Genomic DNA, 72,089 nt, shown 5'->3' with positions numbered 1-72,089 from the left:
ACAAATAAAATGGTTAGCAAAGTGATGCTTTGAAGGATCAGTATAAATATGTTTTGTGGAAGGTGGGGCTTAGACAAGGCAGGTGGGGCGGACTTTGAGTGATTTTGCTGTAAGGGGTTAGGTCACACACCAGACCTGTCTGTTAGCTGTAAGTTATATGCTACCTTTAAAGGCCTTTATACACCAGATGCGTGTATCCATGCAAATATTTTGTCGGTTAAAAATATTTTTTTGGACTCACCTACAGCGTTTATTTTTTTCGAACAAGCTTAATTTTTTGTGGATGCAAATAAATAGATCTGACCAATCAGATCACTGCATTTGGCCACAAGCATGCTCATAACTCAAAGCATCAACCGGTACTGACAGTGTTGGGAAGGTTACTTTTAAATGTATCCCACTACAGATTACAGATTACATGCCCCAAAATGTATTCTGTAACGTATTCCGTTACGTTACTCAGTGAGAGTAACGTATTCTGAATACTTTGGAATATTTAATATATTATTATGCTTTTTACAACTACATGAATGTACTATCGCTGAGTGATTTATTACTATTATTAATATAAAATGAGTAACAGTAAGGTGGACATTAAGTAAGGCTGCACTTTTTGCAGCGATTTCATATAGAAAAGTATTCTGAGTGTATATAAAACAGGTCCGCGGCTCCGAACCGTAGTAAAGGGACCTCTGGCTAATACGTCGGGTTCGTGTCGGGCTCGTAGCCGAAAACTAGCTTTACTTTGTTGTCTGCGTAAACTTTGCTAGCGAGAGACAGAGAGAGGCGTCGAAAGGCTGCTCCAACAGAACTTATTGTTTCAGAGGAAAACACGAACACAGTGTACAGTCGAGTCTTAACAGCTTACTTACAGCTGGGCTACACTGCCCATGAGGCTACATTCTTTGGGCTATGCCTGTAACACTCTGCCTATTGCCTTCATATTAAATAATCTTTTGATAATAATCAAAGGTGGTGACGTAACGCCGGTACATGTATTCCGTTACTCCCCAACACTGGGTGCTGAATATACAATGATGAGAAATAGCACAATAATCCTGTTTTCTGTCCGACACACAGCTAGCTGCTGCTCCAGGTTCGTCAGGTCCGTTATTTCGCTGCCTCCTCAGATTTCCTGGTTTCAACTCAAACCAGGAAATTCTCCCTGCTGTTCCCTTCTCCTGAGAACTGGATGAGCCAAGAATCTTAGTTTTTTGATTTTCTTGTTGATCTTCATGGCTTGATGGCAAGGTTTTTTTTTTTTCACATTGTGTTATTTTAAGGTTATTTTAAATTTTCTGAAAAACGCAAAGGGTTCTGTTTGCATATAGGTTTCACAAGTTTGGATCGGCAAAATTCTGAATTGCGTGCTATTTATTTATCAGTGTGTCCTTAAAATGAGCTGTTTCTGGTTGAAGAAATAAATCAACAGCTGGGTGAAAACAGTAGCATGAAGGTCAGAGATGAACATTAAGACTGGGAACGTGGAAACAGCTGATTTTTTGAATGTGTATAACTTTCTAAAGACCTCACAGTGGGGTTGCCAGGTTTGGCAATGTACAGCAATCAAGCTAGCTGGTGCTTATCCAACTGCTGGGCACATGCTTTTTCCATCTTCTTATACAAATATGTTAAGCATTAGAGCTGTAGGTGCAACTAATGTAGTTTTCTAACTAAGAACACTAGCAAGGCAAATTATTAAAGCAAAAGGAAATGGAGCGTACTTTTATCAAGAGGATCAAAGAAGTGGACAGAGGCAGGTGGCTGGGAAGGCTTGGTTGGTGCTAGACGCTGCAGGTTGGCAAGGCAAGGTATTCCAGAGAAGTGTTGTTGTAACTGGGACTCACTGATGGGTTCAGCTGGAAGTAAAGAATCTAGACCGGCATGGTTCCTCTTGCAACTCTTAAAGATAATGTTCAAACCAATGCAACAGGGAGCTCACTGCAAGGATACGAAGTAAGCAAAGTAAACCATAGAACTCACAAACGTAAAGAAGCGCCAGGTTAATACAAAGGCAGAGATTATGATTGGGCAAAGAACATTTGCTGCTGTTTAACTACACTGACTTGACAATCACCAGGAAACCAGGTCAGCCATCACCTGAAGAAAAGGATAAGAAAAAGAAAAGAAAACTCCAAACAGTCTGGATCCTGATGTAATGTGTCCGATCAGAAGGGAAAACCCCTTCTTAAATAGGAAGTGCAGTTGGGGAAGCCAAGGCATTTGAGAATAAAACTTTAAGTTGTTAAAATATAATTTATCATTAAAAGAAACAATTTAAAAAAAAACCTGGTCAGGGGCAATGTGGCGGAGTTACACTGTCGCGGGCCGCAGACAGCTGACCTGAGCGCATACACTCACAACCACCATTAGATTCTACACTTGTTGAGCTGGGTTACCGTGGCTGTGCGTCCTTTAGTCGACCGGGCAGATAAACAGAAAGGGGTGAAAGGTAAATTTTGAGCGGCACAAAGGGTGGTCAACATATTTTTTCCACTTACCTTTAATAAAGCCGGTTGCGTAGACTCTCCGTGACCGCCGATAATACGAGTAGTTGGGCAAGCCGATGGTATGGTGTTCAGGGGTTTGGAAAGGTCACGTGAACTGCATTATTTTAGTTTGTTTTTTTATTTATTGTGAAACACTGTAGGCTGCCTGGAAGTGGCCATGAATGTGTGTATACATAAATAGGGTAACATGCAGACTGGCTCAGCCGCTTGTGTTTTGTATTTTTTTGAATTGAGTCGGCAGAATAAACTATACACACTGAACGTTTCCTGACTACGCCTGCATTTGTTCGGGAGAAGTTTAGGAGAGGACCCCACGACAGGCAACAAGAATTTAAATCTAAATACAATTTTTTTTTAAATTCCAGCAGCAAGTAGCCACAAAGTAAAAAAAAACACTAAAAAGTTGAATAAAAGTCCGTTAACATACAAAGGCAGGCAGCGTCCCTACACGTCCTCTTCACTCCTGCTTCGGTGCCAACTAAAGGAAACAAGGACAGTGGCAGTCACTTTGCTTATAAATACAGACCTTCCCTCATCAATCAACTGAGTCGGTACTTACCCTGACTGGCCCCCGCTTTACAACAACGGTTAGTGTCTCACCCGTCCTGAAGAGATCGGACGCTTTCCTGTTACCTCCCGTCACTCCACCGAACGGTGTTCCCTTTGCTTCCCTGAGTCAGGCGTCACCGCCGTCATTTCCTCCTCCACCCGTGGTGTTCTTCATCCCTCCTGCCATGCCCCCTTGTTGTTCTTAGGTGCCTGCCACACTCATCCTAATTGGTTAGCACTAGAGTCTGTTAAGTGCATAAACTCTCGCAGGTGAGATTATTTAGTGTCTAGGTTGGGGTGTCTCTCGGGAGCTAGTCAAACATAAATGTCAGAATAAAATCATTAAAAAACCATAAGAACAAGAACACCTGCTATTAAAAGCAAAAAGATAAAACCTTACCTCATGCAAAAAACTTAAAATGAGCAAATCACAACATCCACATTCTGCCTTATGACACAAACACAAATGTGCTGATACAATTTCAGATTGCTGGGCTAGCATATAGCCTGCAGTAATAAATAAAAGAAAGTTGTGGTAATAAAACATAGCAGATACAAAGAATTATTGTTCTAACCCAGGGGTCTGCAACCTTTAACACCCAAAGAGCCACTTGGACCCGGTTTCCACGCAAAAGAAAACACTGGGAGCTGCAAATACTTTTTGAAATCTAAAATGAAGATAACACTGTATATATTGTTTGTTTTTACCTTTATGCTTTGTTTGAACAACTAAAGTAAGTAAGTAAAGTTTATTTATTAAGCGCTTTTCACAGACAGGCAGTCACAAAGCGCTGTACACAAATATTAAAATAAACAATACAATCAATAGACATTATACACAATGTAAAAGATCAAATGTAAATAATGTAAAGAATATAAAATACGTAGATCAACAAAAGGCTTGTTTGAACAGAAAAGTTTTTAACTGCTTTTTAAACAGAGAAAATTACATTTTATTTATGTAATCAACACATTTTGAACTCTTAAAGAAATATAACAAAAGGAAAGACACCCAGCTGAACTAAAATGATCCAGCAAACAAAAACTGCTGTGAGCCGCCACCCTTATATCGCCTTTGGGCTTTTGGAGCCTCGACCTGACTTTTAAAAAGTAATTGGAAAAAAGCACTAAAAAAGCTGCTAAAAAAGGAAAAATAGATATTTGCAAAATTCTGCCTAAATATGTATTTTACCTGGTTAATGTGTGTGGCGGGGCGTGGTCTGCAGGGCCGCTGCAGGGGAGGCGGACGCACCTGAGCGGCACCCGCAATCACGCCTCGCCACCTTAAAGTCTGTGCTCTCTATGCTGTTGTGTTGTCGGGCTGTGAGCTGAAAAGCTACAGCCGGCTGTGTGCGTACAGCAACCGTGTGTGAAAAGTGGTCAGTAAAGAGATGCTGAAAAGCGTGTTCATGCAAACATTGTCGGGTCTGCTGTGATATGTTTACAATAAGACTTATGGTCCTGAACCTCTGCGCACAGCGTCTGCAAAACGGGGCTTTCATCTTTACGGAGGACTGTAAGCTGTCATCTGTGAGGCGTGAGCGGTGTTTGTTTTAACGTAGTTCGCGGTGGAGAACAGCTGCTGACATAATGTGGATCCAAAGATGCATAACTGGCCTACCTGGGGTCGAAAGTCTCGATAAATGCACGGCGTTTCGGTGGGTACACCGGCTTCCGCGAGTATGACGCTTATTTTGAGCGGTGAAAAAATAATAAGATATTTTTATATTTCAAAATCACAATAATCTTCCAATAGAAGAACAATAGAACAATAGAACTACAAGTTAAAAAAAAGAACTAAACACAAATAAAATACACTTCAGCTAAATACTTCTCATTTATTTTCCCAAACCACCCGGAGCTGCAGTATAAGAACAAAAGAGCCGCATGCGGCTCCAGAGCCGCAGGTTGCCGACCCCTGTTCTAACCACTGCTCAGAAAAGATTGTGACTTACATATGTTAAAACGGCAACATTAGTCAGATGATTGATGGTGTACAAGGTAAATGGATTGGCCTTTTTATGGTGCTTTGACGACTCAACATGCTTTTTAAATGAAAGTTAAATTCAGTCATTCACATTGGCCCCATCTGTTCCACACTCACACTCACACTGATATTGCAGGGGCAATTTGACACTGAATCAGCAACAACCTCAAAAGTGGACATCCCACTGTGCAATGTAAATGACCCTGTTAAAAAGTTCTTTCTTGTTGCAAAATATCGAGTTGTTTGTTTTCTTTAACTATTCACATTGCTCTTTTAAGCTGACACTTCAGATCTGCAAAAGTGTGATTTTCCTCATTTGAAAGGAAACCCCACGGAGAAAGACCACCACGTTATATATGCGCAAGTTGATTTTTTATTTCCATTAATGTACAATATTTATTTATGATTCCTCACTCCTCATGATTTCCATCGTCATCTTCCATCTCTGTTTGTGTCTGAACCAGATCTGAAATGACAAGGCGGCGAGGATAAGAGTTGTGGGCTGGCAGTGAAGTGATTTTTTTTTCTTTATTGTTCCAACCCTCCTCCTCCCACCATCACATTCTTCCCTCTAAATCTGTCACCCACAACATGTCTGGACAGCGGGGGGCTGGAATCAAATTCTCTTCGCCTCCCCGTGTTTGACCTGAATCTCACTGGAACCCATAGTAACAGCTCAGAGAGAGACATACACAGAGAGAGAGAGTGTGTGAGAGAGAGACAGGAAAGAAATAAGGGTTATACAAAACTGGAGGGAGGAGTCATGGTAAGAGTTGCGGAAAGCCATCAGTGTATGTTTAGTGTGTGTGTGTGTGTGTGTGTGTGTGTGTGTGTGGTAATCAAAACATTTCAGTATTGAAGATGAAATTATGAAAATACAAAAAACAAATCATGGGTGTTCCCTGCTACTACTGGTGCACTTCATAGTTCCACTAAGACTCTTATTCTATTATTATTGTTATTATTATTATTCTAAGACTAAAAACCAATTCACCAAATTCACAAATGTCTTACAGACTTAAAGACAAGACAACAGTTCAAGCACTCCAACAGATGAAGCACTAGAAATGTTTGCCAGTCGTTCCCTTTTTACAATCATGATCGATTAACACTGGTTGGTATTTATGCATAGATATGATTGTTCTAATCAGATATACATAATTACATGGATCAAACCAGAAACCATTCCCAGTTTGCATTTCACATGTATTTTGGTATTTTACTAAAGTCTTTTGAATTCTGGAACTACTTTTACACTGAATTTTATAAAACCCACTTTTCTTTTTGTGGAGTGCCACAGGATGCACTTGTTTTTGTATCTGATATTTTGGAACAGAGGCATTTTTGCTCAAGGGTGAGTGTCAGGTGGCAGTACCTAAGCCCATGGGGCCTGACCAGGCTTAGCTACATGCCCAGAGAAGCTACATGGGTCTGCTGTTAAGTGCCTTCTGGATAAGGCAGCAATCAGGGATGAAGGTCCTAGCACTGATTCCCACCTTACAAAACTAGCTGCGGTAGATGGAATCTCACATTTCTGGCAGAGAAAGAATCTCAGCTGGTGCGCGAGGTTCAGAGATACCAAAGAGGTTTCATCAGAATTGCTTCAAACCACAGCTTTGGCTCAAGAACCAGTTTCCTGGAAAAGGGTTTATCTCTGTTCCAGTCTGGAGCTGTCCTTGGTGAGGGGCGGTGGGCAGTGGTGGGTATGCTTGTTTGTACTTTGGTACCTGGATTTTGGAGTCTTCCCCTTTGGGGAAATGGGATCATCTTAACAGAGAAAAGAACAAAAGGCAGCCAACATTCATAGAAGAGTTTTGGAATGCATTTCAAGAAGCCTGGAGAAACATTTGTGAAGACTACTTGAAGAGGGAAAGTTTGCCTAAGAGATTTTAGACTGTGAGGAAAGACCACGCTGCCACTGCAGAAAAACTTTATTTATTAGCTTATATATATTCAACAATATACTGATATACACAAATTGATACATTTACACATATTAGCTTATATACATTATAACAAAACATGTTTCCAATATGGTTCAAAATATGTACTATATGGTTCATGGTGTCATACCGGGTCCCTAATAAGTTAATTTCTTGTTGAAAATCTTTCTCTATTTCTGTCTGAGCCTCTTTCAGTACTAAACAAGTGAAATAGATACTCCTACTATCATTAAAACTGCCGATATTGGGATCGTTGAGAGTTATAAATATCTAGGTGTGGTACTTGACCATAAACTGTGTTTTGAATCTCATGCTGATGCCACTACTAAAAAAGTTCAACAAAGGCTGTTCTTTTTAAGGAAAACGAGATCTTTTAATGTCTCATGTGAGATGTTGTCCTTGTTTTATAGAAGTTTTATCGAATCTGTGATGTCTTTTTGTATCGCTGCCTGGTTTGGTAACTTGACGGTGAAGAATAAAAATCAGTTGGGACTTCTGGTAAAAACTGCTAGCAAAATTTCAGGGCGCTGGCAAGATGGACTTTTGGCCATTTACAATAGAAATGTGCTTAGAAAGGCTCATTCTATTATTAATTGTTTGAACCATCCACTTCACAGTGAGTTTGAGTTGTTGCCTTCCGGCCGCCGTTTTAGAGTACCTCTGAGGAGGACTAAAAGACTCCAGGTCTCTTTTATCCCTACTGCGTCTTGTCTCCTTAATGGCAAATAATTGTCCTTGAACTTTCTATCATTATTATTGTTATTATTATTTTATAGTATTGTTCTGCTTATTTTTATCCTGCTGCTAAACTAATTTCCCCTTGTGGGACAATAAAGAAATTGAATTGAATAGATAGAAGTCAGGCTGTTGAAGATCTAAATTAGTGAGACACCATTTTCTCTCCAGGTTATGGGTTTCTGCTTTGGGTGCATGTTTGAGTTGTACATCTGACTATTTTGTTGCAGTAATTTAAAATATAGAGGAAAAGGAATCAAAATTCTAAACTTATATATTATTTGATTATTGCTGATTTGATCATGAGATTATCTGATAATGGTTAATGTAAAAACACTACCTCAGTAATAGCTCAGTATGAGTGTGAGTATAGGTAACTCTTCAAATAAACCATTTTTGAGGTAAAGGCTATATTTAGGCTTTACAGAGGATTTTTAATAGAGTAACAAACCCTTTTCCAGGAGTGAGAAACCATTTCCTATCCAGCTTCCAGGTTATCTGATTTAAGTTGCACATTTTATAGTTTTACCAGGGAGTCAAGAAGTTATGATTTGAGGCATTTTCAAAGGACAGTATCTAGAGCACTGAGGATGTAGCACTATTAAGGAGATTATAAACCACTGTGCAAGTAGAGTGAAATATAATAATAAGCCAATTATATATCCTATCCCACATTAGCTCGTTTAACTGTTAAACTGCTAGTGCCTCCGCTTACTACATGACAATGATGCAATTTCGTTGTAACATATAGAGGAAAACATATATATTCTTATAATGATAAGTAATGTAAAACCACTACCTGAGTAATAATTCATTTCTATAAAGAGTCTACACTTTTTCCCACTGGTATTTGAGTTTTAAATTTACCTTCAAAGTGTAGACTCCAGACCTACAGTAAGTTTTTAAAAGTAAGAGACAAATTGGAGGATAGTGCAGTCTTCCCTTCAAAATGAATAAGGGGTGTTGGAAGAAAACATTACTGCTTTCTTTCATTTAAATATGATTGATCATGATTCATTCTAACAGACTAATGTGAAAAGTACAAGATTAAATTGGATGTACATGAAAGACAGTCCAAAAATCAAAATTCAGCAACTCCAAATTTGCCATCTTTTTCAGCACCGATAAAACAATTTAATTCAAGGAGAAATATTTTGGGTCCCTGGAAGTACAGCAAACATATAGTCAAGTAACTTAAAAGTATAATTTGTAAATCATCTTGAAAATAAAAACAAATGAAAGTGATTTTATAAATTTCTAGAATTTAGATAAAACAATGAAATCAGAACAGATAAAACAGCAAAATAAGCTAAAAAAAAAATTAAAATGTAATAATTTTATGATTTACATTACTGGAAAAATGTATAAAATGCTGCAGTAACTAAAATGTGAGAAAAATAGGACTGCAGTGAGAAAATGCTTTTTCACATGCAATATTCATGAAGCAATGTTGTGTCAAAACAGACAAACGAACAAAAAGCGTTACTTAAAAGTTGTTAAACATTATGATTATGTGATTAGTGATTATTTAATATATTGTTTTCTGTCAAGACATGATAACCATTTAAATAATCCAAATGATTATTCTCATTCGCCTACATAGCTGTGTGGGCAAATTTGATCCACCCATTTCCCCCAGCACCATACATGTTTTTAGAAATGCTGATAATCTGCAGAATTACTTTTGTTTGTCAATGTTTATGCAACCTTTGTATTTCTCTGCCTGTGATTGTGTAACTCTCATTCCATTACAAAATCTCAGCAGTTAGTTCAGTGAATAGCTCTAGGTATTATAATGACAGAAAAGACTGTTCAGTCATAACCAGTGTTGATCAAGTTGCTTGAAGATAGTAATTAGTTACTAATTACTGATTACTTCTCCAAGAAAGTAATCCTGTAACTTTGCTGATTACTTATTTTCAAAAGTAATTAGTTACCTTATTACATTGTTAGTTTTTTAAAACATGATACACAACCTGAATACGTAATAAAGTAATAGACCTTTCAGCCCAATTTGATTCTTTCTGCATAATCAAAAATTGTTGATCTACACATGTCTGTTGCTGCCGCGGGCGTCGCACGCTCGTACGTCATTGTCATCAGACACTTTCACAAACAAAATCATGGTTTAGTAACGCAGTAACGCAGGGTGCTTATGGGAAAATAACAGTAATCTAATTACTTTTTCTGCAATAGTAATCCCTTACTTTACTCATTACCTGAAAAAGTAATCAGATTACATGCTTCTGCCCATCTCTGGTTATAACAGACCAAAAGCAGTCTTTAAAAAAGGAACAGTTTAACAGTGTGTGGCAAAGTTCTTTGATTGTTTTTTTTTCCATCTGTAAGGACATGAAAAGATAAATATTAATTTCACATGTTACATAGTTCGGTTCTACTTACTCTTTCAGCACCTCAGAAATTTACTGACACGGACGAGTATGAGAGATATGATCAGTGTTGGGGAGTAACGGAATACATGTACCGCTGTTACATATTTAAAATACAAAATATGAGTAACTGTATTCCGTTACAGTTACCGTTTAAAAAGGTGGTATTTAGAATACAGTTACTTTGTTGAAATAAATGGATTACACGGCGGTATTTCCCTGTTTCATATTGTGGCGGGTCAGGAATGTTTGGGTTTTGTTTGACAGCTACGTTCTGTTGTTCCAGGCGGCAGCGTTACGATTGCCATGGTTACAAGGTGACACTCTCTCTCTCTCTCTGCGTGTTTCCTGGGTGAGAGAGGCCTTTTTGTTGTTGTTGTGCTAAGCTAATAGGCAGAATGCTACAGGTATAGCTCTAAAGAATGTAGCATCATAGGCAGTGTAGTCCGTGCTGCAGGGAGAATGGACTGCCATACCCGTTATGTGTCTGTGAGCGATGGAGGGAGAAAAAGGAAAAGTACGAGCTGTCATCGAGCAAAAACGGGAGCTGGAAGCATGTAAATATAATAATAACCACTGCAGCCAAGAAGAGAGCCTGACGAGCCCAGTTGTAAGTAAGCTATTAAGACTCGACTGTACACCGTGTTCGTGTTTACCTCTGAAACAATAAGTTCCATTGGAGCAGCCTTTCAACGCCTCTCTCTGTCTCTCGCAAGCAAAGTTGACCCAGACAACAAAGTAAAGCTAGTTTTCGGCTACGAACCCGACGTATTAGCCAGAGGTCCCTTTACTACGGTTCGGAGCCGCGGACCGTCAGTAACAGTAATAAATCACAGCAATAGTACATTCACGTAGTTGTAAACAGCATGATAATATATTAAGTAATCCAAAGTATTCAGAATACGTTACTCTCATTGAGTAACGTAACGGAATACGTTACAGAATACATTTTGGGGCATGTATTCTGTAATCTGTAATGGAATACATTTTAAAAGTAACCTTCCCAACACTGGTTATGATCTAGTTTTTGCTATATATATGTATCATTGTATTTGCAAATGTGTAACAAATTATGATAAAACAATTGTAACAAACATGAAATGAACATTTCATTTTCATTTTTCTTGGCAAACATCATTTTGTTCCACAGATCAATCCAAATATCGATCACATTCAGGATCAATGAGATAACACAAGTAAACATAAAATGCAGTTTATAAATGAAGATGTTTATTATTTATGGGGAAAATCATGGTGGTGATTGCCCCCAAAATCTAATAAGTGATTGGGCCACGACTGCAATGTTGCAAAGCTGCACTGCAACGCTCATTGACCACTTTAAGAACTTTTGACTATAAGTAACATTTACTTATATATTACTTTAACACTTTAACAACCTTTGTTACTAGTTCACCTGACCTTTTGTTGTCTTTGTAATACCACCAACATGTTGCTAAATTTGATGTCAGATGTTATCAAGCATCATCATTGGTATTAGTAAGATGACACAAAAGCAAAATTGTCTCAATTTCTGAGGTACGCACATCATATTGCTCAAATCAAAAACTCCTTGTGTCTCTAAGGGTCTTGTTCATGTACAAATGTATATTAAGCAACCATTCCAATGACTGCTCTTTAAAGGACACCCAGGAACACAACCACCACCTCTTGCACCATCATGAGAGTAAATTAATCGGCCCTATGTTGGTTCTGCTTTAGTAGAAAAATACAAATGTTTCCACAGTCATAGTAAAATGTCTTTTAAGCACCGGAGATGTTGGCACTATGCAACGAGAAGGCCAATTAATCAACATTATTGAATGTGTATGTTTGCATCTCCAATAAATTGTTCCACCTGAACTACAGCCTATCCCCAGAGCTGACTGTGAAGTATATAGCCAGAATGAATTGATAGTTTACTATGAATAAAGACAGTATACTGCTGGAGTGTTACAAAATATGGTGTAGCTGTTGAAGTGCTGCACATATGAAGGATGGTTTTAAGGTAATACAGCAAGAGACCACTATATACTGTGGTGTGATTCCCTTGGCCAGGTATGTGTGTGTGTGTGTCAGGCTATGAATTTTATTACAGCTCCAAAATAGACTTGGGCCCCAAAGCCCAGGCGTCTACACATCTTCAATTTCAAAAAGGTGGCGAGACGAGGACGAGAGAGGTGGGAGTAGGGGTAGAGAAAAAATGAATAGAAAAAAGAAGAAGAGGGACAGAAGGGCCCAAAAGAATGGCGGCCAGGGGAGGAAAATGAAAGCGAGCTGATTCAATCTTCAAGCACCTTACAAGCGTTTGCGTCAGGTTTCTTGTTTAAAATGAGAGGTCGGTAGGAGGATGTGGAGGAAGAGAAAGAGAGAAAAGTGTGGTGAGTGAGGGACAGAGGTGGTGGTGGAGGGGGGTAATGTCCACAGATCCTCCTTATTTTTTCCCCTCTTCCTCTCTCACACACACACACATTTCTTCTTCTCTCTTTTCCTAAACTGTAGTGAAAAGATTAAATTGTTTACGAGTGCAAAGCACGGCTAGCTTGAGCGGATGAGCCACAAGCGACAGAGATAGACATTCTAATTCGCCACTGTACTTAGCGCCCCAGTCCCTGTGTGCAACCACTAATTCTTTTATCTGGCTGCAACACTCCGGGACTCAACCACACTGAATACACACACACACATTATATATATATATATATATATATATATATATATATATATATATATATATATATATATATATATATATATATATATATATATATATATATATATATATATATATATAGCGAGAGAGGGAGACAGATGATAGATAGATAAATGAATGTGTGTGTTTTAAAGAAAGACCAAGAGGAAGGGATGATCAAGTAGTAAATGGAGGAAAGTACAGTTTCTTTACACTGTGCAACTGATAAAATAATCTGTACTTGAATATTTGATTTCGCCCTCCAGCCCATCCTTAGTCTCACAAAGAAGGCTGTCCGAGTGGAGTCTTAACCCTTTATCTTGACTAAGCAGAAAGACATTGCCAGCATCTCTCTCTGTGTAGGTCTTGGAGGGGTGGGACTGAGTGATGGTGGGAGATGGGGGCATTTATGTGTGTGTGTGTGTGTGTGTGTGTGTGTGTGTGTGTGTGTGTGTGTGTGTGTGTGTGTGTTTGCAACCAACTGCAAGTAATATTTGTGTGCAGCCTACATGTTACTTTGTGTTGGAATTGGTAAGCGTAATGAGAGATGGATGGACTGTGGTGTGTGTGTGTGTGTGCGCGCGCGTGTGTGTGTGTCTGTGAGGCGAATGGGTGGGGGGGTTACAGCATAGAGAAGAATTACTGTTATCTCCCAGGCAGAAGAGGGAAGGGGGGGAGATAAGAAACTGCTGCAGCTGACAGGGAGAGAGACAGAGGGAGAGAGAGTGAATCAGGCATGTGAGAAGTCGTGTTTCGATGGGGGCCGCTGTTGTAAATTTGGTTATTCAGAGTGAGCTAGCTCTGCTTGTGTGACTGCATCCATCTTTTTTTTTTTAAACTAGAGGTCTGCTCTCCTGATAGTGGCATTGTGCACAGTACACTGTATAGAAAGCTCATCAGTGCTGGTTGCCTATTGGGGCGTTATCGGACCTAGTAAGGTAACTGCACGCTTATAGACTGCACCCAGATAATGGGGGGCAGAAGAAAAGAGATAAAGAGGGGGGGACCTCTTCTCATTAACAGCTATCTACTGCACTGCAGACAGTGGGGTTGTATTGAGTGCTTCCTATGCTGGGCATAAATTAAAATGCACCCACAGAGAGCAAGTGGAAAGGGTGGGAGAGGAGGGACTGAAGATGAGGAGGCGTGTTGTCAACGACAGAAAAGCAAAAGACTGGAGCACTGTACAGTTGCTTCTCATCTGCCTGGATTCACTGTGACCACAGGTTGGAGTGTATGTGAAAGTGGACTGGTGGGAATGCAAATGTATGTCGTTTTTACTCTGTATCCATATTTGGTTGTAAACCAGTGTGCTATGCAACAGTCCCGCAAATGAACATCAGCTGCATCTGCAATGGTACAAAAGCAGTATAATAAAACAAAACAATCAAACAAGATTAATCTTTGGGCCTCCTCGTTGCAAATAAGTAAAACATATTGCACAGACAGTAACAAAAAACATTATAAAAAAGAGATATAGCAGTGAAATAATTCTAAATTTACAGCAGACTTGGACAACAGCAAAGATAATGACACATGTTGACATGGCATAACCTATACATATATTTCTGCTATTATATTTTCTAATGCAATCATTTATTTTAAAAAAAATGCAGTGCCTTCTTTTCTGTTACCAAACAGATAGATAACAAAACAATACAAGGTAACAATAGATAACAATTAATACAAGGAGGAATCTGTAGCTATTTGTGTGATGAGATGTGCAAATAATACCCCGAATGAGCTTTTTCTTAATTCTTATTTGCTTACCAGAAAAAATACATTGTTTTAAAATACTTAAACTGAAATGTACATACTGTGTTCAATATCTTGCATGAGGTGCTCACCTTCCTCATTTTCATGTTCATCTGAATCTCTAGTGGCAAATGTTTTGCTTGGTTATAGTGGGTAGTAGCTATTACTCTTTGCTTAATTAGAATTAAATGTGGCACAGGTAACCTCTTGGAGAGTTGTCAGTTTAGTATGTACTGGTCCTATCTCCATACCACTACAGTGTTTCTTTTATGATGATGGTGGTGATGTGTCTGCTCACATTCTCTCTCAGGGTTATATCATCTCTATAGACACACAAGCAAGCAGGCCAAACATATATACTGACACACTGCCAAGTGATTTGCACGTGAGTGTGGACAAGACAATCATCAGCTGACAGAGCCTATGTCTTCTCAATAAAGCAACCCTCTCTCTTGCTCTTCGTACAACCCCAGCCCCAAAGCAACATTAGATTTATTCATTTGCATGGTGCAATTGGCTCTCAGTGGTGGTGTGTTATGGCCAGACAAGTGTAGCATTACGAGGGGAACAAGTTACCATGGGGGAAGGTTAATACAGACAATAAGGGAGGCAGATAATGGGAATTGGGTTCCTGTTTTTCAAACCTCTTATCGTGCGTGGCGCAAGAAATCAGGCCTCTGCTCTGAATACAGAGGTGGGGGTGTTTAAAGGGCCAGCTCTGTCAAGAGTGCTGCTGTCAGGTCCCTACACAACTGTCTGACATTTCCACAGAGGCGAGGGGTCCAGGTAGTGGGCGATGGTGCTATGGTAGCTTTTAATGACAAAGCCTGCCCTCACAAATTCCAGTGTACCTTTCCATCCCCCTACTCAACATTTATCAGTGTTTTCAGAAGACTCATCAGACTTTCACAATTATGACATTTGCTTTAAATTATGAAATCTTCATGAATAATTTTGAGTTGCTTTTTAAATTGTGTGCACATGTATATGTCAGTGAAGATGCATTCATATGACCTTTAAACATGACAAATACAGGTAGTAGTCAAAGAAGAAAGGTGATCTAGACAGGTCCGTCTAAATAACTATTTCATGACAATTTACATTGTGGATTCTCACTGAAGGCATCAAAACTATAAATGAACACATATGGAGTTGTATAGTAAACCAAAAAAAGTGTGAAACAACTCAAAACATATTTTATAGTTTATATTATCCAAAATAGCCACCCTTTGCTTTGATTACTGTTTTCCACAGTCTTGGCATTCTCTCAATGAGCTTCATGAGGTCGTCACCTGAAATGGTTTTCCAACAGGCTCGAAGGAGTTCTAAGAGATGCTGAGCTCTTGCTGATCCTTTTGGCTTCACTCTGCGATCCATCTCATCCCAAACTATCTTGATTGGGTTTAGGTCAGGTAACTGTGGGGGCCAGGCCACCAGGTGCAGCACTCCATCACTGTTCTTCTTGGCCAAACAGCCCTTACACAGCCTGGAGGTGTGTTTCGTGTCATTGTCTTGTTTAAAAATAAATGATGGTCCAACTAAACACAAACTGGATGGGATGGCATGCTGTGGCATGATCAGTGTTGGGAAGGTTACTTTTAAAATGTATTCCATTACAGAATACAGAATACATGCCCCAAAATGTATTCTGTAACGTATTCCGTTACGTTACTCAATGAGAGTAACGTATTCTGAATACTTTGGATTACTTAATATATTATCATGCTGTTTACAACTACATGAATGTACTATTGCTGTGATTTATTACTGTTACGTAGTAAAGGGACCTCTGGCTAATACATCGGGTTCTGTGTCGGGCTCGTAGCCAAAAACTAGCTTTACTTTGTTGTCTGGGTCAACTTTGCTAGCAAGAGACAGAGAGAGTCGTTGAAAGGCTGCTCCAACAGAACTTATTGTTTCGGAGGAAAACACGAACACGGTGTACAGTCGAGTCTTAATAGCTTACTTACAACTGGGCTCGTCAGGCTCTCTTCTTGGCTGCAGTGGTTATTATTACATTTACATGCTTCCAGCTCCCGTTTCTGCTCGATGACAACTTGTACTTTTCCTTTTTCTCCCTCCTCGGGCTCACAGACACATAACGGGTATGGCAGTCCATTCTCCCTGCAGCACGGACTACACTGCCCATGATGCTACATCCTTTAGAGCTATGCCTGTAGCATTCTGCCTGTTAGCTTAGCACAACAACAAAAAGCCGCTCTCTCACCCAGGAAACACGCAGAGAGACAGCGTCACCTTGTAACCATGGCAACCATAACGCTGCCGCCTGGAACAACAGAACGTAGCTGTCAAACAAAACCCAAACAGGCCTGACCCGTGACAATATGAAACAGGGAAGTACCGCCGTGTAATCCATTTATTTCAACAAAGTAACTGTATTCTAAATACCACCTTTTTAAACGGTAACTGTAACGGAATACAGTTACTCATATTTTGTATTTTAAATACGTAACGGCGGTACATGTATTCCGTTACTCCCCAACACTGGGCATGATGTGGTAGCCATGCTAGCTAGCCAGTGTGCCTTCAGTTTTGAATAAATCCCAACAGTGTCATTAGCAAAGCAACGATTCATGTAGAGACCATCCATTCACCTTTTCTGTGTCACACAAAGACACGGCGGGTGAAACCAAAGATCTCAAATTTCTTCTCATCAGACCAAAGCACAGATTTCCACTGGTCTAATGTCCATTCTTTGTGTTTCTTGGCCCAAACAAATCCCTTCTGCTTGTTGATTTTCCTTAGTAGTGGTAGTAGTGGTTCAGATGAATTTATCCTCAGCAGCAGAGGTGACTCTTGGTCTTCCTTTCCTGGGGTGGTCCTCATGTGAGCCAGTTTTATCGTAGCGCTTGATGGTTTTGTGACTGCACTTGGGGACACATTCAAATTTTTAGCAATTTTCCAGATAGACTGACCAACAGTTTAAGTTCTGAGGGCAGGACTATGGTGCAGTTGTTAGCCTCGCCACTAGAGGACGTTGTTGTTTTGTGAGTTTTTTCTGTTGGGATGAAAAATGGTGTTCATGGAAGCAGTGTGAATCAACGGAAGTTATGCTATGCTTTCTTTTTGAGAAAGTGCGTCCATAAGATTGGTGAGTTACAGGATATTTCTTGTTTAAGAAGGATAGTCTGTCCATTTTATTATCTTCTGTTTACACATTTTATAGCTATTTTATAAGCTATTGCTAAGCTAAGCTAAGTTTGATTTGAGTTATTTTACATTGGATTGTAATTTGTGTTCTGTTTTGTTCATTCTGCTTTGTAGAACCACACACACACACCCACCCACACATATGCCCACCTATGCAAGTGTTCAACTAAATCTGCCAAATAGCAAGCTGGAAGATCATCACCTGGCCTTGTCATTTGCTTGAGTGTCATATTGGCATTTGTCCAATGCACACCCTGCGATCACCACCATAGAAAACTGAACCTAGTATCAATATTTGTGATAAATATAGCCTGTTTGCAGCTGTGGAGGTCAGGGTCACTGAACTGGACTCACATCACACTCTTTAAAAAAGCTAGTGCAGCTGAAGGTAGGGTAGTCCAAGTTAGCTCCCAGTAGGCTGTCCTGAGTGGCTGGGAAAACAGGATAGCTGGGTGATGGTGATGAGAAATAGTTCTGAAAGGAAGACCCCAGCCCACCACCAATCTACCCATGTCCCTAACCATTTTTACTCACAAATAAGGAACAAACTCTGTTAATTTAATTTAATTTAATTAAATTCTGTTTTAAGACATGTGAAGTCGAACGTAATGACATCCAGTTACACCTATTGGCAAAGTTACACACAAAAAGCTGGTTTTGTTAGGTTTTGTTGTCCTTTTCCCACTTTGGATGGAGTAGCTGTCATATCTAGAAATCTGAACAAAGAGTCTGGCCCAACTGGCCCTAGACTCACATGCTCAGTTGGAGAGGAACCCACTGAATTGTGACTCACAGGCTCAGGCAGAGTGTATTGTATAAAGTAAAGATTGTCAGTAAAAATAATAGGTCATGACCTTCACAAAACATAATGTGAATAAGTGAGTCCATGGAAAATTTGAAAAATCTTCTGCACGGATGCAAATTGCAGCCACTAACTAAAGGGGATGATGACCACAGTTATTTTACTGACATTATATTTTGTGACTAAAAAAATGGGTCTTCTGAATGTTCTCCTCTTCTAATAATTATCAACACCTTACACTGTTTCATTCAAATCTCCCGTTCCACCTGTTACATGGCTCCCCCTCTTCTTCCCTTTCCTCTTATCTCACTCCCAGTCCTCCCAGCAAGTAAAGCATCCAATTACTAGGGATTCACACATATTCTAACTAAAATACAATAGCTATGCATTTCACATCCCATGCGTTAGGAGGAGGTAGAAGAAGGAGGGTGTGAGTAGAAAATGGAGGAGATAGGACAGCAAGAGGGGGAATGATGATTTTGTGTTGTGGGAAGAGTCTCCCACAGTGGCTGCAGATGAAAGTGGATTGAGGTGGATGTTGTTATGGTGATGGTTGACTGAATGCCTCAAATTTGAAATTAAGTTGGAGCCCTGGGTAGCCTATCCTCTGTGGTGTGTGTGAGTTATATGTGTGCAATTTTGCAAGTGCATGGAAGATTGTGGGTGAGATGGACCAGTAATGGAGAAGAGCTTTTAATCATCCCGTACCTCCACCCTCAAGTCTCTCTTTGGTCCTCTTGTCAACTGGCTTTCATCATAATAACATTTAAAATATCCATTAATTATCTTGCTGACTTGATGAGCACACACACACACACACACACACACACAAACACACAAACACACACAGACAGAGAGAGAGAGAGAGAACTTTGAATTTAAAAAAAATTGCCTCTTGCCCCTGTGGGCGGTCTGTCCTTCAAGCTCGGGTCCTCTACCAGAGGCCTGGGAGCTTGAGGGTCCTGCGCAGTATCTTAGCTGTTCCCAGGACGGCGCTCTTCTGGACAGAGATCTCCGATGTTGTTCCCGGGATCTGCTGGAGCCACTCGCCTAGCTTGGGAGTCACTGCACCTAGTGCTCCATTTACCACTGGGACCACCGATACCTTCACCCTCCACATCTTCTCAAGCTCTTCTCTGAGCCCTTGGTATTTCTCAAGTTTTTTGTGTTTCTTTTTCCTTATGTTGCCGTCATTCGGAACCGCTACATCTACCACTACAGCCGTCTTCTTCTGTTTGTCTATGTCCAGTTGGTTAGCCACCACCATTTTGTCTGTCTGTATCTGGAAGTCCCAAAGGATCTTAGCTTGGTCATTCTCTACCACCCTTGGGTGGCGTCTCCCATTTTGACCTCGGGACATCCAGGCCATATTCAGCACAAATGTTTTTGTATACTATGCCGGCAACTTGGTTATTGTGTTCCATGTAGGCCCTGCCTGCTAAGCATCTTGCTGTCTTGATATCATCCATGTACAGGAGGTGGCTGACAACTGCTCCATTTCGTAGTCAGTATCCGTAGCCAGTCTTGTCAGTAATATCAATGAGGGGCTTCAGGCCTATGCAGAACCGGAGTTGGGATAGAGCATCTAATTGGTAGATCCCTCACTTGATGGTGACTTGTGCATTTGGCCTGAATCTGGTCATGCAGTCACTGGCTACTGCTCTGTCTATCAGTAGTTGGTTCTTCGCTCCTCTGGTATTCCTGCCGATTCCTTTCTGTGCTTCCCTCATGTACTGAACCATGTGCCTGTTCATCGTAGCCACTATGATGCCTGACAGGAGCTTCCATGTGGTACTGAGACATGGAGGAAGATTATTGGCCTGCCTCAGTACTTTCTGGTGATCCTTGGGGATCCTTGGGTCCGGTATTCAGCCATTATGGGTGTCCCTTGTTGACTACCAGCTGGTTCATTTGTGCTGCCAGATGCTCAAGGAGTGCAGTCAGTTTCTTTAGCCAGTATGTGTGAATTAGGTCAGGGTCTGGTGCTGCCAACTCTTCATACTGGAGACCCTTTCTTGGATGTCTGCCACTGCGATGGTTACTGGATCCTGTTCAGGAAGGTTGCTGTGGTCTGCTCTTAGCTCCACTAGCTATTGAGCATTGCCATTATGGGTTGCGTCCTTCTCCCACATGCTCTTCTCCAGCTGCCTCCAGCTTTGGTGGGGATGTTCTCATATTCCTCCCCCGCCTGAGCTAGTTTGGCATGATGGTGAGGAAGACCACCCCTCATAAGAACCAGGTTCTGTGTCTGACCTAGGCTGATGTTAGAAAAACTATTTGCAGAGCTAACCAACAGAAGGCTGCTTTTCCAGATAACATCCCTGGAAAAGTGCTCAGAGAATGTATAGAGCAGCTGGCAGAAGTCCTCACTGACATCTTCAACCTCTCCATGAGAACTGCTGTTGTTCCAATGTACCTCAAGGCCAAAGAAGTCCTCAGTGTCCTGCCTCAACGACTACCGTCTCGTTGCACCCATACCATCATGATGACGTGCTTCAAGAGGCTAGCCATTAAGACCCTGCTGCCAACCACACTGGACCCACTGCAGTTTGCCTATCGCCCCAACAGATGATGCCATCGCCACCACCCTACATCTGACTCTCACCTACCTGGACAACAAGGACACATATGTACGAATGCGGTTCATGGAGTTCAGTTCAGCATTCAGCACAATCATTCCTCAGCACCTCATGGGAAAGCTGAGCCTTCTGGGCCCAAACACCTCCCTCTGCAACTGGATCCTAGACTTTCTGATGGAGAGACCTCAGTAAGTCTGAATTGGTAACTGCATATCCAACACTACCACACTGAGCATTGTAGCCTCTAAGGGCTGTGTACTCAGCCCACTGCTGTTCACTCTGCTGACTTACGACTGTGCAACAATGCACGATTTGAACCACATCATCATGTTTGCCAATGACATGACTGTGGTGGGTCTCATCAGAAAGAGTGATGAGTCAGCATACAAAGTGGAGGCACAACAGCTGATGGACTGGTGTAGAGTCAACAACCTGTCTCTAAAAGTGGTCAAAACAAAAGAGATGATTGTCGACTTCAGGAGAGCACGGAGAGATCATTGTCCACTGAACACTGATGGATCCTCTGTGGAAGTCGTCAAGAGCTGGTCCCTCAATGCCAGCTCCATAACTAAGAAAGTTCAACAGCATCTCTTGTGTCTGCAGGGTCTTGTGTCTGCATCGTTCTGTCCCGTCTGATGTTGCATTTCTTTTTTTTTTTGCAATTTTTGCATACTTGCACTTTATGTAGTCCTGTGTTTACTGGAGCAGCATGGTCTTGGAGGAACGCTGTCTCGTTTCACTGTGTACTGTACCAGTGTATATGGTGGAAATGACAGTAAAGCCACTGGAGAACTTGACCTTGAATAGTGAGGTGAGTTGTTGAGGATATGTTAACTGTTTTTGTCAGTAAGTGCTGCTGCTTTTGCCACTGTTAGCCTCTGTTAATTGCTGTTAGCCGATGTTAATGAAACTGTCTTTACATTGGATCTAACGTTGGACTCTGACGCTTAGTGAATAAACTCTGATACAATATGAGAATGCAATTAAACTGTTTATCAGAGGGAGAGTGTAATTTCGAGGACACTCAAGCCAGCTTTTGTCAGCTGTCCGGAGATGGGAGAGTTAAATATCTAATGTGCTGAGAATCAGATATTGAGACGATATTAGGAATAAATAAGCATGTTTATCTATAATTTAATAAGATTAAAATTAAGGTCACATTATCAGTTTCCTTTGCATTTTCACTTCTTTGGTGAAGGGGACCCCTTAACCAACTAAAACACAGGTATGAACCGTTATGAGTCTGAAGGAGTAGGCATAAATTTAAATGTCCTTCCATGGAAACGACTACGACCTACAACTCTTCTTCTTCTGTGCCTTTGGCATAGTATGTAAGTCACTGGTCTCTAGCCACATTCTTAAAATGTGTTTAGTCGGAATGATGATCTTTCCTGGCCACTGTATTCAAATATTGTAGGAGAACATGGCAGCATCCACAATCCAGCATCTGTGACTGTGTATTTTTTAATAGATTAATTATAAGTTAAAGAGGATGCAATATTTTTTTTTTAAATATATCATTGCATATTCTTCTATGCATATTTAGGATCAATAAATATATTTAAAAAATTAAAAATGTAATAAATAGAGTCATTACTTAATCTAGCCTTTGTGGACATTCACACTACTCTGGCGCAGGAATAACATACAAACTCCCATAACAAACATGGTCTGTGCAGTGTCACACTATTTTGTTACTTGTAATATATAATGTGTTAATATGTATATAAAATTAGAGTCCATGTATAATTACTGATTACTAATTATTTTTAATTCTCTCAGCTGTGAGGAGACTGTGATGCGAGGAGACAACCAGTTATTAGACCATGTTATTCAATGACAATGTTGAAGGCCATAGTGAAAATTTGAAGTCATAAAGTAGTAGTGTAACAGGTAAGGAGTGGACTCAGCCACAGACCGGGATTCTCAGTTCAATACGGGTGTACAAGTGGGGTTGCAGGGGTCCAAGGGAGGTTCGAAAAAGAGAAGGTCTCTCACACACTTGTGCTCCACCACGTAACTCCACACACAGACTCCAAAACGGGAAATAGGTAGTAGGTCCGGAGGGGACTGTTCACAGGAAAAGGTTAGTCACAAGGGGGGAAAACTCACTCACGAACAACATTTAAGAAGCTAGAAACTAACACTAACATGTCTCCAGTGATGACAAGATCTGAGCTCCAGCCTGACTGCCAGTAAACTACTGGCAGTAATTCTGTATTACAGCTCTATTATGACCATTACTGCCAGTAAACTACTGGATCATGTGCCCCTTGAAAAAATGCTTCAGTGAGGCATGCACTGTGTCAAAAAGTTTCCACAAGCTATCTTTTGAAACCTGTGCTGTGGTTGCTGGTGCCAGTCCTGCTGCTGCTGATTAGGTTTCTCATAGTGACAGTGACATCAACAATCAAACCTAGAAGAAGTAGCTAAGTCAACAGTTGAAACTGGTGTGAAACACACCAAGACCTCAATTAGCAGTAGTGACAGGGTTCAAAACACCCATGTCACATGATCGACTCCGCAGCAGGGTTTCAAACATCTGTGATCTGTAAGCTCGGCACAGCTTCGAGACATCAGTATCAAGCATAATATCACTAGCACTTGGTGAGCAAATATTGTGTTGGTGTGTTAATAACTGTGTTCGTAAATATGTGATCTTGCCCTGTTGCATACATCACAGTTGTTTCTGCCGAATGCTTTCCCTCGATATCTTAGGATATTAAAAGATAACTTTTCAAATGGGGAAAGTCCTACATATGTTCAAAAGTGGTCAACATCATTTTTCACCTCTGCTACATCCCCCTCTGTTTGTCTGTACTGACCTGACACACTGCCATGCATCGTATTATGGCAGTGTGTCAGAGTATGAGATGATGCTCCAATCTACAGGAGGTGGAGCAGGTCATCTCCTAATAACAATGTTGGTTGTTCAATCCCTGGCTGCTCCAATCTGCATGCCAAAAATCCTTGGGAAAGATACTAACCCCAAGTTGGTCTCCAATGCATTCATCAGAGTATGAATGATAAAAAGTACTAGAAAATAAGAGAAAGTACTTAATCATAGGTAAAAGTGCTTGTATGAATGGGTGAATAGGGCATTTTGCATAAAGCGCTTTGAGTGCTTAGAGTAAAAGAGCACTATAAAAGAGCCATCTATTACTATACCTTTTCTATCTCATTTTAATGCTCAATGGACCACAAACCTTGCCAATAATAAAACTAATTCCTCTGGGATTTCTAAGTATACAGTGTATATATAGTGTAACTGGGATATTGTCCAAGTATCATCAGCAATTTTTGCAAAATGCTTTTTACTGTAAAACAGCTGTAGAGGACAGAGTTTAAATATGCAGCATAATAAAATACCAACATTACAAATATCATCTCTCAATTACACAAGTTAGTCTCTTCACAATTTTGATGACTTCAAATGGCCTTTGTCAGTGGCAGTTCATGCATTCATGAGTGGAAGGAGACACTGAACAGCAGATAATACAGATACTACCGATGTTATTGTCATCAGCCTTTGAAAAATACATACAATGTTTTTTACGGAGAGACTTCATGGCATAAAATACATGGTAATAGCTTTCCTCCTGTGGCATGACAAGCTATTTGTTTTCATTATATAGATGGTCACTGGCCCACGGCCCACCACAGTTTTAGAATCCGTACTCTACCTTCCACTCCTTCAGGGTCCATGTTTCATCTACCTTACCCACCTCCCATGAGCACGCATTTCCTATTATCCCATAAAAGCATGGTAGAAGGGTGATGGTGGATAAAGCGGTGACCCAGTAAAGATCAGACAGTGGATTCATGTGTGATTTATCTGTGTACCTTTTCATATAAGCTCATTGCTGGACATTATGAGCTGGTTCACATGGGTTTAATGATTCCTTTTGAGTGTGAATACAAAGAACCTGGATACAGAAAGTATGATCAACCTGAAATGTGTATTATTCATTTTCATTGTACTGTTGTAGCTTTTATTATTAAAACAAAAAACTTATAGCAAGGATCAAGGAAGTGTGCATAGACATACTAATCTGCCAACAAAAATTGCTCAGTCTTCAGTCGTCAGCAAATGTAACTACACATATTATATTTGGATGGGAGATCTTGAAAATATCCCTTACAATTCCCCAGTTTTTAAGATTATTTCAGTATCAAAGTGAAGGAGAAATAACAGCTATAGTAACAGCTGTAGTACAGATAAACTCTTTCATGGTGATTTTTTTATTTATTCATAAAAAGATGCACTACGCAAAGGCAAATATTTTACTTTAAACTCTATTTAAAGCTCTAATCCTTTTTATTAAATTACGGTCTGAATTATATCCAGCTATGTGGTACACTTTAATGACTTCACAGTTATATAGAGTTTGACATATATTTTAATGGAGAACAGTTATAACTTATAGTTCAGTAAAAATTTCAAAATTTTACAGAATCAACATAAACTGTAGTATTATTCCAGTTAAATAAACAATCTGGATCCATGGGTCGTTGACCATGGGTTTTGAGTTGTATGGGTTCATTTTGGGTTGGTAACGTGATTTTGTCATTTGAATATAGCGTTGTTTCCTATTACCGTTGAGTTTTTAGCCATGTTTCTAGTTCTTAGTTGTTCATTAAATGGTGTTTTCCCTTTCATGTCCACTCTTTACTAATCTCATCTTTATCTGAAGTCAGTCTTGTATCCTTGTTTGTTTACCTTTGGTCCGTGTCTAGTGCCTGGGTTTGTCTCCTCTCTGTGTAGTTATAGTGCTGTCTTCATTGTCAGAGCTTATTGGTAATGTCATACTGTTCAGTTAATGTTCATGTCTTCTGTGTCCTAATGTGCACTAGACACCATGAGCTTTTAGTTACTTTTCTCTTGAACAGTAACTGTAGACAGGTTACTGGGGATCAATCAAAGAACATTATAGCAAAGAGAAAGGCATGAAGCTGATGAGACTTTGACCTGAGCACCAGAAATACTTAAATACAGTACTTAAGAAATAAGCAACAGTGTTTCTCTGTGGAATTAATATATTTTGTTATTTGCAACAGTTTTGAAAGTTACTTTTTATGTTCTTTATAGTTTTTATTATTATTATTATTTTTTTTTTATTATTATTATTATTACCATTTTATTGTTATCTTCTGATAATGTTTTTGACTTGAGAACATGGGATCAACCCTGACTGTGTTGAACTTCTATCATAATATACCTCTCTTCTATTTTGGCTGTTGAGGTTGATGAAATGCAGTTGGTCTGACTGAGGAGCGAGAATTTCTAGACTCTACCAGAATGCCTGCCAATACATCCCTGAGAGAGTTAGCACACAAACCAGTAGCAGACTATGACAGTACCCTCCCACTATTGGCTGGCTCGAAGTGGCCCACTGGACTCACCTGTCCCAATCCTATGTGTGGAAGTCCATAATGAGCGTGGGTTCCGACACCAGTGAGCGGGGATACCAAGTCCTCTCCTCAGGGCCATATCTTTCCTAATTGATGACATATTAGAGGCCTCTGTACAAAGGACTGATATCCAGGATCCGACAGACAGACATTGCAGAGTGATCGCCCGCAATCCGGGCCGTAGCCGTGGGTTCAGCTGGAGTGCACAGAGGTCAGAAAAGATGGTGTTTAATCTGAGATATATGGGACAAGAAATGAACTCTCAGAAAGAGACCGGGAAGTCTGAAATCATGCTCAACTACCAGATTAGCTGTTTCAGTTGCTGTGGGGAGTTTCTGGTAGTAGACACATGGTTCTGTTACACACAAATGTGGTACAGGCCACAATATATTCCCTCACATCCCTGTCTAAAGAAGGAAACAAGAAATTGCCTGCCTGGAGTTTTATCATTCAACTGACTGTAACTGACTATAAAAGAAAGTGCAAGGCTGAAGCTCACATCTTGGAGCAGATTGTTGTTAGACTACTGCAACTACCCTGGAGATGGATGAATCCACAAAAACTAGTGGCTGGGATTGAGCTGAATCTGAACAGGTATCCAGGGGAATCTCTCCTTTGACTTCTTGAAGGCTGAGTTGACTTCTGTAGATCAAACAAAAAGAACTTTGGGATAGGTAAGCCGAGTGAGTGCTGATGCTCCCTGGCTGTAGTTTCCTATGAACCATCAATAGAAGTTGGGGAATCCCAAGAAGTGCTGAAGCTGCTTCTGGTTAACCAGAGTCGGCCATTTGGCCATGGCATTAATTTCCTTCAGGCTCTGTCTTCATCTGCTCACCCAGGAATGCTATGGCAGATGCATGAAACTCTTTAAACATAGATGTGGTTTTTCAAAAGCCTCGGTAGGACCTGCCAGACATGGACTTGATGTTCTTCTAGATCCCTGAAGATGAAGATGTTCTTGAAATCCCTGAGTACATCATTTACTAGAGCATTTAATACTGCAGGGGCATTACAATGACCAGGCAGGGTATTAAAAGCTGTTCAGTCTGGACATTTGAGAGCAGAGGCTATGATTCATGTTTGGTGGTTTGGCAGGTATATATAACTGTTTAGCAAGACTAACATCTAAAAGGCATTCGAGTCCACAGGGGCTTTGAGAGAAAATAAGTCCTGATTAAAAGAGAGAGTAGTCAGTACCACCAGTATCGTCAATTATACTGCCATTGGCGATACTGGCAGTATCGCCAATGGCAGGTAGCATTAAAGGGCATGCCACAGTAAATACACCCCTACAAGCCTCTATTTACCTTTGCCGCCCCTCAGTTCAATTCAATTTTAATTATAGTGTGTGAAATTACAACAATAGTTGCATTAAGGCATTTTATATTTGAAAGGTAAGGATGCTCTAATAATACAGAAAAAAGTACAAGTGTGGGGAAGGAGAAAAAGATTTTAGCATAAGGAGAGGGAGGTACACAAAGGAGTAACTTAGCTGAACCTGTTTATTGCAATAAGTGGGCCAATATTGTCGTAAAGACTAGAATAAGTAAAGACAAATTATTTTTCTGATAAACAGCATTAACATTGGAAATCCTTTAGACCTTTTCACAGTTTTTTCATGATTTTTTTATTTTTAATTTTTATGAATAATAATTTATAAATAATAATTTATTTTATTTTGGTTTATTCATGTTGTAAATCAAGAACTACACAATATTACAGAAGTCAATTAATCAGATGATTCTCTAACCATCACTGTAGGCAGGTCTTCTGGCAGAAAAAGGCTCAAGAAGGGTGAGCATTTGATAGGTGAGGGGAAAAGAAAAACACTTTGGGAATATTAATGCATTAATGACATGGAGTTGTGGCATAAAACTGTATGAGGACTGAAAAGATGGCAGTCCTTAGTTCATCATGGATTTCCGCCAGCATAGTTGGGGAGAAGATGTCACAATAGGAAATGGTGTGATGAAATACAGTAATTTATTAATTTTGGGTACACAGCACTTCAGCTACTAGAGTCTGTGGTAGAGGAACCTAACCCAGCTATCATAGGGGAAGAGGCGGGGTATACCCTCGACAGGTCGCCAGTCTGTCAGGACTAACACAGACAGACAGATACTTATTCATGGGCAATTTAGAATTACCAATTAACCCAACCTAACTTCATTTTTTTTCCACCATGGGAGGAAGCTGGAGTACCTGGAGAGTACTCACACAAACAAGGGGAGAAGATGCAAACTCCACACACAAAGGTCCCGGCCAGATAGTGGAGTCAGTCTCAGAAACTTCTTACTGTGAGGCAACAGTGCTAAACGTTGTGCTACTGAGCTTCTGATAAAATACACATTTCATATTATTATTTATTATAGACAGTTTTTACTCGACATAACCCTGTAACAGCATCTCACAGCATCAGTTGTTGTTATCGTCACTGTTCTCTTCCAGTGGCTCAGTTCTCATTTTCTTTTCTTAACTCTACGTGTGTAAATATGCTATTTATGTGTAGGTAAGTCAATCCATCTTGTATGTGTGGTATGAGGTTGACTGATGGTGGGGCAGTAGCCGGAATGGCATGGATCCGGAGTAGCGGCTGTCAGGGTTCTCCTTCAGGGCCACGGCTGGTATTGATTGCCTGAGCCTGACCAGGTGTCTGAAGAGAGGGAAGCAAAAAGAACAAGATCAGCCATGCAGAGAGAAAGAGAGACGAAGAGGGACTGAGTGGAGAGTGGACATGGCTTGCTGAGTTGACCGTAATGAAGGATGGGAGGTGGAGTGGTAGAGAAGGCAGCAAACAGACAGAAAATTAAATATTAAAAGTCAGTTGAATTAACCTCACACTTAAATAGATTTTTTTACCTTTCATTAAACTGTCAGCTGTATGTTATTTATGCCATGTAGGCACAGGAATTATTTTTGTCATGTCAGGAAAGTCATTTACTTGCATAACCGCAGGTTGTCAACCAACAATGCCTATGAACAGAGTTTTTTCTGCTAAATCTCGATCATCTTTCAATATAACTGTCTGGAAGTTTTATTCCCAAAATTTCCTTTTATCCGAAGCTTTGTTGCAACGTATATATATATATATATATATATATATATATATATATGTGTGTGTGTGTGTGGTAAATGGTACACCTCAACTTGTTTTCTTCTTTTGAATACCTTCTTTTGGGACTATTTCATAGAAATATGCCGAGTTTGCTTTCTAAGCTGGATGGCTGTAAAAGAAACAGGATGTTTATTTTGACTGACAAAAGTACAAACAGACCTATTTTGATATTCAGATTAGTGCATCAACACAATAATAGCAAATTACCTTTAGCAGTGAGGTATGCGCAAAAACCATAGAAGTGTGCAAAAAAGCAATGAGAAAAAGCTAACATGCATGAGGAAATGAGGTACTGAGAACTGCATTAAGAGTAATAAAAATAAAGTTTCTGAATTTGCCGTAGAAAACTGACCCAAAGCAGTGGAGTACTGTGGAGGGCCACGAGTGCCAAAATGAATAAACTAAACACATCATTAAATAATTAATTAAATGTGTCATTAATGAATGAAAGTTAATAATAAATCATTTATTAAATATATTAAATGAAATATAAAACATTGAATAAGTAAAAACCATAATAAACAAAATTAATTAATGATGTAAACAGTCAAAAAAACCCAAATTTAACAAAAACAAATAATAATGAATAAAGTCGCCATTGGCGCAGAATCCATAAGCACGGTCATCGTCCCATCATTTGAAAACATTGCAACAGTTTCAACAAACATCTTTTGTACTGTTATATTTATTTAAACACTGAAAAATCCTACTTACGGTTGGGTGGGGGGGGGGGGGGGGGGGGGGGTTGGTTTGTACCATAGTCTTAATTTTGGCATTAACAGCGTGTGGATTTTTTTTACTTAGGGACATGCTTTGAGTCGTTACATTTCAGCACTGCATAGGTTGGGTACGTTGATACAGTCCAGTTGCAGAAAGCGTCTGCATGTTTATCTTTCACTTGGCAAGTGAAAGGTCACTCATTCAATTCCAGCCAGAGACACAAATCCCCTTTGGGGTTGCGTTAGGAAGGGAATTTGGTATAAAACTCTGCCAAATCAAACAAAGAAGGATATCGCCGTGGTGACCCCTTGTGACAAAGGAGCAGCTGAAAGTAGCTTTTTACTGTAGGAAGTGAATCTATAGTAGATAGCATAAGTATTTGTGGTAAAAATACTTATTTTACTCATGTTTGGAGAACAGTGTCACCTAATTTCATTAGCAGCCAGAATGGCAGGGATAGAATCAGTTTTATCATTTGATTCTTCTTATTTCCTATGAATGATGGTAAGGTAGACCATTTTGAACTTTGGTCAGACACACTGTGGATATGGCACAACCTCTCCGAGATATATTAGCGTTACAAAAGTATTATGTATATCACTTAATATCAAATTATTTGATGCTTAAAGTGATCAAAATTATTTTGGTGCATGCGAATAATGTATACTGGTCTGTTTTACAGAGATACAAGGACCTTTGATTAAAAAGTGAGAAGAAGATGAACATGCTTTTCCTCACCCATCTAAGGACAGAATCCTTCATCTCGTCTTTTTCTCTTTCCTCCAAATATTGCTGCTAAGCATGATTTATATTGGAAGCTTGCTTGCTGCCATCCGATTTTAATATGAGTGGTGTAAACCCTTAACAGGCTAATGCACTAACAACGTTCTCTATTAAAAAATCCTAAATTGTCCCCTCCTTCCATAGCCTCCAAACAGCTTAAACAACCTCTCACCTCTTCCACATTATATGAAATAATAATCTAAGTCTTACTCCACCCCTGCTTTCTCTTGTAACACAAAATGCTTTTGATGCCCTCACCTGTCCTTTGGTACTTAAGGGTAAGGACTTATGGGTATCTTATCTCAAATTCATCACAGATTCAACTGTTCCTGGGTCACTGACAGACAGCTATAACCCCTCATAAGAGTCTTTTTTGTGGAAGCGAGATAGGAGTGTTTCAGGAAGGAAATGAATGTCTCTTTGGTCAGACACAATGCCATTTGGTAGCACCTCTCAGGGACTATTAATGAAAAAATTATTATATGGGGAAAGTATGTGGACACACAATTGATTCTCCATAAAGACAAGGTGTCCCTGGTGTGGTCAAAAATGTCCTCTGTTGCTATTGTAATCACATAAGGGCTTAAAGAATACCTGATCCCAACTTTATCAAGGTGAGAGTTAAACCACTGGAGGTCAGCAAAATACAAGGTTTCAGGGGTCTTAAAGTCATTAAGTTCAAATTTATTGTACTTAATATTGATATTAGCATTGTTCCAGCAACAACTGACAGGAAGAGCGCTTGGGTGAGAGTATTATTCATATTTCACAGAGTTCCTGTCCCTGTAATTTGTCTAGACATGACTGTCAACGTGAATTGGCACTATTCAAATAAGACTGAATTGAAATGAACTGGAAGTGTATTCTGTAACCTGAGGATATTTAAATTTAGAGCAGCATCCCCTGCAGAGGAAATAATATGAGTCATCTGTACTCTGTGTACTGTGTGGTCTTTTGTCTTATTGCAGCAAGAAGCTGGTTCGCAGGGTTTCCAACAAAAATACAATGTTTGCGTTTCACATTAAAATGTAAATTCTCCTGCTTCTCAGTGCATTTCATTTGTTGCTTCCTGATTCCCTGGGCAAGAAGAAAATAAACGTGATCTTTGTGTTGTAAAATGAACAAAATACATGTTTTAGTTTTTCTTTTAGATTTCAGATGTTCTAACTTTTAATATTACGACTGGAAAGCTTGGCCAGACAGAAAATGTTGCACTTGCTAGTTTATATCTTACAGGACTCAGTTCACGTAGCAAGGCAGCAGTTCTTTGTATTATTTTGTCCAATTCTGTGTGTTTTCTTTTATTCTTTTTAGTAAGTTTTAAGTTTGCATCTCTTATTAATCATCTTTAGTTTTGAGTTAGTTCTGTTGGGCCTTAGTGGTAATTTTATGTTTTAGTCATAATTTTGCACTTTTTTACACATTAAATTTTTTATAATCAGATTATTTTTTATCTTTTTTTTAATAGAAGATTCATCCTGTTTTTTACGTATTGCTTTTTCATTGCTTTGCACCTTTAATTTTCTAATATATTCAGTTGTTTCTTTTCTGTGATGTGACATCATTTTGCAGAATTCTTGTGTTTTGCATTTGTTTAGAGATTTTCTTCTTTAACATTGTTGTTGTGTGTTTTCCAACAAGCAGTAATATGTAATATGCACCCTAACTCAGAGGCCACCTATGCTCTATAATGTCACATTTTAATGCATCTATACTGCAGAGATGACTTTTTCACTGGTCATTAAAGTTAATTGATGAATGCTATTAATAAAAGAATAAAGCAACTCTTTGGTGTGGTGTCTGTTTTGGTTTTGGGTGCAGATGGGGCATTTTTATATAGTGTTTGCATGTACTAACAGTACTACATGTCACATCCAGATACAAAGGCCACGTCGTCAAGGCAAATTTTCCCATATTAGATTTGTAAATCAAAAACTAATACATAAGACATGCAAGAACTAATTTGTTTTATATTCCTTGGTTACATATTTCGTGGAGCACATTTGCAAGATTTAGAATGTATTTGTGCCTGCTGCTCCCCACCATTATATGCTTCAATTCATACATCTATTTGTGAGCCCATAAAACAGGCATTGACTACCCATGTAAATTGTGTTCCCCACAATAAATTATATGCATACTTGCAAAAATACATAACTGCTGTCGGTCTCCCCGCTCCATGTCACCAGCATACTAATAGCGCCATGCTAGGAGGCCAATGATGCCACTTCCATTATTTTTCCATTTAGCCATAATTTTGTGGAGGAAGTTAGAGTTGGTAAAATTGCTTTCCGCTGCACTCCGTGTGCTTGATTCACACAATCCTAGCTCCTCATCTCACCGGCTGGCTCTGCATCTCCTAGTGGCTGCTTTTTCTCCCCTTCCCTTTCAGTTTCTGAGGCACGTGGGGGTTGTTTTCATCCTGGTGAGTGGATGGAAAATGCCAGTGACCTGTGCACACCTTTGGTTCAGTGAACAATTTCGTCTCAAGCTGCAGAGGCTACAAGCTCAGGGGTGAACAGGTCAAGTTATCCCACAGTGAAATGGACACTATGGGAAAGAAATGCAACCAGGTCCTGCTTTGTATGTCTGGCTGATACTGTTGAATTTGGAAACCTCTTTCACTATTTAAATATCCATATATTTGTTTATTCAGTTATTTGCTGCAGCACAGCAAACATTACATATCTCATGTTTTCTCATGAGAAATTGATCTGCAAATGAAATTTTACTGCATTATAGGACACCAGTGTACATTTATGCATATACAATTTATTTGGCTATCAGAAATATGTTTTTCCATAGCTAGGACATGGCCAATCTAATTTGATAATTTGCTGCATTCCGCATGGAATTATTAACTGACTTTGCTGACAACAGGAAAAATGTATAAATAGTCAGTGATGGTGTATATCTAATACATATATATATATATATATATATATATATATATTCATTTTTTATTTACTATAGTTGTGTATTTATTCATTCATGTTTTGTCTGAAGTAAAATCAGCTGAATGGCAGTGTGAAAGTAATAGATGATTGAGGCTGAAGGAGTTGCCAAGCACACATTCATGTGTTGCACATCATAGGTGCACAGTGCTAAAACTGTTCGCTTTCTTTAAACACACACACACACACACACACACACACACACACACACACACACACAGAGGTTCTTTTAGTTGTGGAAAACCAATAAAATTGCAAATTTCCATTCATATTTTCACAATATCCTGAATAAATATCAGTCTAGTCTCTCTCTCTCTCTCTCTGTTCTTGATTTCTGTCCAACATTAAATATTAATCAGTCAGAGACTTGACATGTATGTAGAAATTTACTGCCCCTTTCAGAATAAACAGCAGAAAAATCCCCATCCATGGACCAGAAGCACCACTGGCTACTTGTGATGGTACTTCTAATCAAGTTGTGAAACAGATTGCACTTGATGATAAAAGAAGCGACACTATTTTATATTAAATGCACCAAAATGAAATTATTAGTAGTAAAAGGTAATATGCAGTCATTTCTGCTAAAGCATATTCTGAGTCACCAGTTCATGAGGAACTCATGATGACATTTTTTGACTCTTTAAGAATCAGCTTGGTTTAAAAAATGTAATATTGTAAAGTACCTTAACTATTTAAAATAGTTTCTTTGCTGAGTTGTCTATTCTCCCTTGACTTCGATGTGTCTTTATGCTTCCATGTTATGTTTTCTCGAGACCAGTTCAAAAAGAAAAAGAAAGAAAAATATCAAAAAAGTACTGTGTGTGTTTTCTGTTTGTCTGTCAAGAACACACACACACACACACACACACACACACACACACACAAACAGAATGTGATTACATTTGATGGAACATGGAAAACCACGTTAAATGTTAATGCATTGTTTCCTTAAAAAATAAAATATGACACTGGTGGTAATCAGAGAGCTCTTTGAGAGTGTCTTGCTTTTCTCTCCTTTTTTTTTAATTGGGAAGGTTGTTTAAACATTTTAATTAAAAAGGATTTGGAATCTGCAATGCACTGTAGTAAAACCAGCTGAAATAACCCATAGACTCATATTTATATAGCAAATCTCAACATAAAAAGATCCCAGCCAGTGTTCAAACCAGGTCAGTTTGCAGGTTAGTTTCAGAGCAGCTGATTCACCACTTAAGTACCTGTACACACAAACAGAGACACAGCATTAGTGACCGTGTAACACATCCAGACTCCAGCAGCTCAAAAGCAAATCTCTGGTAAGACTGCCTCCTGATTTCCCTCTTGCTTTTCTTCTCCCCCCTCTCTCCTCCTCCTTTTCACCACACTCAAGTATATGAAAGATTGTGCACCACCGTGACACCACACGGGGCAGCAGAGGTACATGCAATGATACCTGCTGCTTCTTTGATCACTTTGAACAGGTGGGCCAGCTGTTTATTAAAAAGAAAGAAAGAAAGAAAGAAAGAAAGAAAGAAAGAAAGAAAGAAAGAAATAAAGAAATAAAGAAAAAGCATCAAGTTCAACAGAAGCTATGTAGAGTAAGACAAAGCATGACAGAAACAAGCAAATGTATTAAACTAGCAGAAGCCTAAATACAAATAAGCAAAAAAAGAAAAGAGCAAATAGAAATCAATGCATGAAAAAAGAAGAGGCAAAGAAAGGCAAACAAAATCATAAAAAATAAAAAGAAAGACAAACCATGAAATAGAAAATAAGAAAAACAGACTATTGACACACAGAAGAAAAGAAAACATCCAACAAAACAAACTTTCAGAAAAAATAGCTTAAATTAAAAAAACAAAAACAAATGTTAAGTGAAACATTTTCTTTTTACGAGGGCAATAAATATTTATACATATTCATAACGTGTCCATTGCCTGTGTACGTACGGTACTCTGGCAGAGAGAAATTATTTAGGATTATTAGTATATGAACAGATGAACAGATTTCTTTAGGAGTCAGGGTTCAGTGATACCTATGTTATCAGCTCAGTATTAACCCCACCCCCTCGCCTATAATCTCTCACACACACACACACACACACACACACACACACACACACACACACACACACGTCGTGGTGGGTAAACACACTGTGCCCACCTGTCATATCCACTCAGTCTGGGCCTGATCACAGCAGCAGAGGAGCAGGGATTAGCACAGATCTACATATGAAAAACAACACCAAGGCATCAGTCATTTAGTGTGCATGTGTGTGCCTGTTTGTGTGTCTGCCTGCGTGTATGTGTGTGCTTGTGTGCACTTCAACAAAATCCTGATTTAATGCATGTTGCTCAGTGCAAGCTCTGTGAGGGAATGTGTGATGCAGTCCTCTGCTGGACAAATCAGGAATGAATTATTTTTTTAAAAAGGTCACAGTGTCATATCAATATGCAAATATTTATTTAATATTATTATTTATTTTACAGTAAACAGTGTTAACATAGCCCCATTATATATAGCTGCTGATGATTCTGTAGGGCGTATTTGAAAGGAGCTCTAAATTTCACATAATTTCAGTGGATATTTATTTCTTCTTCTTCTTTCTCTTTTTACTTCTGTTGAAATTATTTGAGAGCAGTTCAGTTTTCACAGGATCAGTAACTGTTTCTTCTTTTCTTAACAAGTGTTTCAATTTACCTGCATTGTGTGAATTGAGCAGGTCTGAAGATAGTCAGCTGTGACTTCCATTAATGCCTCATAATTAGGTCACAACGGCAGATAGTAAATGTAACATAGAGACTTTCAACATTATCACTCTGTACAAAAATGTTGCCCCTGAAAATAAGTTCTCTTATTTTTGATGCTTTTAAACTGCATATGTATGTGAACAAGTAAAGTGTCAATAAAATGTTGCATTTTTGAAACAATTTTTGACATAGATATTTGATTGGAACCTATTCATGACGTATGAGTGTCTTTAAGGAACCAGAAAATCACTCAGTAGGTAAATTTGAATTGGTGAATGGCTGAAATTATGTTGAATAGGCTCAATAGATGACATACAACTTTTCAACCAAATTTTATATAAAAGGACATCCAATGGGTGACCGACCAGATTTAGCCCCCAAAACAAGGCGTCAGAAGCGAATTCCTCATCATCAGATGTGAAATTCTCCATTCTGGTGTGCGTCTTTTCAGGTTTTCCAGGTTCTGTGGTTACTTTTTGAGTGTTTTTTAGGATTGTTTTGTCAACTAGGTCTGACTTTATCTCCACTCAGGAACCACGTGAATGATGAATCAAACACTGATTTTTTTTTTTTTAAATCATGTAAATTAAAAAATCTAAAATTCCTCTCCACCCCCTCTTCATTACTACTCCATGTTACTTTCATGTTCTCATCACTCCTCAAGCTCACCTCAGCAATAAAAGTTTCACATCTTTTCCTCTTCTTCTTAAACTTTACATCTAACTCCCCCACCAGACTTATTGTTTTACAGGCTCACTACCGACACCTCTGCTAAATCCCTGCTGCAGAAACTTACAAACACACATACAAGCAAGCACGCATGCACACACACATGCGCACAAACCATACACACATATTTAGTGAGAGAACCACAGTCCCCTCCCCTCCTCCATGATGGACTGGGATTGGCTCCCACTGTCACAGTGTGTGATTGCGACCTCCATTTGACCTGCTGGGGATATATGGTGTCCTGGGTTATCTACATAATGCACAGGGAGAGAGGTGGAGAAAGCCATCTGAGAACAAGAGAGGAGGGTGAGGAGCTTGTGAGTAGGGGGAGAAAGGAGGAGAAGAAGAAAAAAGGCTGAGTGAAAAGATGTTGCTAGGAACAATGTTGGATTTAATAGACAATAGTACTGGTGAAATGACTGCATAAATGCAAATGTTCCAGCGATAGGCTATCATGAAGTGTGTTCGAGCAGCTTAGTCTTTCTTTTTTCCTTTTTTATGAAGACTGAAAGACAGAACTGTTATATTACATGAGCATGAACATGAACATGTTTATATACATATATATATAAATATATATATATTAGGGGTGCAACGATACTCGTATCGATATTGAACCGTTTGATACAGTGCTTTCGGTTCGGTAGGCATATGTATCGAACAATACAAAATTTTTAATTTATTTTATCAACTTTTCTTCTGACGATGCTGTCTGTGTTGAGCGCTCAGTGGATCTGCGTTCGACTACTCCGCCTAGGCTGCACTGTCGAGCGCAGATCCACTGAGCGCAGCGCAAGCTAGCAAGACAGAAGCTAAGCTCGTTGCAACATGGCAAATTGAACCTCCCCCACCCTCATTCAGATCTGGCATTTGGAACTATTTTGGTCTTCATGTGACGTATGACCCTGAAGGTAAGCGTGTCATGGACAAAAGTAAAACAGTATGAAGATGTGCCGCAATGCTCAATTACATGAGTGGGAACTACTGCGTTAGCACAGTTAGCTCGTTAACGTGTTGGCCGTCCAGCGCCACGCACAGGGCGATCCGCGGTAGCTCGTTAACGGAGATTTGCCGTGTTGTGGCGTTAACGTCATTTCAGATTAACGCTGACAGCACTAGTGGGAACACAACGAATATGACTGCACATTTACTCCGACATCATCCTAGTGCAAAGACAAGTGGAAGCAGACAAAAACAACAAGCACGCATGCTACAAACTTTACCCGAGTCATTTAGACAGCCGTTAGCACATGATTCTCCTTATGGGGACCTGATATGTTTAATATGCTGCTGAGAATATAGCCCAGAAGAAGCGTATAGTATAGCTTTTATTTTGGAAAGAGACATTTCTCTGTAATAAACTCTCTTTTCCAAAGATGAGTGATTTCTCCATCAGATAGTTTATTATTTTATCCCTTTGTTGTTTCAGCAACATTAAATTTAAAAACTGTACTTTTGAGTTAAAATTTTATTTATAATTTTAATAAATGACAAATTAAAAAAGCATGAACATATATATATATGTGTGTGTGTGTGTGTGTGTGTGTGTGTGTAAGCAGTGTAAGTAGGCTCTAAGGGGCCAAAGTCAGCTAACTTGCTTGCCGACTAACTCACAGTGAATATCAAACCGGGGATGTTTTATGTTTTCTTACTTTTGTCCATGTAACTAATTAGAAGTGCAGATACTTCAAAGATCAACATTTTCAGCATTAAATTAATAAATAAATCGAGAGCACATACTGTGCCATGTTTAGTGCTTTATTTTATATTTTACTGTTCAAATGAATGATATTACAAAAGAGCAATTCAAGTCAGATTTTACTTGCTATAGTATGAATGTAGGTCTCAAACAGGATTATGTTATGCCCTTTATAATCTGAGTTGAGGTGGACTTCAGTTCTTTGCCACATCAGCAAAACCAGGAGCATACAGACAGACTGGCCCTGCCTTAATTCTCCCTGAAACTTTGGAATGAAATAGACTAATTTTAGCATTGCTCTGCCATGACTGCACATGCAGAGTGCAGGCTGTCAGGAGCAGACTGACTCATTCAAAGAGCCTGGTAACTGGCTAATCACAGGCTGTTGAGAAAATGTCCCTCATTCTGTATGTGCCTTTTTCTGTGTATGTGTGCACTTTCTTAAATGGAAATCTGTTTAACTTAAAACTTTACATTAAGATTGCCTGGGATGTTTACAGCTGACACAGAGATTATAAATACCATGATCTGACTTTTATGTGGCTGCATTGTAAAGTGATTATAAAAATAACATATCAAGTAATATATGTGCCGCAAATACTAAATGTAAAAACCACAAATTGATTGGTGCACAATAGATAAAATAAGTTTAAAATGACCAAAGACACAGGATAACAGATCTATGAAACTGAAAAGGTCAAACCCAGCTATTTCTACGGCCATTTTCTCTGCTTGTCCACCACTAGAATGTCCGGCTAGTTAGCCATCACCAGTTTGTGATGGGGGTGTGTCCCATTTTGACCTCAGGACTTCAAGGCCAGCACAGATGTTCCTGTATATTGTACCACCTGTACAATATCAACATGTTCTCACTCCCAAAGCTTAACATTTTACGCTAGGTGACAAATCGTTGGTATATTACACTTCCAGGCATCCAACACGTCCCTATAATATGAGATCGGAAAAATAGGGAAACATGAAAACTGTTTGGAATGAATCATGTACATTTGTTTTACTAAAATCACTTTGGATAACACTATCTAACATCATTAAAGTTCTGGTTAAGGTTAGGAATAAGGTTAAGGTTATGGCTGGTATACATGGCTAGAACGTGTATTACCGCAGGAGCGTCATTCTATTGGATTTCATCCATGATCCGGCGAATAGCATAAGAACGTGGGAGGTCACCTTTTGCGTTCCTCAGGAACGCCTCGGACTTGACAAATCGTCACTATATTACCCTCAGGAGTGAGAACAGGCTGACAATATACAACATACCACCATGTGTGGCCTGCCTGGGAGCCTCTTGCTCCCTGCTGTTATGTGCTGGATTGTCTCAGGGGCATCTCTGCGCAGCATGCACCTGCAGTCTGGTGTGGCAGATCCCAGCCTCTATCGATCTTGTGTTTAGGGCTTATTCCTGTGCTGCCATGATTAGTGCCTCTGTGCTATCTTTCAGCTCAACTTTGTCCAGCCAATGGTGTGATTTCTGGATGTCAGCCACGTGTTCTATCTGCGGTACATGTGGTCTTGGGTTTTACACCCAGGTCTAAGGAGTTTGGTAAATGGTAAATGGTAAATGGCCTGTATTTGTATAGCGCCTTTACTAGTCCCGCCTAGGGACCCCAAAGCGCTTTACACTTCCAGTCATCCACCCATTCACTCTCACATTCACACACTGGTGGAGGCAAGCCACAGTTGTAGCCACAGCTGCCCTGGGGCAGACTGACAGAAGCGAGGCTGCCATATCGCGCCATCGGCCCTTCTGGCCAACACCAGTAGGCGGTAGGTGAAGTGTCTTGCCCAAGGACACAACGACCGAGACTGTCCGAGCCGGGGCTCGAACCGGCAACCTTCCGATTACAAGGCGAACTCCCAACTCTTGAGCCACGATCGTCCCACTGAGTTTGGGAAGAAAAGAGTCTGGACTTCTTTAAGTTTCAAACCATCTGCCTTCTCTGTCCAAAATGTGGACATTGGCATCCTCAAAAGAGTGACATTTGTCCTTTAGATGCTGATGTCTAAAGTCTGGTCCAGTCGAGGTGGCTCTTCTATGTGGTTTCACGCATTTATGAAGTGGCTGTTTGGTTTCTCCAATGTAGAGGTCTGAGCACTCTTTGCTGCACTGCACAGCATATACTATGTTGTTAAGTTTGTGTTTGGGAGTTTTGTCTGGCTGGGTCTGAAGTACACTGGGATATCATGCTTAGAGAAGGCTCTCCTGAGTTTCTCTGACAAATCTGCTACATAAGGGATGACAATATTATTCAGTTTGTCCTTTTGATTGTCTAGTTGGCCTGAAAGAGGAGTGAAAGGAGCCATCTATGTTCACTGTGTGGCTCATGTGATTTGATAGAGAAAAAATAGGGGATTCAGGACCCTCTTAGAGTCATTCCCAATAGAACTTAAAAATCTGGGACGCTCCACCAATTGCTCTTAGAACTGCAGAAACTTCTTGGATGAGAGGTGAAACGTCTTCAAGAAATTTAAAGAAGTTCAGACGCTTTTCTTTCCAAGCTCCTTAGACTACGATGACCTGGATGACTGAGAAACTTCATAGACACGTTTTTCACCCAGATTATCCTATCCTGCCTTGCCTCACACATCATTACATGACAGGTTTTTCCTTGCAGAAATGGAGATGGAGCATCTCCTAGGTAAATCCTGTACTTGATGGAAACTTGTGCTATTGGCTTGAAGTTAGCCTCTAGTGTTGTTTGCCACATCCCCATCTAACTCCTGATGAAGACTCTTAGAGTCCTGTTAATGTTGTACACTTTGGCATTCCAGGATTCATATTGGAGCCTTAAGTTATAGGCACAGTTTGGTCAGTCTGGTTCATCTCTCTCTAGCAGAGAGCATTTGACATTGGGGGCAGGGAACTAAAATTGGCCTATGGCACTGGAGGTAGCGGAACAGCCGTTCCATCTGGCATTGAATCAAACCTGTGGCCACAATTTACATCACTGGTCTGGAAGGACTTTAGTTCAATCCTCGGGGTACAGGTTTCCACCACACACCAATGGCCCAGCTGAGAGGGCAAATCAGGAATTGGTGGCTGTCCTTCAGTGTGTCATGCCCTCTAATCTACATGGAATCTACATGGAGTCAACAACATACCCAGATTGAGTATGCCGACACTTCCATGACGTCAACTTCGAGGCATCTCTTGGGTATCAGCCACCTCTCTTTCCTAAAACACTTCCAAAGCATTTGGCTCACAATGAAATATATCTCACTCAGGTCAGAATCCAAAAAAACTTTACTCCAGTTATATTAGTCCCTTTGAAACCCTTATATTAGTCTTTCTTATAAATCCTGTCTCTGTCTGGTTAAAGCTACATTGCATTATGGAGATCAATCTCTCAAATTAAACCTGCTCTCCCCAGTCTTCTATCTGCTTGTTCTAAGAGAAACCAAAACTTACCATCTGCTCCCTTCTTGCATAGGATATCTGGACCTGGGGTGTGAGTAAACCTAAGAGTTAGCGACCTAGTGAGAATGAGGTTTAGGGATCTGTTTAAGCGGTGCCTTTTCAATTCAATTCAATTTTATTTATATAGCGCCAAATCACAACAAAAGTCGCCTCAAGGCACTTCATAGATACAGAGAAAAACCCAACAATCATACGACCCCCTATGAGCAAGCACTTTGGCGACAGTGGGAAGGAAAAACTCCCTTTTAACAGGAAGAAACCTCCGGCAGAACCAGGCTCAGGGAGGGGCGGGGCCATCTGCTGCGACCGGTTGGGGTCGCAGCAGATGACTAGAAAGTTGTGGATCAGATTGCTTGGAGCCAACCACTGAAAACTTGATGTTCCACTTGTTATTCATTTCCAAAGCTGTCAGTTTAAATAAATGCACTAAACTTTGAAACCTAGTCTACATTTTGAGTGCATCAAAAAAAAAAAATCCCTCAGACATGACGGAAACAGGTGACAAAATTTTAACGCTAGCTGGATTACACATTAGCCTTTTAGTATTCATCACCAGCTCTGAAATACAAAACTGACTCCTATCATGAGGAAATTTATCGACCGTAAAGAAATTGTCCTTAATTTTCTCACAGGCTGGGACAGATGCACAGTTGTGTTGGCTGGCTTCTGAACAGAGGGTGTAGTTTTAGGATGAACTGGTTCAGAGACATTATTATTGTGAGGCACACTGAATACAGTTTTTCTTCCAGAAACTTGAGAACAGAGAAATTGTCACTTACACTAAATAACTCACTGATATTAGGACCAACATCATATCGGGGGTCTACAGTTACAAAAAAATCATAATTTTCTTATGGTTCTTAAAATTAAGAAACTAATAATAAAACTTTGTAACAGAATCATCAGCTTGCAGCAGTTCCTAGGAACAGGTTTAGCAGGCTCAAGGAAAACATTCGATAGAGAATCAGTCTTACTCCCAGGAAAGGTGACTGGAGAGCTGGGCTGTGGCATAGAGGTTGGCGAGTGCTATGTTTCTTCCGTGGCCACTTGTAGAAAAGGACCTGGAGAGGGCTGTTGTGTTGTGGTCACACCATACTGTCATGCAGTGGAGAGGTGAGTGAAATCAAAAATGAGGACACAAAGGACAGGATTGTGAAAAACAAAAGGCGAGCGGTTTATTTAGGCTGAAGAGCAAAATATATAGGTGAAGCACAGGTATGGAAAGAAATTAAAACACAGCTATGGAAAATCAAAATACTAACATTGAAACAAGAAACACAGGGGAAGAGAAGAGATGCTGTGACAAAGGGAGACTGAGACAAATACACTGGTAGGTGTCTTGATGCATTCTCAATCATCCAGGTAAGTAAATCTCCAAAAGTCGATTCTGTTTATCTGGACGTAGCGTTTTGTGGGAGAAACGTTTCGTCACTCATCCGAGTGACTTCTTCAGTCTCAGCTGACTGCAGGTTTCAATCTTATAAACAGTACATTTGCATAATGACTCTCCCACAAAACGCTGCGTCCAGATGAACAGAATCAACTTTTGGAGTCACAGGTAGGTGATGAGTGGAAGTGGAGACACGTGGGAACACGGCTGAACTGGATAGTAACTAATGAGACAAGGACCCACAACTCCATAAAACACACAAAGGACAAAAGCTCACCAAACTAAAACAGGAAGCAGCAGGTTACAAAGACCGAGATGAAAATGTGCTGGCTTGACACTAACAACAGAGTAAAAATGCAGACACTTCACAAGGTGACACAACGAAATGCAACATAGGGAAGAGACAAAAGGAACAGGAACAGAAATAACTAAATGGAACGGCAGCATACACATAAATAGACTAAATTCAAGGGAGGAAGGGGGCACAAAGAGTGGTAGAACTTAACTAACCACAAGGCACACAAGACAAGGGACAGGTGGAAATACAGTTAAATACAAAGTTTAACCCATGAAACATAAAAAACCCTCTAGAAATTTTAGGAATAAGACATGAAATTATTCTAAACATTAAAACAACACAAAAAAAACAAGAATCAGCATGGAGTATGGAAACAAACACTAGAAGACAAGAAATACTGGGACAAATGACCCAGGACACACAGCACAGGAAAAATCAAGAATCCTAACTGTTCACAAAAACAGCCTTTATAAAGAAACCAACCAAAGACTTTCAAATATTCAGAGCTTTTTATTTTAACTTCACTTTCTGAGATATCTGATACACAAACTGCAATCAGCACGCTATTTTACCTTAAATGCTCAACTAGTAGTCTTCTCAGCTATGATGGAAAACACCCACTCAGGACAGCCACACACACACACAAGGGTACAGCCCGGCCAGTCAGCCAACAAAATATGTCCCCTTGTTGCTTCTGTTTTTGACAATAATGCTGAGCCAATTGTCTCCCATCAACAGTCGGAGTTTTTATTAGAAGTTTAATCATTTATGAACATGATACAAGTGAGTATTAATGTATTTGCATTTTTACTAAACCACACAAGTGGTAAATAAGTAAACAGTTGACATTTTTACTTACAAATTGTAAGAAAACTAAATCAAAATCAGTGTTTTTTTAATGTTAATCTAGAGTTAAGCCTAAATTTAAATTTAAATTTTAGAAATTTTTAGCCAACACAGCAAAAGAAAACAAACAGGGCCTTGGGGGGGGGGGCAGGTGTCACCCAGAGGCTGGTGGGTGGGGCTGCTGAAGTGGCCCCTTTCACTCCTTCACTCTCTGCCCCTCAATTTTATCTTCACATTAGAAATTGAGGGTCTTGGGGGGAGTTGCAGATGAGCACTGCTGTCCAGCACACACACACACACACACACACACACACATACACGGTTTTGTTTTCTGTTGTTTTCTTATAGGTTGTTTGTTTGTTTTCTTGCAGATGCAGCAGTCAGATATCCAACTGTGCTTTTCTGTTTCTGATCCTTTCAAAATGTTTTCCCCTTTTCTTTCTTTCTCTTTCTTTTTCAGCCCTTCTGCCTGTCAGTTTCAACACTGCCCTATTGCTCATGCACTGTAATAATGAAAATGATACCAAATAACCAAATAAAAGCAACACAGAATTTATGGAGCTCATTTTGGAAAAGCAACATTTTGGTCATTTCAACTTTCCCATGTTGCATCATTTGTTGACCACTGAAACACAAATAAAAAGAATCCACATGTCATATGTAATAAACATTAAATAATGTCAATAAAACTATTAAATAGCTTAAAATAGTGTACATATACATGTGTGCGTGAGTGTTTGGATGTGTGTGTAAACAAAAATAATGTATAGTAGTATTTAGTATATAAAATAGTATACAGTATTATTAAATAATGCCACAATTTGTAATTGAACGCAAAAAAATGTGTCTTCTTTTTTCTCTGAATTAAAATTCAGACACGGGAAAACTGACAGGTTTAAATACAAAACAGTAAAACAGACTCTGTACTGTGTTCAAACAGAGTTCTTGAACTACATTACACTAAACAACTGAAAGCCTGGGGTCATTGATCACCCTCAAGCTTTACAAAATGATGCATAATCTCGACTCATCATACCCTTTTCATAACCATGTCAACTGGCAGCTCCCCAAACAAATAAAACAGACTTGGAAACAAAAAATAAATAAAATAAAAAAACAGGGCGTTTAAGAAAAGGCCTATTATGATACATTCCCTTTCCCTTTATTCTTTTTATGATAGCAAACGATCAATTACCCAGATGGCAGGAGATGTGGAGGGGCGTCTGGCATCGTCCGGAAACACACACCATCCACACACATATTTACACATTTAAAGAGATACACACGCAATGACACATCAAATCAAAAGCAGAAATCACACATATGGTCAAGCACACACACACAACGTGGAGTCATAAACATCTGGTGGGTTGTATGTGCAGGTATCCCGCCATGCTGCCTATACCAGCAGCAAGTGCACAGATGAGGCGTACAGCTGCTCGATGGTTCCCAGTGAGAGTATAGCACCACTGTGATGGATAAGGAGGGATTCTTCCAATTGACAGATTGTGAGGGAAGCAGATGGTTTATTTGCTGGCGTTTATCACATCTTCATGACCACCAGAAGAGAGTAACACAGTAAAAGGAAAACCATATTTTAGCAACTTTCATAACCCATACTGTAAAGCTCCAGTTTAAAGGCCTAGATGTGTGATGTGGAAACACCAGCAGACAATCTATTTGTTTTTAAATTATATTGGCTGATGAAGTTCTCAGACCTTAATTTTAAACGGAGCAACAGTACAATGAAATTTCAGTATTTATGCGTTTCATTCTATTTGTTTCTATCGTCAGTTTTGGATACATCGTCAAATGTACATGTGTGTCAAAGGATATGTGCAGCTCAAACATTTGTGCGTGTACACAAGTGAATGTTGCAGCTGTTTACCGCCTTACCTCCTGGAGTTTTCATTATTCCTGTGATTCCTGTTCTATAAAATGGAGGTCATATCGGATGCCATTTGCTTCTAACCTGGCTCATCCAAAATGCATCATTTTCCCACAAATGATACATGCATGATGTTTCAGTGGCGGAAAAAAGCCAGGCAAAATACAGCATTACTCCTGCTGCATAGTTTAAACAGCAACGAAGAGACAAGCTGACATATAGTATGAGCAGACAGAAAAGAATTTATGGAGATGCTAAATATTTATCTGGCATGATCATTTTACTCTAGAGAAATTTTATATAAATATATATATATATATATATATATATATATATATATATATATATTAGGGGTGCAACAATACTCGTATCGATATTGAACCGTTCGATACAGTGCTTTCGGTTCGGTACGCATATGTATCGAACAATACAACATTTTTAATTTAATTTATCAACTTTCCTTCTGACGATGCTGTCTGTGTTGAGCGCTCAGTGGATCTACGCCCGACAGTGCAGCCTAGGTGGAGTAGTCGAACGCAGATTCACTGAGCGCAGCGCAAGCTAGCAAGACAGAAGTTAAGCTGTCGTTGCAACATGGCCAATTGAACCTCCCCCACCCTCATTCAGATCTGCCGTTTGGAACTATTTTGGTTTTCATGTGACGTATGACCCTGAAGGTAAGCGCGTCATGGACTAAAGTAAAACAGTATGTCGGATGTGCCACGCAATGCTCAATTACATGGGTGGGAACTAGTGCGTTAGCGCAGTTAGCTCGTTGACGTGTTGGCCGTCCAGCCCCACGCACGGGGCATCCGCAGTAGCTTGTTAACGGAGATTTGCCGTGTTGTGGCGTTAACCTCATTTCAACGAGATTAACGCTGACAGCACTAGTGGGAACACAATGAATATGACTGCACATTTACTCCGACATCATCCTAGTGCAAAGACAAGTGGAAGCAGACAAAAACAACAAGCACGCATGCTACAAACTTTACCCGAGTCATTTAGACAGCCGTTAGCGCATGATTCTCCTTATGGGGACCTGATATGTTTAATATGCTGCTGAGAATATAGCCCAGAAGAAGCGTATAGTATAGCTTTTATTTTGGAAAGAGACATTTCTCTGTAATAAACTCTCTTTTCCAAAGATGAGTGATTTCTCGATCAGATATATTTAATTTTTTTATTACTTTGTTGTTTCAGCAACATTAAATTTAAAAACTGTACTTTTGAGTTAAAATATATATTTATAATTTTAATAAATGACAAATTAAAAAGGCATGAACATTTTTTTTTGTATCGAAAAAATATCGAACCGTGACACCAAAGTATCGAACCGAACCGAACCATGAATTTTGTGTATCGTTGCACCCCTAATATCTATATCTATCTATCTATCTATATAGATAGATAGATAGATAGATATGGTGGGACAGCTCTATGGAACCAAAGCTACCAACAGCTACCTGTGACAACACAAGCCAAGTATCACCTGTGCTAATATTGGCATCTTCATTGTAAATGTCCTGAAAGGAGCCCTTCCATGTGCACACAGTCAATATCAAGGCAACACAAACATCTAAATAGCTTTCAGGTATCAGGACCTCTAAAGCAGTGTTTCTCAACCACTGTGCCCCAGCACATAGGCGTGCCGTGAGAAATGATCAGGTGTGCCGTGGAAGATTATCTGGTTTCACCCGATTAGTACTCTGAGCAATAACATAATAGCAATAGATAAATATTTAAAAAGAAAAAGTAATCAATCTGACCTGAGTCCTGGAGAAAATTCAGACCCAGATGAAGGCCCTAGCATGAGTAGTGGTCAGAGAAAGCAAAATAGATATACTGGGAGCAAACTGAGCCAATTCTGCTATACCTGGTACGTGGGAAAAAATGATCAGTATGCTTTTTGTGACATTTTTGTTTGGTGGTGTGCCGCACGAGTTTTCTAATGTGAAATATGTGCCGTGCCTCCAAAAGGTTGGCAAAAGCTCTAAAGCTCACTGGTCAGCACTCATGCTTTATTATTTCTTTTACCTGTATAAAAATTAGCTTGTGTCCAAATATATATTTTTTATTTACTCTTCAATGCTGTCATTTTTTTATGATTACTATCTTTCACATGTAGAAACACACAAAATGAACAACTGCAGCGCGTTCAGTGTCTAACCCTTTTGTAGTTTTGTGGGAACTTGAACACATGCAGCATAATCAGAGCGTACAGGCCACTTCTAAGAGCTACTACAGCCTACATCATAACGACCACTTTTTGATCCCTTACTGCCCTAACTGCCACTCAAACCCCACCTCACCCCAGCCCATCCACCCATAACAGGGCTCCAGACATGGGTCTTTATTGACTGGTTCTGGGATCGTCCTCCTCTGGATAGCCTACTTATCCTTGCAGCTCTGCCTCCATCACAAGAAGATAATCTTCTATGATTACCGTCTCTTTCTCATCTGCTCTCTATCTCTTTTCTGCTCTCTCTACATTTTGTCGATTTCCACTCCTCTGAGTTGTTACATGACCAACATACCCCCCTTGCCCGACGCATACACACAAATGCTACGCACACACACGCATCCTTTCCCTTCTTTCTCTCATTCTCTCTTCAAATTCTTTTTTTTAACTTTTGGGGTAGAGGTGGTGAAAAGAGAAGGCCTCATCTCTAGCACCATCTCACTGTGTGTTCTTTTGTGCAGGCACTCCTCGGCCAGCTGCCTATTCACACAGCCCTTCCAATTAGGACCCCATTCAGAGGACACAAGATGAGATCAGTTTCCCCCTCCTACCACCACCTCTTCTGTGCAACTCCTCTTACTGTAGATATAGTCTGATTTTAAAGCCTTTTCTTCCCTGACTTATCTCATCTTTCCTTTTCATCCACTGTCATCAGCACTTTCTCATGTAAGCTTTACTTCCAGTAGAGTTTGTGTCTTGGTCCTACTTTCTTTCTCTCCCCCTCTCATCCTCCTGCTTACTCTTGTCTTTTAGATGTAGAAGGGCAGGTTCATCATCTCTTGCCTTGCCTGTGGGTGGAGCCCTTCATTGGGTGCCAGGTTCAGGCATTACACCTGCATCTTATCTACTCATTACTGCACTGTTTATAAGGACTATCTTCCTCCGCCATGTCTGCCAGATTGTTGTTACTCTTGTTTTGGTACTCGGGCTCTCTGAACGTTTGCTTTGTGCCCCAGTTTCTGCTAGTCTCCTGGTGTTGTTGTTCTTGCCTGTCTCCTAGGGAATAGTGATGGGATTTCCGGCTCTTTTTAGAGAACCGGCTCTTTCGGCTCGGCTCACTAAAAAGAGCCGGCTCTTATGAGCTCAGAGCTCTTATGCAAATATGTGATGTCTTGATGAATCGAGCAGATATTAGAAGTTTACACAGCACCATTCGCGCCTAAAAATATCTTAAAAGTTTATTTTGTGACCCAGACAGAGTAATATTTCAAACTCTGCCACTCTGTGTTCCTCCGCCACTGCCTCGTTTGAGTTTTGGACGAAATGGATTCTGGGATATTGCATTTCGTCATTTCGAGCTGATTGGAGAGCAGAACAGCCAATCAGATATTTTTGCATCCAAGTCTGTGATTGGCTGGTTTTGTGGCACAAATATAACGGTGTACAGAAAGAGTTGAGCGCGCACGGGCAGAAATGTTGAGCACGAGCAACACATTGCGAGCGAGCGCAAATGCAAAAACTGACCGAGAGGGGCTGCTATTGTGTGTGTGTGTGTGTGTGTGTGTGTGTGTGTGTGTGTGGATAATAGCAAACACTGAAATACATTTTTTGCACGCAGGAATGAATTTTGTTCACTCAAATTCAGCTTTTCTTCGCTCAAAATAAATTTCTCCTCAAAATGCAACACTTTCACCTGCAAACTTTTTTTACGTGCGCTCAGAATAGTGGCACAAAAATAACGCCATAGAAAAAAGTGCAAGAGAGAGAGGGTGAGAGAAAGAAAGAAAAAAACACAGCTCGCGATAAGGAGCCGGCTCGCGTCGTTCACATCAAAGATCCGGCTCTAAGAGCCATTTCGTTCGCGACCGACACATCACTACTAGGGAATTCTCTTGTTTTGTCTCACCTCCACCTCACAACCTTTATGTCATTGAAACGAGGAAGCGCTACCACCTTTGGACAAACACTTACCTGTTGCTGTCAAGCTAGTCATCAACTACAGAGGACAGAAAGTCATTCATTGCCTAACTTCAGTGCACCTGCTTCCTGGATCCTCTTGGCCTGCCTTCTCACGCCACAGCAAATTGTGAGCAGCAGCTGCTTCAGACAAACTCTACAGTTGCATGCCCATCTGTCCCTGATTTCTGATTTTGACTTAACTTTTATAATATTAGTATTATGATTATTATTAACAAAATCAATAATAATAATAATAATAATAATAATAATAAAAATGATTAAAAAAATATTTTTGGTCTCTAGGTCATGCTTTTAGTCCAGAAATTCTTTGCTTTATGCCAGCTGATTCGATAATGGTGTTAGATTTTGGACGTGACACTTGTGTACTGATTTTGCCTGTAGTAATATTGAACATGTTTCAGTCTAGCCATTTTTATATCACAAAACTGGGAATTCACTTTCATACCATTTTGAAATGCCATTTAGTTCCTAATGAGACAGGATAGGGTTTATCCATTAGGGGGTCCAGCAGCAAAATAATCCCTCTTTTGCCCTCTTTAGGGATAAATCTGTGCATCATATCTGCATGGGTGATAAATAATGAAGCAGGAACTTCAGTCCATTCAGCTTACATCCAGTGTCATTCATATGACGTGCTCCCCTGATTCCAGCACATCAAACTACTTTATTCATAAAAGTTCATTTTGGTTTCACATCAGCTCACCATCTACCATCAGGAGGTAGAGTGGGTAGTGAGAGCCTACCACTCCCTGGATCTCCTTGGCTTTGGGGAAGATACTGAACCCCAAATTACCTCTACTGGGATCATCTGTATTACTATAAAAAATAATTTAAAAACACTTTAAAAAAAGGATTTTATTAAGATTTTTGTGAATGATGGAAATAACTTTAAGTCTAAAGAGCATTTTAAGTGCTCAGAGTACCTACTGTGTCATGCTTGATTTAACTCAATGATATTATGGAGCCTAATGATTTGGTCACTGCATCCTCTGCCCCTTCTAAACCCTCCTGCCTCGTCTGTTTGTAATTTTGATGATGATGATGAGGATGAGATAGCCTTTATTTGTCAGTTGCAAGTCTTTTGCCCACAACCGAGATGACAGACCTGGCCAACCGTACATACAATACACAAACATCACATTGGGGAGACAGGTCAGACTAGGTAGCAAGGGGGAAAAAACATCGAAATGTGTAACACAAAAGGATAATACAAGAATGCACAGATATCAACACACCATAGCACAGTAAAACACAGACAAGCAACATGGGAAAGTGTTCCAGTGTGTACAGCTGATCTGGGACCGCTGCAATCTTCGATTGCGCCTCCAACTGGTCCACATCGGATGGGAGGTAAGCATGGGAGGAGGCGTTGGATCCGGGGTAGGGAGGGTGATAGTGAAGGCGTATCAGTGTACGTGTTTCGTGTGTGTTCAGCTGAGAGAAAGCGTCAGTCAACAGTCTCCAGTGGACCCAGGTGGCCTTGAAGGAGGGACAAAGAGTTCTGACAACAATCCTGTTATCATGGGAAGAATTTGTTGTTCCACTCAGCTTCAACCTTGGCAGGCCTTCAGCTGGCGGCAGGGGGGCTGCAAGAGTGAAGATCGTGAATGTTTGGGTTTAGTGCGAACAACTGCATCCAATTTTTACAGTTGGTCTAATGTCCATCACTGGTCACCAGTTCTCTCAATTCCCGTTGTTCTCCTCCAAGATCTTATCCATATTGCGTTCAAAACACAGTCTGAGTACTCACAGCCCTGCCAATCATCTATCATGTCAGCCAGCCTTATGGGATTTTGAACGGCTGTAGCCGCTTCCTGTTCTTCGATAAGCCAGGTCCAAGCCAGCTCCAATCAGCCGGAACTCTGTTATCATGGTTCCAAATTGGTAGATGTTGTTCATTGTCCTCCATCGAGAGTGTCGCCAGACACACGACGCAACCGACCATCGAGTATCCGGCAGCAAACGTCTCCGCAGGACAATCGGGCTCTCCCAAGCCTAGCAGGGTGTCAATTCCATTACGGGACCAGTTGATCTAATCCATAATTCTTTAGGTTTTAGGTTTTTTACAAAGTACTATGAATGCAGTGACAGCAAAAATATTATTATTATTGCAAAAACAACAATAACTAATTGTTAAAGAAGAAAAAAAAGATATTCACAATCAGCAGCAGGCGCAACAGTGCACACTGCACCTACAGTGCAAGTATACCAAACTGAAACTCAGTACCATACTTGTAAAAGATTATGGAAAAAGTCCTGCTAGCTCATTGTCCTGAAATTATAAAAATTAATATGGCCCCTGGGTCTTGTATTTGACAACTCTTTATTAGCTATTAAGTCAACTCTTCCCTCTTGTGATTTTGAGTAGAGTGACTAATGACTAAGGTGATGTTAGCAGTTCTACCTTTTAAGCTAGCTGCACACATGTTAGCATTCAGCACGCATGCTTCATGAGCTTTAGACAGATTTATCTATTCAGGTGTCATCTGCATTTACACTTGTTTTTCTTTCTCTCTGTAAACTCATGATGTTATATGTGACACTGTATGTCAAGGGATATTGTGAAAAGATGAATTTGCACAATAGCCATGTCGATGCTTACGATGTAGCTGTGGTGTTTCTATGAAAACCTTTAAAAGTTACCTATACGTTGTCAACAGTGTTGGGAAGGTTACTTTTAAAATGTATTCCATTACAGAATACAGATTACATGCCCCAAAATGTATTCTGTAACGTATTCCGTTACGTTACTCAATGAGAGTAACGTATTCTGAATACTTTGGATTACTTAATATATTATTATGCTGTTTACAACTACATGAATGTACTATTGCTGTGATTTATTACTGTTACTGAAGGTCCGCGGCTCCGAACCGTAGTAAAGGGACCTCTGGCTAATACGGTGGGTTCTGTGTCGGCTCGTAGCTGAAAACTAGCTTTACTTTGTTGTCTGGGTCAACTTTGCCAGGGAGAGACAGAGAGAGGCGTTGAAAGGCTGATCCAAAAGAACTTATTGTTTTTGGAGGAAAACACGAACACAGTGTACAGTCGAGTTTTAATAGCTTACTTACAGCTGGGCTCGTCAGGCTCTCTTCTTGGCTGCAGTGGTTATTATTATATTTACATGCTTCCAGCTCCCGTTTTTGCTCGATGACAGCTCGTACTTTTCCTTTTTCTCCCTCCTCGCTCACAGACACATAACGGGTATGGCAGTCCATTCTCCCTGCAGCACGGACTACACTGCCCATGATGCTACATTCTTTAGAGCTATACTTGTAGCATTCTGCCTATTAGCTTAGCACAACAACAACAACAGGCGCTCTCTCACCCAGGAAACACGCAGAGAGAGAGCGGCGCCCTGTAACCATGGCTACCGTAATGCTGCCGCCTGGAACAACAGAACGTAGCTGTCAAACAAAACCCAAACAGGCCTGACCCGCCACAATATGAAACAGGGAAGTACCGCCGTGTAATCCATTTATTTCAACAAAGTAACTGTATTCTAAATACCAACTTTTTAAACGGTAACTGTAACGGAATACAGTTACTCATATTTTGTATTTTAAATACGTAACGGCGGTACATGTATTCCGTTACTCCCCAACACTGGTTGTCAAGGGCTACACAAAACAGGGCAGAGGCATATTACCAGTGTACATGTTGTATAAGAGGCTCACAAATTACAGTGCTTTTAAATGTCTCGTGTATTGTTCCTTACTCCCAGAAAATGGATATTCCTCCCTAACCATGGTTCTGCTGAAGGTTTCTTCCTGTTAAAAGACAGTTTTTCCTTCCCACTGTCACCAAGTGCTTGCTCATTGAGGCTCGTCTGATTGTTGTGTAGCGTATTTTTCTCTATTACTGCAGGGTCTTCAACTTACAATAAAATAAAATGCATTAAGCTGGGTATTGTTGTACTTTGGAGATAAATATTTATATAAAAATGAATTGAATTGAATCGTCACCATCAGCTTATATCTTCTTTTCACATGAAAAGTAGAAAGTTTATGATTGTAGACTTTAAACTGTTCATTCAGTTTTCCATCCATGCTTTAATTCATTCTGTAAAGGTCTAGTGTCAGCATCTCTTTCTTTCAGTTATTATATATCACTTCCTGTTTTATTTTGGTAGATATTTGTCGCCTGTGTCTTGTTTTGCATTCTTTGCATTTTTGCTTAGTAGTTAGCTGACACTTCTGTTAACTATATTCATCCAAGCCTTGTACCCCAACTATGCTCACATCCCATATTTCCTTGTGTGTATTTACAGCCTATTTTCTTTGTTCTTTTTACCCTCCTATTAACCTGCCCTCATTTGCTCCTTATTCTGTGAGAAGCTTGGATTTTGCTGTTTATGTTTCCCTTTTTGGACTTTTGCATTACTGTATGATGACCTTCTGTATACAACCTATTTAAAGGTTACCTCTCATTTTAAACTGCTTATTTCTTAAAGCAGAAAGTTGACTTAATGGCTAATGAGTGTATTTGAGCACTGATTATCATAGTTGTTGTCATGGTGGAGCACAGGGGCCAAGCCAGAGTTGTAGAGGTCAGGCCGAAGGAGGTAATGTTTCATTGTTTGCATCCTAGAAAGCTTTAATCAACACGGACAATAACTTGCGCATTCACTCCCTCATGTTAGCTGCCCAAATTCTCACTCACTGACTATCCTACTACAATGGCCCTCTAATCTTGCTCTGTAGAGCAATCATTTACAGGCCAATTCCACTGTGGTTGAGATGGGTGGAATAAAAAGAAAGAGGAATGTAGGGAGGGAAGCAGAGGAGGGGCCTGTAATGGATACTGTGGCCAGTAATTAGTGCCAGGTCCCGTGTTAAAGTGTCGTGACTTTGGGAGAGCCATTTAGCCTGCTAATGAGTCTCTAACAGTTTATTGATGCCACTTCTCCCTTCACTTTTCTGATGCTTGCTTCCCTTCAGCCCATTTTTTCCTCTGCCCTGTGGGACTCCCTGAGCAACCATTGTCGCTAATTAATTGAAATTAGGACAGATCAAATGCATTCCAACTTTTCTCATATGAGCCAAAGTACCTGAGGGAATGAAATTCCAATTTAGAAACTTGGGGATTTCTGGTCCACCCCTTGAACGATGTTAAACGAGGACTCTTAATACAGTCGCGAGGCACTAATGTATCTGAGTAATAGACGCTAATCTAGGGGTCATTGTGGCCCTATTGTCCAATGTGATTCATTGTGATTCAGAGGCATTTAAATCCATGTGTTACCATAGTTCTAGGCTTGATTGGTTTCTCTCAGGACACTTTTTCCCAGACAGTGTCCATTCAAATTGCATCCTGTGTAACAAAGCAATACATTATTAGCATTTGACTTTTGATTACAGAACTTGTATACCCTTTTCCTCAGATGTCTGACCCATATGTGCACTGCCCCAACTCAATTAGCTTCGGACAGGCAAACATTGTACGATGCCTAAACTAAAAGTACTCTATATTTTGTTTTGTCTTGAGCAACCCTTAAGTTCTTTATATTTTGCTTCCAAGGAGACAGAGGTTCTTGTCATTTTTAAAATGGTCTTAAGCAAAATTATCTAATCTAGAGGTCTTCCTTAACAATTCCATATTTGAAATTTTTTGGTTCAAATAAATGTAAGTGGTCATAGAACAAAAAAGGTCAGTATAGAGGTACAACAGGGAGTGTCTACAGCCATCTGTAAAAGCAGTGTAGGCTTTGTCTGGGCCACTTCAGCCAGTGGTGCTGAGGTTCTTGTCAGATTTGATGCAGTTGTGAATGCAGAAAAGTACAGCCAGATTTGACCCTCCATGCAGTACCATCTGGAATGTGTCTGATTGGCAAAGACTCCCTTTTTCATTCCAAAGACACCTCCAATGCAGGAAAAGCGTCCCTTTGTAGAAAAACACAATGGGACACTATTGAACCTTAGCATAGAGAGCTGTTCTTGAGGACTATTTGAAGAAATTACAAGAAAACTTCACCAAAAGATTTCAGACTATGTTGAAGAATAAAGGTGGTTGTTGGAAATATTGCTTTTCAAGCTATTTAGAATTTTTTTAAACTTTGTTTTTGCTTTAGTGTTTCCTGTTTTCACTGTCCTAATTGCATTGTATAGCAGATGGCTGTCCCTCCATGAGCCCAGTTCTGCTGGAGGTTTCCTCCTGTTAAAAGGGAGTTTTTCCTTCCCGCTATCGCCAAGTGCTTGCTCAGATGGGGTAGGTTGATCGTTTGAGTTTTCTCTATATTATTGTACATCTCTACATGACAATATAAAGCACCTACAGGAGGTATATATAAGTAAATAAATGAAATTGAAATGAACAGAATTAATATTAGGTCATAGAGGTACTATCAAGGGTGTAGATTTGGCATGGACGGAAGGGACATGTCCCCACCAATATCCAGCAATTATTGAGTTGTCCCCACCAATAATTTGATCTCTGCGAGTAAAGAAAAACAAACCCGATAGAAAGAAGAAGAAAAAACCATTTGTCAGCGTCTCATTCACCCAGCGGAGCAGAAAGAGTTAAATTACGTTCTCTCCTACCTCATGTGACAAATATGGCCAATGTGATTGGCTGTGCCTTTCAGGGAGCTCTGTTTAGTTTTAGCAGCAGCAAGCCTGCAAGGAGGAGAGGAGGATGGCAGCAACAAGGAAGAACCTGGATATAAGAAAGTATTTTTCAAAGAAACCTGTAAGTCGCTTAAAGTCAAGCTCACTCATAAAATGTGTCCGTCACAATAACGTTACAGGCTATGCTAGACTTTGGCCCACATCAGTCTAAAAATGTATGTAACCATGAATAACGTGTTTTGGAAACTAACTGCACAACGTGCAGCACTATTAGTTCTCTCAGTCTCAGAGCAGCATTTCTAATTTTGATTGAAACTGTCAGAGAAAACAGCAGCCTCGAGCAAGCCAGGATATTAGTTTACAGAGGCTGTTAAAATTATATGTCTAACGTTAAAATGTTGGTCACACAATAATTTCATCCTAATGGTACTGACGTATTCATAGGGTTAATTTTTGAGACAAAATATCATGAGGTAGTTAACAATGCACTCACCCTGCAAACATTACTGATGAGTCAAGATCTGCACAAAGTGACAGAAACACTGAAGCAGCTGCACATTTTATTCTTATTGTCATGTTTGTCCTGTTTGTCAGGTGACAGAAGAACCAACACAAAGCTCAGAGAGTGATGGTGACACAAGATCACAGGTGAAACTGGATGATGACTTGTTGGTTCAGGACTGTATTTGAAGCACATGTGTGACTGCATGTATTTGAATGTCTCACTGTCATTCATCAGGTGACAGAGGCAGCTCTGCCATGTTGTAGCTCAGAGGTGAAGAGGCGAGGTCACAGGTGAGTGACTGATGATTTGGTGCTATAGATTAACTAGTATTTATTATCATGACAGTTGTTAGGCTGCTGATGTAAATTGATTCATTAGTGTATATTTGACAAAGAATCTGAATTGACATGTCTCACTTTTTATATGACATGAATCAATGTGTTATTTTATCAGGTGGCAATATGTCCTAGTGCAGTCAGAGGGGAAGAGCCAGGGCCAAAGGTGAGGCACATCAAGCACAGAATAATAATTTTAATCTGAGGATAAAACGCATGTACTGAGGATGAAAGAAGCTTCAGTGCTCTCAGAAGACTAAAAACAATGCCGCTGTATGTCCACCAGGAGAGACTGGACAGTATAGATGTAAAACAAACATGCCAGCAGTTTATCTCAGTTAACGAGAGGAGCAGGCATGTGTTTGGCTGCTTCACATAGTGGACATTGAGTTGTTGTGTGGGGCATGTAGTCCATGTCTGTTGCTGTAACAGTAGTTTATGTTTAGAATAGAAAATCCCAGCTCACTGATTTGATCGAGGCAGTAGTGCCTAAAATGTTGCATAATGTTGCTGAGAGATCTTTTACTTTGTGGTAATCTTAGACGAGTAGTTATATGGACAAACCCCACCAGGTCATTCAGTGTTCCCTTAGTGCCAAAATATAACAGATGTTGGTGTCCTATAACTGAAGTAATGTTGTTAAGTCCTTAAAGTCATATTCTTTTATTGTCATGACTTTTGATTGATTTTTACTTTTGTATGATACCTGATTTATGTGGAATAGGGCTGAAGTAAACTAAAGTCTAAAATACTTAGTCAGTCATTTGTTTAATAGTAACATTATATAATTCACATATAAAACTATGAATTGTAATTTTAAATGGTTTAAAAGCATGTAGAATAGCATATGTAGGCAAGTATATTTCTCCTTTTTTATCAAGAAGCAAAAACAAAAAGGGAAAAAAAAGAAACAGGGCAGGTTCGGTGGTCCGTCCCCACCAAAACCAAATCTACGCCTTTGGGTACTATATAAGCTACATTAAAAAGAAGGGAAAGCTTTGTCATATAAAGCTCTGGGAAGGGTGAAGGGAGGAGTTTGATTTTTCATGTTTCCAGTAGGGAAAAAAATGACAGAGTTTCCAGTAACAGCACGGTTGTTTATGAAGTGCATGTTAACAGTGCAGGCAGCATAATGAAAAGCCAATTATATTACGACAGCTGGGAGACATAAATTCATTTTACTGACCTATTTTAACACCAGAAATACCATTAAGCTCTCATTAAAGACCACAACATTACAAAAGTATAAAAGCAATCTGATTTCTTTTTAGATTGATGTACTCACTCGAGTCATATTTAATGAATATATATATATTAAATAAAAAATAAATAGCTGTGTGTCGTACTTGTTGCTCTATGTTATTCATTGTATGAAAAAGAACTGTGAGCCCATATTTTTTCCTAAGTAGAGCCTACAGTTAAGTCTTTATATATTTTTGAAATTTCCAGGAAAACCATTATATAACTAATTTATGCATTGGGACATTATTGTATATGTAAAATATCCTGTAAGAGTTTTGGAAATGTATCTCTTTGTTCCAAACAGGATTTTGCAAAGTGGTCTGTAAAACATGAACTTTCAGCAGGCCAAGGCAACGTCCACACGTACCCGGGTATTTTTGAAAACGCAGATTTTTCTATGCGTTTACACCTTTCGTCCACACGTAAACGGCGTTTTCGGTCACTGAAAACTGAGATTTCTAAAAACTCCGGCCAGGGTGGATATTTTCTAAAACTCCGTTTTTGCATTTACGTGTGGACGAGAAAAACGCAGAAAACGCAGCGTCAAAGGTGTGCACATTTTTTGACGTCACAGTGTGCGCCACGTTATTGTTTCGGTGAAATGAATTTCTACAATACTGTTACTGTTAATTGTTCTCTCTGCAGTGTTTAAATGCTTACATATACACACACAGTTACTGTCCCTCCACACATACGACTCGGTTCTGCTTCTATGCCCCAGCTTTGTTTACTTTTTCGCACAGAGGCTTCTAGACTTCTGATTGGCCAACATTTCTACACGGTTAGGACTATATCGCCACCTGCTGCTTTGGCATGTTCCTAGCAGCGTTTTCCTTCATTTCTGCCTTTACGTGTGGACGGGATTATTTTTTAAAACGAAAACGGAAAATCTCAGTTTTCAAAAATACCCGTGTACATGTGGACGTAGCCCAAACCAAATGAATCCAAGCAAAGATCAATGAATCTGATTAAACATCAGAGGGAAAAAAGCACTTCAGAGCCTGGAAATCATCACATTTTTTTCAGTATGTCAGTAAGCAAGCGGCAAATAAAAAAATAAAATAAAAATGGTGCTTTAGAAGAACCGCCCAGGCAAAACCTTGTGTTGTTGCTTCTCCTGGAGATCTGAGATTCACTGGTCATAATGATGAATGCACAGCCTGAATCTTAAAAGCTGTTGTCACATGAATCTGCTGAAGGAGGAACGTAGGATGTCGACATTTTTAATCTATTTTAATTTTTATATTTTTGTCGATGTTGTTTCTTTGTAACATATAAAAGTTTTTTAGATGTTACATTCAGTGTTTTTTCTTTAAACTTTTATTAGTTGTTGTTGTCGTTCACTACATTTGTGTAATTTTTTAATGCACGTTTTAGAGCACGTTAACGGCCAGTGTGGATACAAATTGTCTTATTAATGAAATAGTGTGTTTACAGATTCTAGATTATTTTTTTCTCTCTGCTTCTGTTCAGGCAGAACGTGGCCTTGGTCAGCCATACAGGGAAAATTAAAAGAGTCAGTGCTGCACAGAGTGAACAGCTCCACTGGGGTTGAAAGAAAGCGGCCGTATGTCTTCTTTAAAAGTCAATCTCTCCCTCTTGTGTACTGATTAAGGGACCTTATTGGCATGTACATCTGTATTAACATGGCCATTGGTGACCCTGCCTGTGTGTGTGTGCGTGTGTCTGTGTGTGTTCATGTGTGTCTGGCCAGGCGAGGCGCGAAGAACCCCGCCAGATTGATTCACAAAGGGAAAGGACTGCTTCACGCTTGTCACAGGGACTCAGCAGTGGGGGGCTAAAACAAAACCCTCAGGGTGGGTGGGTGGAACTCAACACCTACCCAAGAGAGCACTGGCACCCAGCAGGAGAAAAGGGTTCACTCCCTTGTCCAGCTGACTGCCTCTTCCTCCCCCATCTCATACACACACAATGCACAAACACACCGCGGGGACCAGGACTGAGACGTCCACAATAAGCACACATAACCCCCCCACCCCGGCCCACCCTCCCCAACTCTCACTGGCCTCACAGCCAGCCTGGACCCATTCAAACCCTCTGCTACTCACCACATCACCATCCTAACAGGGATTAGGCTTAATGAACTGGAAGGAGTTAACAATAAATGAATCAGGGCCTATAAGCAGCCTTCTAATTCCATTTTGTGTTCTGCCGCTTTCTTTCCTCCCTTTTCTGTTTGAACACAAGGTGTAATCCACTTGACTATCAAAGGTGTGGAGCGAGCATGAATTGAAACTAGCCCTGCCACATGCACATGGACACACAGCGTGCAGCTTGCTAATACCATCTGCTCCCATCAATATTCTGAACAGTGCACTTTGAAGAAAAAAAATAAAATTTCAGATGTATTTTTATATTCTTTTCTAATTAACCCATTTAAAGAAGCTGCTGAAGAATGGAATAGCTAATTAAATGCATTATTATTGAATGCAGCGTACTGTACAGTTAGTGTTGGTATAGCCTTCGGGGGAATGTAATATGTTTGTTGTTCCTGTTTGGAACGGCACATTCGGGCACATTTTTTAATTCCCTCTGTAATTATGCCTTTCTGCAGCTTTGTGAAGAAATGTTCTGACATCACAGTATGGAATCAACTTATAATTGTGATGATTTACAACTCAATTAGGCCAGTCACAAGATGCAGAAGAAAAGATGAACAAAAAAACAGAAACAGGATTTTTGCTATCTCGTCTGAGAGATTCTGTCTGTGGGTGGTTTTAACTTGTTTTGCTGACGGGTTTGTTTGTGTGTGTGTGTGTGTGTGTGTGTGTGTGTGTGTGTGTGTCAGCTGCATGTTCATCCGTGCAGGGAGCTTCTTGCTTGCATCAGTGTGTCATTTAGTGTTTGTATTGACTTTAGTCTCTGAGGAAAAAACTACACATTCCTCTTCCCTGCCCATGTTTTTTAATTGGAATGGCACACACACACACACACAGACACACACACATACACACAGACACACACACACACACAAGCTGTATTTTTTATATTACATTTTACTGTCAGTTGGCAGCCTTTTAAATTGTTTGATTATATTATAAAAGTCAAATATTTTTCTTTAAAGACTAGCGTACGATCATAGAAGGAGGGGGAAATGTAACAAAATAAAATATGTGCATCTCTGAATTCCGATATCAAATATTTGTGTGATGTATAACAAATAAAAGATATTTCAAAATCAACAAAGGAAAACCAAAAGTTTTAACAAAGATAATTTTGCAAATTTGCCAGGATTTTCTAAATCCATTTCTTTGGACACTATAAAGGAACAAAGGAAATGGTTGTAAAATTATTGACGATGGAGCTGAAAACATTACAAACTGTGAAAGCAAAATTCAAATGAAACACTAAACAAACTGATCAGCAATAACCGCACAGTACGACGACATATAATTATAGCAAATGACATTTAATTGCCAAACAATAACAGAATAATCAAAAAACACAAGACATTACAAAATAATGCACTCTACCATGCACTGTGCTCAAAATAAACATGCAATCAATATATGAGTTATTAAAAATGTTGAAATAAGTAGGTAAAATAAATAGCTATAAGCAAATTGTACTGTTATCATGTCACGTAAGCTGGTAAAGCACATTATTATTACATATTGTTTGAATATCACATGGTCTGAATCGTATGTTCTTATTGATGGTGGCAACGTGGAGGAGACTAAATATAGAAATGACTGGAAGTTCCAAGCAAAAGCATTTGAATATTCTACTGAAACTGTTGTGATTATGTGTTATATTTAAATCAAAAAGAATTGAACTGAACTTAATATCATTGTGTCATTTATCAGATTTTTCATGGGAGTGGTATTTCGACAGTTTTGCATCTGAACTCTTTGCAGATAATTTTTCCACATATTTGATATAAAATTGTTAGTTGGCAGAGGGTGTGTTTGATATGTGCCCTTCAAGTTCACCATTTTCCATTGATTTAGCTAAGTCAGGTTTCTAACCATGTATTAAAATGGTCATTCTGTTCTTTACCTTACTGATAAAATGGTTGGTCCAATGTTCAATGTGGCCACTGATACCAATGGGAGTGCAGGATAGGATAAATACCACATATAAATGAAATTCTTGAAATACCCAATATTATTTTAACTTTGGTGTTAAAGTTCATGCATTCATTCTCAAAATATTATTAGTCCTTTTTTACACAGATTACTTAAAGTCTTTACTGAACAGAACTTACACTAATGGCCCTTTTCATCTTGAAGACCAATTCACAGTTTACAGAATTTACTATGAATTATCTATTGGATTTTAATTTAGCGCAGTGCCATCTCAAAGGATAATTGATACAATCCCACTGAAAATTCAATAAATAGACTAATATTTGTGAAAATGTAATTTAAAAAATGTTGGAGGATAAATACCTGTGATATAGGCAATTTTAATTTCTGTACGAATATATCTATGTCTAAGATTTCTGTCTTTACTCCAGTGGAACTGAGGTGAATAGATATGAAATGCATAATCTGGGGGGATTTCCAGTGTTTCAGAACACAGTATCTAGACTGTGTGACACACATGTGCACACACACATAAATACATCAAATATAAGCAAAATAAAATTAAGGCTGTAGACTTTAGTTGAAACCTTCTAGTTTCAGGACGGAGTTTAAGTATGTTTCCTTCTAAATCACTGCTTTTGGACTGACAGCACGGACACTCCTAGAATCTGATGAAGCCTGTCATTTTGTCTGAGTCCTGATGAGGACTCATCTGCAGAAACACATCATTAGAATATGAAAGACGAAATAAGGGGTCAAAAGTTTCTTAGATGGCTTTCATACAAAGTTTTCTTGATTGGGACATTCTGCGGCTGTCATTTCCTCCCCTGGCTCCACCATCCCTGTCGCATGTCGTGATTGTTTGGCGGTGTCCGAGGCAATCCCGGTACCCGTTCTGCCACCATCTCCACAGATGGGAAGCAACCAAATTAATCCTGAACTGTCAGAGTTGAAATGGTGCAGGTGTGTGAAGGTGACGGGATGGGGGAGGGTTTTGAATTTACATTTATATATGAATGTAGATGCCTGCAGTGGCGCTCCCATCAACATGTGAAGACATTGACATGCTAATCACAGGGCTAGGGGATGCCACCTGTCCAGTGAGGGTGACGGGAGATGGCCAGAATAGACACACAACCAAACACACACACACACACACTCAATCAGGTTAACATGTATATCCTGCTCCTACAGATAGCTACCTGCACTAGCCATCACTCCACTGACAACACACAATATTATGCAAATATGCTTCCGTGTGACAGTGGTGTTGCTGCTGCTGTGTCTCAAATGGCCTTTCCAACTGCTGATCAGCTTACTTACATTCCCCATGCATCTCTGTCTGCAGCCTGTCTCAGCCTCTTTACCAACATCTGGTTCCTGAAGTACAAATTTGTCTCTCCCGTTCTGTTTCACTGTCTAAACTTCTGTCTTTATTTTTGCCCCTCTGCTCACATGTTTCTCTTTATTACTGTGTCTTGGGGGAAAAAATGTCAATTTTTGATCAGTCTCTCATTTTTGACAGATCATAGTTAGAACCAACTTGACACAGGACACCTTCATGTTTTTGCTCCCTTATCTCTTATTTGTTCAGCGGTGTAACCTTTGACACATTTGTGTGTGTCTCTTTGTCGTGCCTTTCACTACAGCTTAGCCTCACCAAGCTGCTGAAGCTAACCCGTGGCTGGCAGTAAATCCAAACCATCATCAAGAATGATAAGACTTGACCCCAGTCTGACCTTTAAACTCCTGAACTCTCGGATGATCTTAAAATGCACAGAGCTAGTCAAAACAAACCCAGAGAAACCCCTGGTAGACTACAGAAAATGAGCGGAGAGAGAACTTTGATAAATCAAAAATATTTGTTTCTGAGCGAATTTCTATTAATATGCTCTTCTCAAAAAATTCAACAAATTCTGAATTCTTCGTTAAAAAATTCTTGAAAAATATTCTCCTGTTTAACTTGAATGTGAATTACCTGTAATGAATTTTGATCTCTCAGGGCTCTAGACTAACTTTTTGCTACGGTTGCACTAGTGTGCCTAAATTTTTTTCTTAGGCGCAGCCAAATTTTTCAACCGCATCGCTTAACACTTTTTTGGGCGGAAAATTGCTGTCCATACAGACAATATTGATTTGTAAATGATTAACTAACAATCTTGTGCTTGTGCTTAAAGTGCTTTGGCACTCTTCGGCAATATTGTAGACAATGTTAAACTTAATCATCATCCCGGCCTCCGACGACGACCTGTTTGCTGCTGCCTGCCGCTGAAAGGCGGTGGGGACACTTGGGCAGTGCATTTATGACGACATATAATGTGTTTTCTGGATACACTGTGCTTTTTCAGCGTTCAGAGATTGATGGCTCTGTGTCAGAGCTGGCTATGAATTTCAGACGGATCAGGTCTTAACTTAACAAAAAAGTTATCAATCGTTCTTTTCATTTTTTCTTATTACCCACAGCTACATCCACTTCTCTCAGGCCTAGGCTGCTCACTAGGGCTGGGCATCATCACTGATTTCTATAATCCATTCGATTCTGATTCACAAAGTCCCAATTCGATTCAATTTTGCCTCAGACAGTCAGAAATATTATAATTCTGATCATTTATCAGTACTGACACTTGTGAGACTTCATCAGAATTGTGAACATCGCAGCAGATGCCTTTGTGTGAAAGTAACTGAGGATAAAACTCAGAACATGAAGGAGATTTTCCTGGCCTGGCTTTTTATAGCAGATAACTAAAAATATTCTGCAATTTTGCATAGTTTTAAAAAGTTTAAATGTCTTCAGTATTGAACAGCAGAAATTAGACTTTCTTGAAAGAGGTCAAGAAAAAAAAAAGACAGCAGCCGACAGCGCTGTAAACAACGGTAGACTGGTGGGTAATAAGCAAATGAATAATGCAGAAAACAGATTTGAGATGGGAAACTGTTCTTGAAGTACAGAGAGAGAGAGAGAGCTGTGCATGAAGTGTGATTTTTATCGTGGTGGAGGCAAAACAGCAAAAGTCAGAGGGAATTCATCACGATGTTTATTAATGTGAAGCGTAGTTTACTGCTGGCTCAGTGAATTTTTGTTGGAGAGAGACAAAACCTGCAGCTCAGAATCGAGCGCAAAAAAGACGTAAACACAGCGCGGACCCGACACATCAGAATCAGTGAGCTGTCCGCTTTCAGCCCCGACGGCGTGTCCGTCTACGGGCCGTCGGGTGAGAAAGCAGAAAAAGACAAAGCTGATTCTGATGCGTCGGGTCCGCGCTGCGTTTACGTCTTTGTGTGGAGTCCGTGTACCTGCTCTCATTTACTGTTTGGTGGTTGTTGAAAAGGTTTTGTGACCTGAGATTCTGGCGTTTCTGGCAAAATACATTTATATTTAAAAGTCGATTCAGGATTTAACTAATCGATATCGCTTTATTCAAGCTACTCACCTCTCTCCCTCCCTCCGCCCTGCACTTTCAAACGTACACGCGGACTACATGAATATCTAGACCACGACCAATCAGAGAGCTCCCGCCCCTGACTATCTCTGATTGGTTTAGACCACGATAGGAGCACAATGTGTGTCTGCTGTTGACCACACAAAGACTTTCAGAGTATTTGTTTTCTTTTTTTTTTGTTACTCGAACAGTTGATTTTTTTTAGTCGCACCATTGAAAAATTTGGTCGCACTCTAGAGCCCTGTCTCTCAGAATTACTAAGTTTATACCACTGAAATGATCCACCAAGGTTTTGTCTGGAGCTGATATTTTTTTCCAAGTTGCAGAAACTTAACTAACATTATTTCACTGTCTCACTGTCTCTGGGGGTGCTCCACTGCACATGCATTTAAGACACATGTGGGACGACTTGCTCTCAGAAAAGTGAGTGAAAAAAGCTCCAGTCAGTTCACTACTTTTATCTACTATTAAATGCAAAGCAAAGAAACAAGAATTGGTTAGAATTAGTGGGTGTTAAAGATACTTTTTGACTGTCAAGAAGATTATGTAAAAAAAAAAAAAAACCAGGGCAGATTTTATGAAGGTTAGCTGGAAAATTGGAACATCATGAAAATGTTGGTTCTGATTTAAATATTTGGATAGATTTGTGACACCCAATAAAAGTAATGTTTCCACTGTTCTGTTTCTTCTTCTTCTAATTTCTGTAAAATATTTTGATCTACAGGTTCTCTATTCCAGGAAAGGCATTTTGACATTTTTCTGAATTTCACAAAAAAAAGAACAAAAGTGATGTTTTATCCGATTCCTCTGTAAAGAAACTGAGAAGTAGGTGTTAAAGAGATACTATTTGACTGTCAAGAAGATTATGTAAAAAAAAGATTTTATGAAAGTGTTTTGTAAAGTTGGAGCACTCTGGCTACTCTGCTTCTTGCTTCTTCTTCTAGCTCTAATTTCAGAGCCTCCTCATACTATGCCCTAGTTTTTTTGTCTTTTTATAAAAATTCCTAGCAGGAGACATGACAAATGTATTATGTACAGAAAAGGAAAGCTTGTGGAATTAGTATGATTTTGTTCCCTTTTGTAACATCATCTGTGAATTGGAGCATATCTCCCTTAACTTCGGCACCATGGCCCACAGTTGAACCTAACACTGCTCAGACAAGGTGATAGGCTGCAGTGATTACATCTATCCCTAGAGCAGTGCCAGGAAAATGGCCCTTTTCCTCATTTCTATTATCACATTTGACCCTCCTCATCCTCCCTGGCCTGACGAAAAAAGCGTTTAAGGCACACTTATTAAACATAATCTAGTGAAGTTATTAAAACAAGCCAGCTTACTGAGAGACCTGCCGAAATTCAATTACCTGTGTAGCTGGAGGGAGAAGCGGCCAAAGAGGGTGACGAGTCTTCTGCTTTTATAGAGCAGGAGGAATGGTGTAGTTAGCGTGGCTTCAATTAACACAATGAGGCTGCGGCAGTAATGAGCTCGTGCACGATTGGACGAGAGGAGAGTCTGAGGTTAGCGGCTGTCTGCTGCAGGCGCTGAGGGCAGTGTTAGGGCCACAGTGAGCTCATACTTTCTTGTCACTCACTCGCAAGTTCCTGGATTGTAGCTTTTCCATTAGAGCTTGTGTCAAATATATGACACTGTCATTACAGTGCACAAAAAAGCAATTTTTTTTTTCATTTTTAAGAAGTTTCTTGTTATAAATTACTGTCATTTGCTTATTTGACACTGTATTATCTACCATCTCACCTTACACTATTTTTAGTTTCCATTCTATCATCATTGATGATCTCGGCGTCATCTTATCTCATTTGTTTTTTAGCCTCCATGAACCCTTTCTTTGTGCTGATAGATATAGCTTTGTGTGTCAGTCTTTCAGTATGCTGTTAACATACCTTCAGTGACTGAAAGTGAATCCTCTAGAGTCATGTGATTGTACACTGAAATGGTGAAATTCCATCAAAGCAGAACCACTGTTTGATTTCTTGAGGATGTTATTTCAGTGGTTATTTCAAGGGCTCAGGGGTCCAACTCATTATGGGAAAAAAGTCTTAAAGTAAGAGCTGTATCACAAACAACATTCCTGAACCGATAACTTCTGCAGACAAATAAAAGGTCCTTGATGTTGTTGTGTGTGTTGTTGGCAGCTATGAAAAAAAGCAGTGCAAAAAGAAAAACGAACAAGTTAGTTGTGCGCCCTTGTGTGCGTGTGTCTGTGTGAAATTCAAGTGTTGTGTAGAACTCCATGTACACTGCATGTGAGAGAATTGTGGATGTTTGTCTTCAATTCCATTTTAAGTTAATGAAGAACAGAACAGGTTGTAGTAAAAGTGGTGGCCTTAATTAAGCCATCCTGTTCAGAGCATACCCTTGCTATTGTTTAGCTTTTTTCTTTAGAACAACACATGCTTATCCCAGAATTGTTTTAAACAATGTTCCCATTGTCTTACAGATGATCTCTTTGGCATTGGTACCTCGGTGCACAATTGGTGTCAAAATTGCACCCCAATGAATGACAACCAACCTTTAGAAGACCAATGCTGTAAAAGGATGCCTGTTGAAATGAGACACAGAGGGGTTATATCTTTCTCACTGTTGGGCAATGCCCTGTTTTTCTTTTCCTTTTGTTTTCTTGAAAACTGAACGTGAGCATATCTGCATAGGTTGCATGCCCCAAATCCTTCACTTGGCATAGCCAAATATCTAAACAAAATCTAGACATAAACATGATAGCTTGAAATCTTGAATCTTGAATTTATGCTCACTAATTGTTCTAATTGTTAGGGAGGCACCAGAACCATTCCATCAAATCTGAATAACTGCTTAAGTAAAAAACAAACTGACGATACTAAAGTGGTCAAAAATAAGATGGTAGGAATGTTTTTCTTCTTTTCACAAGATCGTGTGACACTGTAGACAATTAAAGACATATATTGTATTTTAATTTAGGAAATATTCATCATGAATTAAAAGTTTACATCAAAAATATTTTACAACAGCTCGTAGTGAAAGTTGTGTTCCCTTTAAAGGCTGACCTCTGTTATTATGATAGTCTGTAATCAGAGTATAAGTGCATTTCACCCTTAAGTGTGACTTCAAAGGTCAGGTCTGTTTTATTGTGCCCCAGTAGAGTAGCGATGTTAAGGTGAGGAATAGCAGAGCTGTTTCTGCAAATGTGACTGTGTTTTAATTGTGATTTTGCCTCTGACATATAAATAGGTGAGGCACTAAATGTCTATTGTAAGTATTGCATTCTTTTTGGCATAGTAATACTATCTTTGCTAATGTTAATAGCCGAGATAGAATAGAATAGAATAGAATAGCCCTTTATTGTCATGGTACATGTATCTAAAAAATATATACAAACATAAAAGCTATTAAAAAAGAGGAGGATAATTTGCAAACATAAGGAAGGCACACAATAGAGAAGTCACACATTGGAAGAACAGGTTGCAAAGTGTTGCAAATTGTGGCTGTGATTATGCTTTAATGCATTAAAGAAGCATTAAAGCATAATCACAGTGCAGCCAGTATAGATAGATCCATGGAGCCACAAATGCAACCATAGTCCAGCAGCTGAGCAGAGAAGCTGCAAGCTGCAACTAACCAGTCCTGTCCAACTACTGACCAATAACCTTCATTAGCATAGCATGGAAGCTCCTGCCAGGCATTATAGCGGCTAAGATGAACAGGCACATGGCACATGAGCCATGTGTTGAGTCATGGCTCAAAATTTGGTAGGAACACAACAGGGGTAAAACACCAGCCACAGGTAGACAGGGATGTCACTTGAGACTGTCAGACCAGACTGACACACCTGTGCACTGCCTGGAGTGCCCCACGCATGGATCCTGGAATGCCTAGAACTGTAGAAAATCAAAAGGACCATAATAGACTACATCAGGCATTCAATGGTGGTGTGGCAAACACTATAGGCCAGCTTCAAGCTAATTGCACAAGTTGCTATTCAGTGTGGGATATACCAAGGAGATGCTTCGTCCCCACTGCTGTTCTGCATAGGCCTGAACCCACTCAGTGAGATGATTAACAAGACTAGCTACAAATACTGACTACAGCAACAGGCAGTCATCAGCCACCTCCTCTACATGGATGACATCAAGCTGTATGTCAGGAGTGAACAAGACACTGATCTACAGCAGCGACATCTGAATATTATTTCAACTGGAGAAGTGTAGTCCGATGGCAACAAAGAAAGGGAAGGTAGTCAGAACTGAGATGATTGTCCGAAGGCAACATTGCGGACAATGAGGACAGCTACAAATACCTGGGACTCCCACAGGCAAATCTAAACTATGAAGAGGCCATTTAGGAAACCCGCAACCACGAAATACCTGCTGAGACTACGGCAAGTCCTGAGAAGTCAGCTGAATGGGAAGAACAAGATACCATGCTGGAATAGTCAGGTGGCAAAAGGCGCAGAAGCCACTGGCATTAAGACAAGAAGGCTCCTTACCATACAGGGATGGTTTCACCCCATATCCAACACCTTGATTTTGTATGCTAAGCAGAAGACAGGTGGCTGAGGACTAGTTAGTATCATAATCACTATCCAGGATAAAACATCAACGATACATGGGTATATGAGGAGGAGCAAGAAAGGGAACCATCATGGAAGGATAGTTCCCTACATCAGCGGTCCCCACACCTGAATCA

This window comes from Neolamprologus brichardi, chromosome 1, assembly GCF_056152115.1.
Source record: "Neolamprologus brichardi isolate AB-2024 chromosome 1, ASM5615211v1, whole genome shotgun sequence".
NCBI lineage: Eukaryota > Metazoa > Chordata > Actinopteri > Cichliformes > Cichlidae > Neolamprologus > Neolamprologus brichardi.
This window is presented reverse-complemented; position numbering follows the sequence as displayed.